At 46.1% G+C, this 72,089-nt stretch overlaps 1 protein-coding gene, 4 non-coding genes and 2 pseudogenes across 5 annotated transcripts; 5 read left to right on the top strand and 2 right to left on the bottom strand.

The window, feature by feature from the left end:
• Positions 1-9,806: 9,806 nt before the first annotated feature.
• LOC136525065 (small nucleolar RNA snoR2/U65) lies at positions 9,807-9,957 on the top strand. The gene has a single exon (XR_010776394.1). It is a non-coding gene; the product is annotated as a small nucleolar RNA snoR2/U65 (small nucleolar RNA).
• Positions 9,958-10,027: 70 nt separating this feature from the next.
• On the top strand, positions 10,028-10,146 carry LOC136524951 (small nucleolar RNA SNORD14). Its single transcript, XR_010776296.1, has one exon. It is a non-coding gene; the product is annotated as a small nucleolar RNA SNORD14 (small nucleolar RNA).
• Positions 10,147-10,220: 74 nt separating this feature from the next.
• Positions 10,221-10,339, top strand: LOC136524940 (small nucleolar RNA SNORD14). Its single transcript, XR_010776286.1, has one exon. It is a non-coding gene; the product is annotated as a small nucleolar RNA SNORD14 (small nucleolar RNA).
• Positions 10,340-10,422: 83 nt separating this feature from the next.
• LOC136524963 (small nucleolar RNA SNORD14) lies at positions 10,423-10,538 on the top strand. The gene has a single exon (XR_010776307.1). It is a non-coding gene; the product is annotated as a small nucleolar RNA SNORD14 (small nucleolar RNA).
• An 18,426-nt stretch (positions 10,539-28,964) lies between these two features.
• On the bottom strand, positions 28,965-60,633 carry LOC136521119 (uncharacterized; annotated as a pseudogene).
• A 1,479-nt stretch (positions 60,634-62,112) lies between these two features.
• Positions 62,113-62,445, top strand: LOC136519788 (protein GLUTAMINE DUMPER 5-like; annotated as a pseudogene).
• A 4,548-nt stretch (positions 62,446-66,993) lies between these two features.
• Positions 66,994-67,591, bottom strand: LOC136524143 (protein GLUTAMINE DUMPER 6-like). Its single transcript, XM_066517603.1, has one exon. It carries the CDS (start codon positions 67,483-67,485, stop codon positions 67,153-67,155), a length of 333 nt encoding a protein of 110 aa, XP_066373700.1. The 5' UTR covers positions 67,486-67,591; the 3' UTR covers positions 66,994-67,152.
• Positions 67,592-72,089: the final 4,498 nt, after the last annotated feature.

The following is a 72,089-nucleotide window of genomic DNA, read 5'->3' as shown; positions in this document are numbered from 1 at the left end:
CTACCCTGTAATCCTACTAGGACTCTACATTGTAAACCGACTAGGACTCTGGCCTCCTGACTATATAAAGGAGGGCAGGGCTCCTTAGATGGGAGGTCGGCGCGGGAGTTAAACACAACACTTTACAATCAATCCAACGCAAAGGCTAACGCTGACTGGACATAGGGCTATTACTCGATCACGGTCGAGGGCCCGAACCAGGATAAATCGACTGTCTCTTGCGTTAACCATCGAGTTCTGCATACGCTGAAGCCCAAACAAACTGCCCCGGGTATCCCCGTGGCAGGCTATCGGTGGTGAAACATCGACAGCTGGCGCGTCAGGTAGGGGCTTTCGGTGAATTTGCGATCGAGAGCTCGACGGACCTTAAGATCAACGTCTTGTTCCTGATGACCAATCTATTGCTCGGAGTTCTCTGTTCCGCTCTGAGTACTCGGCGAGTCAGCATCTCCCTTGGCATTTAAGTCCAAGGCTGAGTTAAAGTCCAGATCCGAAGTTCGATTTCATGTCTCGGCGAGATACAGAGCCGGCGGTCTTCTACTCAAAGCCTACAAAAAGATACGTGTCAGTTAGCAGCGCCATCGCGGCGTCTGTACCGAACGAGAATTCAAGATGTTGCTGCATACCAAAGGCGGTCAATTTGCGGCGCAGAGTAGTATAGGGCGAGGCCTCCACCCGTGTTGCGGCAGCGTTCTTCTCTGCCTCGATCGAGTTCGACTCTTCTAATGACCGATTCTGACTCCATCCCGCCGATGTCGACTATGCTGATGACCGATTCCGACTGTTTCGCCAAGTACGACTCTGTTTCTACTTGGCAACTACTCCGCTCGATCAAGAGCAGGACGACATCAAAGCTAGCCAAGATATTCAAGATATTATGGCTTCACGTGCTGATGCATGCTCTCAACAAAACAAGTTCGTTCAAATCGTCATGCCTGCATCAACGTGTGTCGTGCGTCAGGCATGCCAGCCAACCATGATCCGTCACGAACAAAAGCAATCTACAATCATATACGGGAATAATTTCTCTTGCTACTGACACACAACTTTCAATAGCATGAGATCAATAATGCCTAAGAAAACTCGGGTTTGGCTGATCACAACGTTTGGCTCAGTAGGCCAACAACTAGAGAAGGCGTATCCGAATCAATGTGGCATGCAAGCTAATTAAATATTGAGGCTTGTGTACATGTATACATGCAGGATGTACAGCAACAACCTGGAAGGTGTAGAAGCGAATTTGATTTTTTGAATCCTATCACATGTTCACGGGAAGCTACAAGGATTACTCGGACTCAACGTGCTGGTCTGGAACGGGTCCGGTCGATCACGGATTGGTCTGTGACCTACTCAACTGTATGCTACGACTGATCCAATTTCATCAACAAACCACTAGCTGTGGTGTCCAACTACTCTGCTGCGGTGTGCGACTACTCGCTCGCATGTCCAAGTACTTTGCCGTGGTGTCCGAGTACTCTGCTGTGGTGACCGACTACTTGGCTGTGGTGACCGACTACTCGGCCATAAAGGTCAAGCTGATGCTCGGGGGCTTCAAAGCCTGAACGTTAGGATTGCACGCTAATTCTTCTACCACGCGTCCGTCAATCAAGCTAAGTCATGGTTTAATATTTTTTCAAATATTCTTTAATCATTAAATATCTCTGGATATTATCCATATGCCTCCGTGGCTCTACTACAGTTGATTTACCTAGGTTGCTGATGCCTTAATTCGTGAAGCCTACTCGCTGGAAAGATGCGAGAGGTGTTTAAACATAACAGGCTACCTACCTAGGGAAATTACATGGCCTGGTAAGAGCAAGACGCGAAAAAATTTAATATGCATTTTATAATGTCTTCTCTTAACGGTTGTTAATTTACCTAGGTTGCTGATGCCTTAATCCGTGAAGCCTACTCGCCGGAAAGGTGCGAGAGGTGTTTAAACGTAACAGGCTACCTACCTAGAGAAATTACATAGCCTAGTAAGAGCAAGACGCGAAAAAATTTAATATGCATTTTATAATGTCTTCTCTTAACGGTTGTTAATTTACCTGGGTTGCTGAGGCCTTAATCCATGAAGCATGCTCGTCGGAAAGGTGCGAGGGGTGTTTAAACGTAATAGGCTACCTACCTAGGAAAATTACATAGCCAAGTAAGAGCAAGACGCGAAAAAAATTAATGTGCATTTTATAATACTAGGACATACTTCCAACTTGATATCTTGTGTATCAATTATTACATACTTTCGTATGATTACTTTGCAGGGAACCATTTTCTGGACCACGTCATCAAATAAGGAGCTCGCCCATCGCTGGCTGCCTTACTTGGCCACTACTTCGTTGGGTGAGACACACGCCCCGCGCTGTCTTACTCGGTTGCTGCTCTACAAGTTGCCAGGGCGTCCGACTACTCGGCCGCGGTGATCGACTACTCGGTTGGGGTGATCAACTACTCGACAGCTAAGGTCGACCTAGTTGCGGTGATTTGGAAATTCTAAGGTGGGAGTGATACGGGGTCTCCGGTGAGGGGACTGCCCACCCGAAGCCTTTTGACGGATTATCTAGATTGCCTTACTCGGATCGGATCATGGTCGAACGAGAAGATTTTGCGTCAGCAAGATGAGCACGAATATAAGGATGCACGTGCATATTTATATGTACTTTCATTACTCAAGCGAAAAAAGGAAGAGGCATGACATACAGCAGCATGCAAGAAGACATCAAGCACGCAAGCTAATTACGGAAAGTACTCGGTGGCGCAACTGTGTTGACTTGCAATGGTATATGGATAGCCTACTGCAGTTCGCGGGTTACTTGGATACACCCTTGAGAATGTCTATAAGATCCTACATATCCTCAGAAGAGGTTTTCAGTTCTTTGAACAACTCAGATTCAAGACCCTCTAACTTTTTGTTCCAAATAGCAAGAGGCTCAGGGGCTACACTCAGTGAGTGCACTTTTTCTTCCAAAAAGCGCACATCACTCAGAAGACTTCTTCAAGACAGGAGTTTTCAAACAACATAAGATTCAAGACCCTCCAACTTTTTATTCCAAATAGCAAGAGGCTCGGGGGCTACACTCAGTGAGTGTACTTTTTTCTTCGAAAAAGCGCACGTCAACAAGAAGACTTCTTCAAGACGGACCACTTCAAGGCCTCACGACAAAAAGAACCCGGACCGAGCTATATCCGAGTTCTTTTTGGTAAAGAACCCAGGTATATGCTCGGGAGCCCTTCGACGAAGAATCAGAGCAATTTCAAGACAAGACCCTCCAGCTCCTTGTTCCAAATAGCAAGAGGCTCGGGGGCTACACCAAGATGGGAGTACTTTTTCTTCAAAAAAGCACACACCACTCGAAGATCCCAAGAAGCGCTATATGGTTTCACTCAAGAAAGCACTCGGGCGACGCTTGTTTCTGCTCGGCAAGACCTGGAGGAACAAGACAAGGCTTTCGGAGTTCAACCATGAAGTGCTCGAGGGCTTGTCAATGCGGGACCCACGGGATACACCGCAAGGAAGAGAGGAGATCTAGTTTGATTAGGATTCCTCCCATGTAATCCTAGTAGTAATACTACCCTGTAATCCTACTAGGACTCTACATTGTAAACCGACTAGGACTCTGGCCTCCTGACTATATAAAGGAGGGCAGGGCTCCTTAGATGGGAGGTCGGAGGGGGAGTTAAACACAACACTTTACAATCAATCCAACGCAAAGGCTACGCCGACTGGACGTAGGGCTATTACTCGATCACGATCGAGGGCCCGAACCAGGATAAATCGACTGTCTCTTGCGTTAACCGTCGAGTTCTGCATACGCTGAAGCCCGAACAAACTGCCCCGGGTATCCCCATGGCAGGCTATCGGTGGTGAAACATCGACAGACACTCTCGTTGAGTCCTTTGTAGTCCACCTCCTATCTGTTGGCCAAGTAGGACCCAGTTACTATGAAAAGCATCCTCTACTGATGTCTTTTTTTAGTAATATCCCCAGTTAAACAGTAGAAAACATAGCTTACCCAAGTCAGAACTAGAGAACCTTAGTAATCCTTTCTACGCTCCTCTTTATCCTTAACCTTGTTGCTATCCCTAGTTAAGTTAGACTGTAGTTAATCCCACATGTTTCTCTATGTATACGATACTTGAAATACTTTCGGGTGAAAGCTACATCGGTATTCGTGCGCTTTTCGGATTTATCTGTGTGCGTCTAAAATATACCAACAGCCCGCCTACGTGGGGCCTATGCCGCCAGACTACACGTGGGGAGTCCCCGCTCTTGCCCTCTCCGCTTCTCACGTGCATGCATGTGGCCAGCAGCTACAACATGTGGCTACAACATGTGGCCACGCCAGCATATAGAAGAGGGGGAGGGGCAACGGATGCCCAACCAGCGCCGAGAGGAGGAGGAGGAGACACCGAGGTGAAGGCGAGGCAGCACAAAAGCGAGGACAAAGATGCAACACTCGATGTACTTTTGAAACATCCAGATGCAACACTTACAACATACGTCTGTAGGCAGATGAAACACATGTAACATGCATCTAAAACACTTACAAAAAACACCTGAAAACACTTCATATGTGTGAAAAATATATGTAACATCCAGATGAAACACTTGCAAACATACGTCTGAAAAACGAGATCTACTTTTGCAACATCAAGATGAAACTTTTGCAACATCCAGATGAAACATCTGAAACACTTGAAACATGGGCTTTGCTTGGATGAATGGAGGCACGCTAGCGCAGAGGTCGACGATGGCGCATGGACCTCGCTGTGTGGCAGCGGCGCGGGCAACTCGCCGGCGAGCGCGACGTCACATGAATCTCGTCCCCCGCTTGCTGGAGCATCCGTCGTGGAGGCTTGTCGGCTCGGTGAAGGCGGCCACGGCTCACCAGCTCGGTGGGGGCAGCGAGGTAGACTAGGCTGTGTGGAGAATGAGGCATGGAGGAGGCAGCGCGCGGAGGCAGCACGGAGGAGGCCCCATGGGATGGGGCGCGGCGCGGCTGGGACGTGGCTCTGCAGGGGACCGGCGGCGGCGAGGCTGAGTGGGGTGGGCGGATGGGAACGGTGCCGCAGGGACGAAACGGTGCAGCGAGCATCGGGACGCACGGACGGGACGAGTGGATAGGGTCGCTGGGCGAGCGACGCGTGCGGAAGTGAGCGGAGGGAGGCGTCCGCCACCCTGACGTCTTAATGGCATCATTATCGTTTTTTTAAATTGAGAGATCATTTAAATGGTTGAGCTGACAAAAAACTATTTTTATGTTTTGCTAAAACCAATGAGTAGTTTTGTAAGATAAATAATAGTTACAAATACAGAAAATCTTCTGTGGGTAGTGCTGTATACAGCTGCTTAATTGTTTAGAAGAGCCGACAGGAAACGCCTTTACAATGGCACTGGCCGGGCGCACGATGGCATGTCTGGAACTGGAAGGCACTCCGATGGATCCTCCAGCGTGTAACACGAAGTGTAAAAACGATGTACTATCACCTACAAACATAATCAAATATAAATATAAATCCATGCATCCCGCTCACCCGCTGCCGGGCATGCACACACCATGACATGACACAGTCACACATCATGCATGTCACCAACCGAGGCCACTAATCGCCGCAGCATCGCTGGTGCTCCTATAAGACATGGTGATCATAAAAAAAACAGTTATCACGTCAAAATTGCGCCTCACGCTCAAGCAAAAGCTGAAAGCTAGCCGTACTCAACGGAGTACTCCCTTCTAATGTGTTGACCTCATCTATCACTCGGGTCTTGCGTAGCAAAAGCAGAGACGCCAGCCGAACTCGGCCGACAGGAATGAGTGGCGTGATGGCTCCACTGGTGTGTAGTGCCCGGTCGATTCACCGCATCGCAACTTCCCGGACTCGATCAGTAATTAAAGCGACAGTAGCTCCATTTGTCAAAGATTAGATATCGCCATATAGGAGGGCGACCTGGCCACTTGATATGAGTCGTTTTGCTTTTGCCGAAAATGCAAACGCAACAAAGAGCGCTGGCGAGGGGAACTGGCCACCCTGCGCAGGACCATATTGCAGTAGTGTGTCCACATGCATGCTACTCGGCATTCGGGGGAAAAGAAGCTGTGTGGATGTGTCATGTGTGCACTGCTTGATTCTGTATCTCTTGAAATGTGCGTGGATTTGGGTTTCCCTAGTAAAAGGCAACCAATTGAGCTTGATCTATTATCTAAAAAATTTTTTGAGCTTGATCTTGGCTATCCCTTCTTTGGGTTTGACATTCTTCAAGCATTTTTAGTTTATTGTTATTGTATATTAACTGAATGCTTTATGGTGAATAATTGGATCATTTGGTAGCACTTGATGCTTTAAACGAACACAACAATCTGCCAAGGTGTCGGATTGTTTTGCTCCGGCAATATCCAGCAACGTGGTCGCGTAGATGGAATCAGATGGTAGCACACGAGACACAAAGATTTATACTGGTTCGGGACGCGGTGGCGCGCTAAACCCTACTCCAGTGGTGCGACTGCTCTTGTATTCGTATGCTCAATTACAGGGATTGTTGCTCCTAGCTACGTAGTAGATTGGAATGGTGGAAGATGGATCCTGAGCCTGAGGTCCCTACCCTTCTTTATATAGGCAGGAGAGGAAAGGTAGGGTTACAGAGAGGGCGATCGGGCTAGCGTATTGTGTTCCTAGTTTGTTACACGATATGCCCAACAGATTGGTCTAGCTATCGTCTAGATACGCCCGCCTTGGTTTGCCTTGACCTCCAAGTTGGTTGATTGTGTCAGCCCTTGCGGGCCTCCTCCTCGACGGCTGCTGGGCCGATAGCCTGGTGATAGTCATATATACGGGCGGTGTAGATACCCCTGTCCCATATATCTGACACGTAATATTATTGGCTATATTTATATTATGCGCACAAGTTGAAGTATATATATGGTTACTTTACTTCCCAGTTTCCCAACGAGGGGGCAAGTAGAGATATGAACTCAAATGTCTTGCAGGAGAAGACGTACGCATCCTGTTGGCATGATGATTATATGGTTGCTAGTGCTACAACTTCTCTCGACATAAACAAACTGAAGTGTGCGTTTTGCGAAACAATTAACGAACATGCATGATTCTGCGGAAGCTTGGTTTTTTTTTTCAAACAACAAACACAAAGTTTTTAAAAAAGAGGCACTCTGCAAATAGGAATGTTCCAAATTAAATTAATGAAACAAGGCCACTGGCCCACTGCAGTGGGAGCATCGTGAGTTGCCTTTCGACCGCAAAGAGTTCCTTGATTGCAGAATAATGAGCTAGCGAGCAAAGAATTAATTAATCTACCTGATGACAGACGGAACTTGACGAGTAAACATTCGCTACTACGCTTTGGGGTGTTGAACTCAGGGCATCTGGTATCGTCGAGCATCCGGATCATGCTTAGCTTACTTCAAGGATGGTTAACTTACGCTCATTCGCTCAACTAGTTAATTGTAATCGTTTCGGGTTAACTTTAACAAAGCCAATAGCTTTTACGGTGGGCCATGCGTACCACCACACCACCGGCGGAACTGCCGCCGCGCCACCAATGGACGAATTCGATCGGAGCGACGAGGCACGGCAGGGGAGGGATTGACTGACCACGGCTGAGTGGATGATGACACGCCTTCACTCTGCTTTAGTTTGTTCGGTCGGTTGTTCCTCTTCCTCTGCAGGCTGTGTGTGAAAGGAATGGCCTGGCCGGATCGGATTGGATTGGATCGGGTCACCGAACGTCGTTGTTTCGTTTCCACTTGTGACGTGGGCGCGGCCGGGCAATGCACGCACTACGGGCAAAATCACTACCAGTCTGCCACTACGGTGGCGTTTGGATGGAGCCTGGGTTAGGGACAGGGACGAAAACGGATCGGATACGGACGGATTTCACCGATATTACATTTGTTTTCATAGTTCTGTTAGGATTTAGATTCGAATACGGATATTATCAACTATGTCGGATATGATACTATTGGATATCGACATCACAAATATGCGATTTGAGTATTCGGATATGGATACGGTATCGGATGTTGAATATCTAGAGTCAGATATGAACAGATCTGAACCTCTCTAAACGAATTCGGTCTCGAATACGGTTGGAAAATATCCGTACCGTTTTCATCCCTAGTTAGGGAACAGGAAATACGATGGGTTCAGAAGAGAAGGAAATGGATAGGGATACTAGCACCTCTGTACCCATACCCATGTTTGTTTCTCTTTGGCTTGGGTTAGAGATATGTGGTGGGACCTACATGAGTGAATGAATAAAAAAAAAGATTTATGCTATTTATCTGTCAACAGATTTTGTTGGCATTTATCTGTCAAATTCTGGGTCATTGATTTGTTTTGAGATTCGTGCTGTTGTATGGGTGTGCTGATGGGTCCGCCACGCTTTGACGGGTCTGCGAATATAACCCGTGAAATCCACAAACCCGCTAATTTTGAAATCCGCGCCGGCTTTATCGTTTCTCTTCGTCACCCCCCGTTTTTTCTCCAATCCTCTCCGTGACTCCCCCTGTTCGCTTGCGCGTAGCGTAGGCGGTGGGTCGGTGGCCGCTGCCGCTTGGCCTACGCCGCTCCTCGCCGTGCCTCCCCGCTGAAGCTGTTGGTGGATCCAGCCGGGGGCAGAGCCGCTGGGGTCATGGTTTTGTCCTCGCGCGCTAGGATGCCCTGCGCTGCACCGGTGTTTCCCCTGTCGTCGCGGGCGGGTGTGTTGGGGCGCGGCTGTCCCCGACGCCTGGTTGGCAATTGCCCGTCTCGTTGCCTCCGGAGTCCGGCCAGGCACCCCCTGTCAGCGGGGCCGTGCACCGCGGGGTGTGGGCACACTTCGGCCTCCGCCTGAGCCGTCTGTCCGCCCGTTGTTCTGAAGCCGCCGATCTGCTCTTCCTGTCTTCCTCAGGCCAGCAGCTCATTGCTGTAGCTGTCGGCCCCCCACGGAGTCCAGGTTAGTACCAATCCGTCTCGGTCTCTATATGTGTATTGGCTTTTGGCTTTGTTTTGAAGGCTTGCAAATATAAATTCATGTGTCGATTTGTTTTGTTACATGGGCGCTAGGGTGTTGTTGTTGTGGACTGAATCTATGATTCATTACCGAGGATCTCTAAGTCCAGTGGTTCTGCATCATGTATTTTGTAGTAGCTGTACTTGTTAAATTAGCATATGGATTCTGCATCAGGTCTTACGGGTATGCTAGGTGTTGAGATTATATACTGTTCATATAATGAAGTTTTTTAATTGTAGTTTGCTTCGACGTTTCTGGTCCAATTTATTTAGATTTTAGCTTAATTAAGTCACACATTCAATTGAGGCGTTGTGCTGGGCATCTATAGCCACATATTATTCTATAAACATCCTGTAGTGCAGAATTCTGCAGGTCTGCACTTCTTGAGATATCATAGCTAGCCATGAGATACTTAGCTAGTTCTGCTATTTTTTGTCAGTATTCTTAGTTACTGTGCCATTACAGATTTCTTAGTTAGAGGTGGCATTAGCTACTAGCTACTGTGCGATTGTAGATTTCTAGTTACAGTGTCATCCTGGAATTTGTGCAGTGTAGCCTGAACTTTTTGAGATGCTCGTGCTCACTCTGTCCCTGGTGTTCAGTGATCTTTGTTGCGCTGAATGACTAGAATAGGTGCCTTGGTCTACTGTCTATGAGTAGGTCTTGGTTTATACGACTGAGCTTGAGTGTGTGATTTAAATTGGATCTCTGAGGGATTTTGCAGAACTGCCACTGTGTTTAAATTTTGCATGTTTGTATTGTGCTGGTCTGTCGATCTTGATGCCAATGCTAAAGTAGTTTGGGTCTGATGCCATGTCTCTGGTACCTAAGAGCTTTCACCATAGATGCTATGATTAGGCCGATACAAAGTTGTTTCAATGTTTCATATGTTCATAGGAACCCGGGGACGGCTTCTCTATCTGTCCACAGAGCCGGTTTCTGTGATTACATTCATTCTTTATTATAATTATTTTTATTAATGCTTTGCTTTTAGCTTATTTTTTCTGTCCACTTTTATGCATATGGCAGTGATGATAAAGATAAGGCTTGTTTCTCAACATTCGCATTAGCTGCCTAAGAGCTTTTGCCCTGCCAGGCTTGAGAGCTTGTGCTGTTAAATCCTTCCTTGGATGTCTGAGCCATATCTGTTCTTGTCTAGCTCTTCATTTTTCAGTGCATTCTGTATATTGTGCAGTTTTTATTAGCTGTTGTGCATTGCAAATGATGATAAAGTCAAGGCTTGTTTCTCTACATTCGCAGTTGCCGCCTAAGAGCTTTCGCCCTTCCAGGCTTGAGAGCTAGTGCTGCTAAATCCTTCCTTGGATGTCCGATGCAATGCAATACCCTCATGTTTGGTATTTTCCTACAGATGTTTCCTTCATTTGTTTGTTTATGTGACTTGATTTCTGAGCAGTGGTGTCCTATGATGACAAAATCAAGGCTTGTTTCTCTACATTCGCAGTTGCCGCCTAAGAGCTTTTGCCCTGCTAGGCTTTGAGAGCTAATGCTGCAAAATCCTTTCTTGGATAAGGTTTTTTTGTGTGTGGGGGGGCTTTTTTCTTTTTAGTTTTTTTTCCTTTACCTTCTTAGTGTCTTTGTGTGTGTTTTTTTCCTGTGCGTGCGTGCGTGCGTGTGTGTGTGTGTGTTTTCTGCTGTTTTTTTTTGCCTTGCCTATTTTGCTCTTTTTTGGGTGTGTTTGTGTGTGTGGGGGGGGGGGGGGGGGGGGGGGGTTCTGTGGCTGTGGTTTGTATTTGTTTTGTGTGGGGGTGATAGGCGCCTGAGTTCTTAGTGATGATTTGGTCTAAATTTTAATGCATGATATTTTTTGTTTTAATTTTTTTGGGGTGTGTGTCTGTGGTGATTTTTTTATTTTTAACACTTTTTGTAAACTAATTTTATATCTAACACTGTTTTTTTTCTTTCAAAACTAACATTTTTTGTCGCGCCTATTGCCATGGCGCGGTGAAACGTCTGTGCCGCTCCATGCATGGTGGCGTGGCGGGAGGCTGACGTGGTGACGACCGGAGCGCTGATCGGTGACGTGGCAGGGTCTGACGCGCCACCGATCTTGGCGCGGCAGTGACGCGTCATAGCCCATGATGTGGCAGGACCAGATAAATAACGCCCGCGAGCCGCCCTCCCTCCCTCGTGCCCGCGAGCCGCCCGCAGCGCCGCCGCCGCCGCGCCTGCATGCCGACCGCCACGTCTGCCGTGCCACGCACGCCGACGCGACACGGACGCCCTCATTACAGTTCAACCCTCATTGAGGTGAAATTTGGTGCCTATTTTTTCATAATCAAAACCCTCGTACCTTGACTACCCCTTTATATTAATTGTTAGCCATTAGATTGAGAAATTCTTTTAAAATATACTTTAGCCGTTAATTTATCTTACATTGTATTATTATTTATATACTTTAATTGTTAATTTTCTTACAATGTATTATTAATTGTAGCGAAAACAAATGTCTAATTAAAAGGCACGTGGAGTATAAATCTATTTATGTGTTTTTTGTGCACTAGACATACATATATATAGCGACAAATTTGGTTGGTTGAGTTTTTATGATTTAAATTGTTATATGCTTGTTTTCTTACATGGAAATATTAATCCAAATGATCATTTTACTCAAGCATATATTGAAAGCACTATAACCTCCAAAATCATGCACAACATCGTCGATATCGTACTGCTATGAGTCCATCATAGCATTGTACGAAAAATGTAGACAGCTTGTATTTTTAGACATATTAGTATAGAGTATAGGACTAAGTATGACACACATGATAGTTCTCAATTAATTCATCTTATACTGGGCTACTCATCCCTAGGTTAAAATTATAATGAGCTGCTCTAGCAAACGCAGACAAGCTATTGTAATAATTTAATAAGAAACACTGGTGGACAACAGGTCCTTACATAGAAGTTGCTTCTTTTCCTAGTGAAGTTGTTTAATATGTCTATTAATGTTACTTTGAATATATACATGTGCTTTCATATTGTGTTCGTATTGCATAACAAGTAGTTCAAATTTTGTAATGCTACGTAATATTAATTTGAATATTGTTAATTTGAATACTCTAACCCTTTGTTTATCAATTTGTAACAGGATGGCCCCTCTCTCGCAGCACCCGTTGTACCCCTTCTTGAGGTGGAGTACGATGATCAGCACCGAACACACATCTTGAGTGACACTGACGCATAGGTGGCCTTGCCTCTTTTGAGGCCCCGCACGCACACCAGGGCGCACCAGTGGGACAAGCGTTACGCGCCGTACATACGGCGTGCCGGTTTCCTCGAGCTTGTTCGTGTTGTCAACTACGGTCTTCAGTCCCTTAACCCAACACTATTTATTGCAGCTGTAGACAGGTGCGAGTGGCTTGTTTGTACGTAAACATTCTTATAACAAATCTGAGGCAACTAACAGTCGTTCTATTCTTATAACAGGTGGAGGCATGAGACCCATACGTTCCACCTACCTTGTGGTGAGATGACCTTGACCATGCGGGACGTGAAGGCTATCTTTGACCTTCGGTTGGGGGGACTTTTAGTGACAGATATAGTTGACAACGATCACTGGAGGGAGCTGGTGGCTCAGTTTACTATCTTTCTTCCACCGAACGACGATGTTTCCAAGAAAAATAAGTGAGCAATTCAAGCCTATTTAATACTTGCATTGCTTTTCTGTAGCCATTATAGCACCTGGTTTTAAGAACAAAATCAGATACACACCATATGTGAGTCCAGGAAGTCAAATCTCACATATAGCTATAAATAAGGATAATATCAAAAGATAATGCTTAAATACATAGAGTAACAGTATAAAGACTATATCCTCAGAGTATAGACAGCGGAAAGAACTCCAATCTTTAGGCGAAGACTCCAAATTCACAGGGACAACTGACTGGTTGATCACAAGTCTAATTTCTCCAAACTCTAGCAATCTAGTACCCATCCGGGATTTTTATCCAAATAATTAAAAAATAAAGCAAGCGTAAGTACATGTCGTACTCAACAAATATAACATGGGGTTCATGAGGCTCAAACGATTGACACTGGTTTAACTGCGATTAGTTTTTAATGAGTCATCTTTTAGCAATTGGGTGGCAACAAGTTTATTACAAGCCCATAAACACATGATCAGGTAAACATGAATAATGAATAGCATAAACAATAATCATTCATGAGCATCTTTATCATCAGTATCATCAAGGTTCATCATCATTAACCATTAGTGATCATCTATTCCGTATGGCTTCCAAGGTCGCTCGTGACCGTGAGCACGGCTGATATACTGGTTTTACACTCTATAGAGGTTGTACACTTTCACTGTGAGTCGTGATTTACCCTTTCGCCCGAGGTAGCTAATCTCTTGACCCATTTCCAAGGACGGTCAGCAGGGTTCACTATGAAGCCTTTTAAAGGTTTATCGAACAAGTTAGGGCCATTAGATTCACTTGGCAAACAGATGTAGGAACTCCCTTCCCGATGACACAATGACACGCAACCTATACACAAGGGGACAGAGGCTGTCCTATACCCGATTCGTCAAGTCATTCTTACGCCAATAAAGGTAACCACTAACAAGCTAGAAAAAGTCTTCATACTGAGCTAAAGCCAGATCCATATTGCCCTCACAGCTGTACTATAAGCCTCGGATGATCACTTACAGATAAGTCCTTAGGGAGAGCAATCTAGAGCATCATAAAAATAGCCCAATGCTCTAGCCCCCTTATTCCATATTGCTAAAAAGCATCTTTTAGTGTTTATTGCATATACCATTAGTCAAGTTATAAGATCATGGCTTTAGTTGAGCACTAGCATCATACTACCCAATGTAATACCCCATAGGTATCAAGGTACAAGGTAACAAAGTACTAGAAAATTCTTAGTGGCAGTCAAGGTAGACACATATAGTATGAATTAAATAATTAAAGGTGTATAGGACAACAAGGAAGATCACATACTATACTTGCCTTAAACATCGATCCTTCGGTAAGCTTTAGTCTTCAATGTTTTTCTTCTTCTTGATCACCACGTATATCTCACCGACTGGATGAAATCATACAACACCACACAAGCATCCATACAATCATACATGAAGCAAATAATAGAACTAAATTAGAACAATACACCAAACATAAAATCAAGATGAAAAGTTTATAAAACGAATCTACGTCTCACTACGAACACACAGACACGAAAAGCACACTAGTCGAAGCTACGGTTGAAAAGATACAACTACCGTGAGATCTACTCATAAAACTATTAGCTTCATGTGTTTTAATGGTATAAAACAGATATAAGATATTTTATAGAGATTATAATTTAAGTCAAATTTAGATTTGAATTATAAAACTAAAGTGAAACAAATCATATTTTATTTGCAAAACCCAGTTGCATAATTATTAATCAAGATATGATTTAAACCATAAAATTTTAAAAAATAGTAATATGGTAACCACTGTTACTAACGCGTAGATCTCATTGCTATGAATCTAACGCAACTTGAATGGGCTAAAACGGAGTTAAAATGTAGAAGATATGAATTAAATAAGATTTCCTTTATTAAAATATTAGATTAAATCTAACCTCAAATTTTAAAAGTTGAAAACATATTTAACAGTAATATGAACATATAGATTATGAAATTACGAACCTAACGCAAGTTGAACGGGTCAAATCGGAGTTAAAACGAAGAAATTATGGCTAAAACAAAATCAGTGGCAAATCTGTAAATAAGTGAAAACGTATTTTTGAAGTCAACCGAGAAAAATACGCTTTTTCAAAGAACAAGGCGTAATCTGCGGATTACACTTTGGACCGTGGGTTCTATTATTGAAAAACATCGGGTGTCTTTAACAAGATGGCCACGCGAAGGGGTATCTGCCATCCACGTCCGTTGAATCCGAGATGGACGGTGGAGATTAGATCGGGCGGATGAGATGGAAAGCTGGCCGCCGGAACAGTGGCCGTCGATGGCGATTTGGCCGGCGTTTGGCGATTGCTCGCCGACGCAATTGGGGAAAACTCCTATGGGCTCAATTAGGCTCGGATTTTGGCACGGGAACTAGAGAGGGCTAAGCCAAACTCTACTGGACGATCTGTTGCAACTATTGGCGAGCAGAGCTAGCTAGTAGCATGCCATGGCGGTGGCGGAGCGACGGCGTAGCGTTGCAAGGTGACTCAGAGCGAGGGAGAGGGCGTGAAGGGGTTATGCGGGTTCAAGAAGTTCACGCGAAGCTCTTTGAGATACTTACCGTGGTGGAGGGCGTCTAATCGGCTCGGCGACGTCGGCTCTTCTCGACCGAAATTGGAGGGGCGGCGCTAGATGGCTGTGGGCTCTTTGGCGAGGCGGAAGCTGCGGCATTGGAGGGCGGAATAGGGAGGCGGCGTGGCTCGGCCGGCTATTTATGAGCCAGGCAGCCTTAGGGCGCAAGCTACCGAGGGGAAGGCGCAATGGAGAAGGATACGGTAATGGCGAAGGAGTCTGTGCCGGTTACATGCTAGAAGATAGAGCTGACAGGTGGGCTTGGGCGGTCGGCGATAGAGGAAGAGAAGGAAAACGGTGGCTTCCGCGCTGAGCTGGGCGAGTGGGCCTGCTGCGGCAGAGCTGCTGGGCCAAATGCGGGGTAGGAGGAGCTAGGTTGCGCGCTAAGGAAAAAGAAGAAAGGCCGCGCTGATGGAGAAAGGAAAAAGGAGAAGGGAGAAGGTGGGCCGGTGGGAGGAGAACAGGCCGGCGGAAAAAAAAACAAGCTGGGCTAGATGCCGGATAGGAAGGAAAAAAACAAAGAATCCCTTTGCTATTTTGTTTTCAAACCCAAATTTAAATGCGAATCAAATCAAATTCGAATATGGTTTAAATTTCTTTGAAGCAGATCAAGTTAAATATTAATTCAAATATTCTTTTCAATTCAAATACAAATGGAAAATTTTAGTAGGCTTTCAAAAATAAAATTTATAACTTTTTAAATTCTTTCATTTCCCAATTCTCTTTTATTTCAAAGCCATTTTTAATTTATTTTTCAAAAGCATTTTAAATTCATTTTCAATTTTACATTCAACCACTCATTACAATAAATCAAATGCACCGGCATGTATGCACAACCATGTTGCTAAACCTTATGATGTATCTTAATTAAATGAAAAAAATTATTTTCCTATATTTTATGAGCACAAAATTCAGAAATAAATCATTTTAAACCTATTTTCAAAAGAGGCAAATTTTAGGGTGTTACAGCCATCGGGTCTCATTTTCTTTGGTGAATTTTAGGAAAAGTTTTAGTGTTTCGTCGTCCTGGATCATAGAGCGCTTTGATTATTTGGACCCTTAGGCTGATGAGGCTATGATCGACAGATTCGCTAGAGTGTGGCTCTGGCACTTTCTTTGGTGCTTTTCTTTTTCTAGACGCCTCGGGCAACACCATCAGCTGCATCTTTCTTGACATACTACGCCAGCCGTGGAAGAACATAGCGGCGTACAGCTGGGGCAGCGCAGTCCTGGCATGGACGTATCGACAGCTATGCGTTGCCTGCCGTCGCACCTTAGGGTATGCGAACCTTGGGGGTTGCTCCTACCTACTCCAGGTTTGGTGTTGGGAACGATGGCCATTGGGAGGCCCCTTAATACTAGTTTACCGGTAAGTACTTCGGTTCACTATATTCTTCGAGGCAGTTACATATGATGAAATTATTAATGGCTAATTCATTATCTTGTTCAATGCAGCAATGGAACGGGCAGGATACACTTCCTACAGCTCTGTATATATGGACAAAAGCAGAGTTAGTTAGAGGGAATGCGAGGCGCAAGTACAGGGAGTACACGGATAGTCTCGATGCCCTGACACAGCACCAGGTTACGCTCTTTTTACTATCATACATGTGTCTTGTTCAATGTACACTATATTACAACCTAACTCAATTATGAAATGTTCAGGTGCATTGGTGTCCTTGGGATGCTCCGGAGCTCGAGTACTATCTGAGTCCTGTCACTAGGGATGAGTCAGACGAGTATCGCTACAATGCCCCTCTTATTTTGTTTGACATGGTCGAGATTCACTTGCCCATCAGGGTCTGCAGACAGTTTAGAAGAATGACAGGCTACCCACCACCGCTTTACTCCACCAACCAAGAATTGCACGGGTGCGTTATCGAATAATAATAAAGCTATAATTCAGAGGTGTGTGTGATACAACTAACATCGTTTTGTTGCAGGTATGACCGCAGGAAGAGGTACAAGACCAAGGATTGGTGCGTGACACACAACGCGTACATCCACTTGTGGCAGAACAGGGAACGACAGTCGGTCCATGCGGGTCCCTCACACGACCAGCACACCTTCGACGAGTACCTACGGTGGCTTCAAAGGTCTATGAGGACACATATCAAGCCCCCGTACACTGAGGATGCGATTGACGAGGACTCGGAGGAAGATGTGATCGAAGATGTGTACGACGTTGCCACTAAGGAGGACACACAACTACAGAGAGCACTGCTTCAAAGATACGTGGTAAGATACTTGAATGATACAATTTGTTATCCATTTGGTATTAAGTATGTATACTAAAACTGTCCAACCGTGTTTCTATACCTAGGCGACACAATTGTCAAGGATGTCCAACGAAGCAGCGTTTCGGCTTCACGAGTCTAGAGGGCAGGGGCCAGGCGTTCTTGAGGCTTTTGTGGAGGTAAACATAAACTTGTCCGTTTCGAAAATGTATCTTTAGTGTATATGCGTTTGGGAAATACACTAACTTTAACGTCTATTTATGCAGAAGGTGAAGCAGAGCTGCAGGAAGCTAGCTCAGAAGCTGAGTTGCATGGACACTCCTTAGGTGGAACCGGCAGTCCTAGCGCGGTCGGGTGGCACGTCTTCTGGCTCTTTGAGGACACCAGCCGGCTCTTCTCAGCCGGTGACAGGTGCCACTTCCGTAGTGCGTACACCACTACATCATAGCACCGGGAAGGACCCTGCAACTGAGGACGACGAGGACGACGACGATGACCCCCCGGGCTTTCGTAGACCGCACCACCAGTGGGACGATTGGCCGCAGGACGAGATTGTCATGTCTCAGCTAGGTGGTGCCCCGCTTGGTACCCAAGGAGCCTCACAGGTAGTAACAAAGGTAGTTTCTTTAAATACATAGGCTCCATGAACTAACGATCATAAATATTATAAGTAATCATGTATGTCATATACTTGCAGGGAACGAGCCGTACGCACCGGCAATGCGACCACACCGACGTTGGCTACACTCCCAATGTGTTGCCAACAAATCCGAAGAGATAGAGGCGTCCGAGGGATCCTTACACTCATGGGTCTTAGTTTGTTAGGTCGAATGAATATTGTCATCCAAAACTTGCAGACTTAGTTGGTTATGTTATGTCGAACTTATGTCGAACCAATGAAAATGTTATGTGGCAGCTTGTCAACTTGCGCACGGACTTCATTTATTTGCTTCATATTCGTTTCAATGCGTCGTGGCAGCACTGTCGGCGAGATTAACTAGCAATTAGTTCGGGAACCGGTAGTCCCGGCGTATCTCGCCGTCGGTGGCCGGCGTCTTGACCCCGATCCTCCCGAGCTTGGTCATCGCCACCAGGAAATCGTGGAAGAAGGCACCCTGGTTGGACACGCAGTAGTCGACCGTGCTGCTCGACCTCATGTCGAACTAGCCTAGAGCACCTGCTCGGAGCCCACCGGCGAGGGGTCGAGGAAGGCGAAGGCGTTGGGGTCGGCGCTACAGGTGCTGTTCAGCTGCGACGCGAAGCCGAGGTCCATGGTCGCGTCGCTGCCGATCCTCATCGACAGCAGCCGATCTTCTGTCTATGTCCAGGTCCTGCCGCGTTGTGGTACTTGGCGCGTCACTGCCACGTCACCGGTCAGCAGCCCCGGTTGTCGCCGCGTTAGCCTCCCGCCACGCCACCATGCATGGCGCGGCATAGGCGTTTCGCCGCGCCATGGTAATAGGCGCGACCAAAAGTGTTAGTTTTGAAAAAAAAACAATGTTAGATTTAAAATTAGTTTACAAAAAGTGTTAAAAATAAAAAAAGTTGTCTTCGACAGCTGTTTTTGTTTGTCTTTGTCTTTGTGTGTGGGTTTTTGTGTGTGTCTCTCCCTCTATCTCTGTGTGTGTCTTTGTGTGTGTTCCCATCTTTGTCTCTCTCCCTCTGTTTGTGTGTGTGTCTCTGTGTGTGTGTGTTTTGTGGCTGTGGGTGTGGTTGTTATTGTTTATTGGGTGTGTTTTTATATTTGAGTTGTTCGGTTATAAATGTGCTTGTGTACTTTTTTTGGTAGCTTTTTGTGTGTGTCTTTGTGTGTGGGTGGGAGCTAGATTTGGTGAGAGTGTGAGTGCGTCTGTGTGCGTGGCTGCATATGTTTTTGGGGCTGATCTTTCTTTTTGTCTGTGTATCTCTTTCTGTGTGTTTATGTGTTTGTGCCTTCGTCTTATTGATTTTATACTTTGGTGAAATACAGATATACGATATCTTCCCGCTTTTCCCAGTCAAGTTTCAGGTTGGAGTCTCTTTTTTCTGCTACCATGCCTCTTGAGGCCCTTGAGATTATTTGTTCTCCTGTCTGTCTGTGTCTGTCTGTGACTGTAGGAGCAGGAGTATTTGTTCTCTCTCTGTTAGTGTGAGTGTGATTTTGAGGTGTGATTGTTTATTTAGTTTAGTTGCATTTTGCCTTTTGAGTTTGCTGTGTTTGGTAGCTGCACTCTCTCTCTCTCTCTATGTGTGTGTGTGTGTGTCTTTTTCTTTGTATGTGTGTTTGGGTGTGGGTTTTTTTTTCCGGTTCTCTTCCATGTCCATGTGAGCCATGCTGTAATTAAGAGCTCTAGTTGAACCACCCAAGATGTTTTCCTGTTCGTTGTGGTGGAATAAACAATATATAAGTTGCTCTGCTTCAAGTAGAATTTGTCATTTATTAGTTGATTTTCATTTGCATTCTCAGACTCTGAGGATGGTTATCATGATTTTGGGCAATTTATTGTGTAGCTGGTCTTTTGTATGACTTAATCTATGTGTTTTTATTATTGTAGTGACTTTGTCACCTCTCATGGGTGTCAAGTTGTTCGACAATCCCTGGGTGCTTTTAGTGAATCACTAATTGTTGTTGTAGTTCATGATTAGATAATTTTGTTGTTCCTTGGCCCGGGCATGCTGAAGGGAGCATTATTACTGACTGAACTGAATCCACATAAGGTGACTGGCAAGTAGATTGAGACAGGAGTTTAGGAACAATGGCATCATAGAATCTTATATATTTTCTATGTTTTATGACCAAGGTCTAGTTAAGCTCTATGCTTTGTAGTCACTGCAGCTTCTCAAGGATGCAATATTTGATCCTGAGTGTGCACCTTGTATCCTTTTCAGTAGTTCACAGACTTGTTGAATGTCTATAAGTTTCTTTGACATTATTTTTTTTGCCTATGTTTGCTTATTAGCATAAGTTATTGTCCCTGGTGATTTCTCGCGGGCAGGAACGACGTTCTTTTCCTTTTTGCAGAGATGCATGAACCACTCATGCTGTCCAAATGCTAAAGCATTTAAGAGAGATGAGGTGAGTGCGTGCATTTTTGTTTGAGTGGACCAGTTCATTTGTCATGCCATTTTGCCGTTAGCAAGGCAGATTTGAGCTGTTGGAATACCACTACAAGACAAGGATGGCCATGTAGTGATAATTGCTCTTACACCTATCAGCAAGGATGAAGAGGTATCCTATTCTTTTTTGAAATCGTTTCGATTAGGCAATCAAGGCGAGAACTTTGGCTATGTATGTTGCACCTATTCTTTTCTTGAAGTTGCTTTTTTGCTGCTGATGCAGTAGTTGAAAGCTGTCGCTGCTGCTGGGTGGTTGCTGGTTGAGATACTCAAGGCCAATTGGCGTACAGATTTATGTTCAGGTATGTTCTTTAGGTTGTTTCTGGGATGTCTATTGATGTTTTGACGTATATTGCTTGGTTCAGTTATTGATGTGGTGATTACTTGATTTTGTGAGGGAGCATTAGAATGTGGAGTTGACTTTTTTTAGATGTAATTTTCATAGCTGTGATGGTCTATTTATTTTGCGTTTTATATGTGATGATTGCTTGCAAGTGTGAGGATTTTGGTCGTTCCTTGCAGGTTATATGAGTTGTGTTTTTCTTCGGTGTGTGTTGTTGCTGACATCTTCAGTGTGTGTTGTTGCTGACATCTTCAATGTGTGGACTGCTCTGTTGCTGTCGTTGAGGCATTGGATGTGTGTGTTGCATGACTTCGCTTCTGTTTGTTTGGATGGCATTCCATCTGAGTGCCTTTTGATATGTAGGGATTGCAGGTATCACTGTTTTTAAAGTGTTGTCGTTTTCTATATTTTCCCTAGGTTGATTTGAGAAAATTATTATTATGATAATCTAATGTCATTTAATTCTAAATGTGTAAGAGTAGATGATTTTTCTCAAGTTTGTAGCATGTCTGATATTAGATGTTTGTTTTAGCCTTTTTGTGTTCATGTTTCGCTAGTTTTTCATGCTATTTTTCCCTCGTGGTGTATGACTGCTCGTGGCATCTTTTTGATTTTGTTGTTGTTTTCTTGGTGCTTGGTCCGATGAGTAGAGGAAAAACTATGCTTTTGTTTTTTCTTCAACAAAGTTCTAGGAGTGCCTATGCTATTTTTTGTAGGTGGTGATATTTAGTTATTAGCTTTGCTGATCCTATGCAATTGTTTGTTTTGTTCTTTTGGGGTTTCATTGATTTTTAGTTGTTGATCATTTGATGGTTCATTTGAGTTTAGCACTCCGCATTTTATGTTTGGACTTCCAATCTTTATCTGCATTTTCAGTGAAGTGAATCTAAATTGATCTTTTGTAGGCACTTGATTGTTTTGGCTGTCATCACATTTGTTGGCCCAACTGATTTAGCTGAAATAGAGTTATCTCTTGAAAGCCATCTGGGATGTGATTCATCCAAAACCTGGTTGAAATGTATTTTTTTTTCCATTTACTTGTTACTGTATTTTTCCAAGCTAATGTTGGAAGGAGGTGCATCCAGTTTTTCTAAGATGACCGAAATTGGTTGGAATCTCTGCAGGTGAGAACTTGTCGGATCTTGCCATACATGCTGCGAGGGGTCTCAGAGATGGCAACTACCTCATTCTGGTGGCATTGCTCGCCAATGCTCGTTCCTTTCTGGTGCTGGAAGCTCAACCATGTGCATGATTCTGCCTGGAAGGTACAGCTGTTGAGGCTCCTGGGAGGCCATTCGCGATGACCGCAAGGCCTTCAGAAGCTGATCCATGTGTTCTTGTTTTGAAACTGATCTCTGACAGTTGAGTTCTTCAGGAAAGCGTGAGGCTGGTACTCCTGCAGTCGTTGGTTTCTCAGTCTTGTGCTCAGGCCCCGTTTAGTTTCCAAAATTTTTTTTGCCTCCTACAGTAAAAGAGCATGTTTGGACACATGCATGGAGTACTAAATGTAGACGAAAAAAACTAATTGCATAGTTCTCGGTAAAATCGCGAGACGAATCTTTTAAGCCTAATTAGTCTATGAAAAGCCGTAAGTGCTACAGTAACCCACATGTGCTAATAACCGATTAATTAGTATCATTAGATTCGTCTCGCAGTATCCTGATGGGTTCTGTAATTTGTTTTTTTATTAGTATCCAACCCCCCCCTTTCGACACATCCAATGTAACATCTAAAAATTTTTACCTCTCCAACTAAACACACCCTCAGTTCCTCTGGCAGACATCAATGCTGAAATGCCCTTAGTGGGGTTCACCAGAGACTCCAGAACTTGCGTATTGACAGCAACAGATGACCAGCTGGACAGTGCAGAGTGCTTCTGCACAGCAGCACGCACATTTGCTGAAAGGTTCAACTCATCCTGAGATGTCACAAGGATTAAGAAAGCAATTCAGTGCATTGCAAATAGAAACATCAAAGAATAAGATATTTCAGAGCACTAGGCCTCCTGTGTTAGTGGCTGCTGTATCTGCATGGACTACTATTCGTTCATGGAGGATAAATACCGATAGTTTGAAAGAGTCAGTGTGCACACTAATGTATCGATGGAAAGAGTGATTTGTTAACGGGTTTTAGTTCTTTGTCTTTGGGTATTTGAACCCTGTTATGCAAATATGACAGATTTGGCTTTGTAGCGTATGTCAGTTTTTCTGGGCAGATATGTCAGCTTTTGGTTTGTCAAAAATTTAACAGATTTTGCAGTGACAAATCTGTCAACAGTTATATAGTCAGTCCCAAAAAAAAAAAAATCTCCACAAGCCTTCCTTCCGTCAGCACCTTCTCGTCCTTTCGTCTGCAATCTTCTCTCTGCTAGCCTCAGCCAGCTCCGATCTCACACAGCAGGCCACGCAAGTGAGCAGCAAGGTCCCGCCGCCGCCGGGGTAGCTGTAGCGGAGAACCTGACGTGTGCGCGGTGAAGAAACGTGCAGCCTCGATTGCCAAAACGATGCGACGCGGGCTCCGGCGGCCTGCGAGGCAAAGCAACGTGCATCCTTGGGGCGCGTTTAGCTGGCCAGAATTTAGATGTCCAAACTTTGGACAGTAAAAGATTTTTCACGGTAGCATTTTGTTTGTATTTATGAATTATTGTCCAAACATTGACTAATTAGGCTTAAAAGATTCGTCTCGCAAAGTTAAAGCAAACTGTGCAATTAGTTTTTGATTTCGTCTACATTTAGTACTCCATACATGTACCGCAAGTTTGATGTGACGGATAATCTTCTTTTTGCATAGTGCCAAAGTTGAGAATTTGAGAACTAAACAAGGGCTTGGTCGACAGCACGAGACGACGCTGGCTCCTTGGCGGCCTACGCGGCGAAGCGACGCGGGCTCCGACGGCCTGCGCGGCCCAGCCTCGGTCATAACCCAGCCATAACCCACCCCTCCATTCGGTTTGGAGGTTAGGGAAAAGACACATCATTTCCCTATTCCTCAACCCGTTCGCTTGATCGTTTCTGTGTCTTATAAATCGGTTGTCGCTGTTTCGTTGGGAGAGAAAAACACTGTATCATAACTGATAAGCATGGATGATACGATCAAACGAACATGGTGCCTATCTCCATTCCAAAAATCCAAACAATAGATAGGATATTTTCCTCCCTCATTTCCCTGTCCCACCCCACATTTGCCACTATCCAAACGGCACCTACGTGTCTACGGTTCATCAGCCCGTCAGCCGGTGCGCCGCGCCGCGAGTCGTGTGATTTTGACGCTCCGATCCTTTTTGTTGTGAGCCCGCCGCAAGAGTAGCTCTCTGCTGCTTACTTGCGTGTTTCTGGTGCGACGGCGACCGCGTGTGCATCGCTCAGCTCACAGCTAACCTTGTCACCAGGTCCGCAAAGATATATTACTATACGGCACCCGACGACGAACGTGTTTAATTATGATTTGAAGCCATCCATCCGGATCCAGCTACACTGAGAGAAAACGAAGAGGGAATCGGCCGGCAACCAGATCGATCGTTCTGGTGTGCATCAGATCATCTCTCACAGCCTGGAACTATAAACAGGCCTGCGGGGAGGAATTGCTGCTGCTGTATTCCAGCTACTCGTTCGGCGACGGGTCCCCGCGCGCGTCGCTGACTCATCCCCGCGTCTGCGGCCGTATTGAATGCGGGATGCGCGCAGCGACTCGGAAACGCAGGCCACACCAGCTGCATCTGCATGCCGCCGCTCTGCTGCCGGCAAGCGCCAGTGCCAGCCAGTTCATCCACTGGCGCAGCCAAGGGGGGGCTGGCAGGGGCCATGCCCCCCCCCCCCCCCAATATTTCACAACAACAAAAAAAAAATAGTAGTATAATTTAATATTTTTTATTTATATTAAGAGAGAGATTATATAAAATTCTTGTCATATATACCTATTAATATCTTCTAGATAATATAATCATACAAAACACAACTAGATAATAAAATTATCGCAATGAAAAAGACCGAGTCGGTACTCAAGATTTACAAAGTCATCATATATGTCTTGCTGTTAACGGGCATATAACTTACCACTGAAAAAATAACGTCTTAGATCCTAGAATACATATAAGAAATTGCGAGCACCCGTTCAAGTCAGTGAATTAATTCCGATAGTCATCACAAGGAAGCTAACGAGTTGAGTTACACCTAGTTTTTACATGTTGGCTTTTTTGACCGGCCCCCTATGTATAATTCCTGATGGCCGGCCCCCGTAAGGATAATCGCTGGCTCCGCCACTGAGTTCATCCATCCGCCGCCGACGGAGCGAGACCTACCTCGCCGCTCTATACACGAGTCAGGGGTCAAGAGGTATAGTCTTCGATCGACCCACGTCGATCTCGTCCGTCCGATCAAGAGTCCCACTACTAGGAGTAGGAGCGCTGTGTACAAAGTATACTAGCTCGGCTGGAGTGGACACCCGGCCGGCCGGGTAGGTTCAATGAATGCGCTCTTGCCATGCACGCACTGCTTATTTTCCATTCTCAGAGCAAGGCTAATAATACAGCTGGCTCGTTGGCTATAAGGTTCCTTGCAGTCTTCTCTTAGCCCACTTATATAGTAGTTAGCTCTTTACAGTTAATACATGGCCCACTTGTCTCTCTCACAGACTTTCTTGATTCTTGTGCCCAAGCTTACAGCCCGCTTCTCCGCTCTCTCATCCACCTCAGCATTTAGTCGACTTACAGCCTATTGTTATACTTGCTCTTATGCATCCACTATGTATATGTACCCGTTGGCAGCATGGTTGAATATCCGCATCTCACTTACCGCAAAATAAATCGGCAGCGTAGCATCCGTCCAAAGTCTAAAGCCTAAACCCATAGATCATCCGTAGGTCCGCTTCTTTTTTCAGCCAGAACAGTGTTTTTCTCTCACAATATTTCAGTCAGAACAGTGTTTTTCAGCCATTTTCAGCCAAATTTCAACATGGTTGATCGAGCACTAGCAGAGTTTCCTTTCAACCTTTGTTGATCGTTAATATGTAAAAGCTATACATATATGTAGACGGATGATAATACAAATTTCTTGTTGTACCATCATTACAAATACTTTTAACGACAAAGGATTTTTATATTTGGAAATTTAGAAATAAATTAGTAAATTCTACAGCCCCGTTCGCTTGGAGAAATTTGTAGGAATCTGTAGGAATTTGTGAGAGAAAACACTGTTCCGAATGGAAAAAAAAACGGATCAAACCAGATTTAAAGACACGCGAACGAGGCCTACATGTCCCACGCTCGTCCTAAAGAATATACAACTATGAATAAGTAGTTTTGTTCGGTCCATAGTCAAAATTGCAATATTCTTAGGATAGAGATAGTATCTCTCTGCGTATTCTTAGTCAAACGGGTACCCGTACGGCCGTGCCATAGTACCATATTTTACTACTAATATTGTATTATCATAGTGGAGTATACTTCTACTACACTCTGAGAGGCAAAACCAGCTAGCGGTTTCACCACGCGTCCAAACCCGGTGGCGGCTGACCCTCCTGCCAATCTGCACCCGCCCTTCCTCTAAGGTCTTTTTTTAGTTCCAAAAACTTTTCCAAAAAAGTGCTACAGTAACCGTCACATCGAATCTTGCGATACGTGCATGGAGCATTAAATGTAGACGAAAAAAAAACTAATTGCATAGTTTGGTTGGAAATCGCGAGACGAACGTTTTGAGCCTAATTAGTCCATGATTGAATACTAATTGTCAAATAAAAACGAAAGTACTACAGTAGCCAAATTCCCAAATTTCACCAAACTAAACACAGCCTAATCCTCTCCCGTGCACCGTGCGCACGCGGCAGCTGGCTACCACCACAGTCCACAGTCCACAGCGAAACACCCATCTCCCATCATGACCCACCCGCAGCGCCATCACCACGGTCCACCGCCACGGCACACCTGACCTGACGATCTCACCTAATAGCCTGGAGGCAGGCAGCAGGTAACTCGGCAAAGCAGGAAGCAGGAAGCAGGAAGCAGGAAGCAGGAAGCGGTTTCTATATATACCTCCCCCTCTCTGCATCATTCACCATTATTCCATTCCACCCAAGATCTCAGAAGCAAGCCAGAGGTTGTTAGGCTTAGTGGATCGACTAGGTGTACATCAGTGGATGTACATGCTTCTATTCGGGATAAAACAACCTAGATCGACTAGAAAGAGAACTAGAGAGAGAGAAGGGGAGAGAGGTAGAGGCACATGCCGTCGGTGGGCCTGGCGGAGGAACTCGCCATGGCGTCAGTGTAGGTGGCGATGAGGCACTGGCGTCCCGGTGACGGTGTAGACGACGGGCGTGGTGCAAAGGTGGCGGTGAGTCTTCCCGTCGTTGGCAGCGCCCCCTCTCTAGATCGGATTAGGGTTGTGTCGGTGGGGTTTGTGGCGGCACAGTGAACCTCGTACCGAGTGCCCCGGCCCCCACCTCCTTTTATATGACGCTATGCGACGGGGGCTCACCAACCATGGTTCGGTTGGACACCCCCGATCAGGGCACGGATCAAGGCCCGACTCAGTCGTTGGACCGAGTCAGGAGGAGATCAACCTAACATTCTCCCCCTTGATCTCATTTTTCAACTTGAACTTAAAATACTTTATTTTTTCCCATTCCATCATAGATTAGTGCACAGAGCATGCCTCGTCACAACAATTAGTACCATTAAATTAACAGCTACAATACACCTCTCTGTTTTGAAACAGATTCTCAACTAGGCCCTTATTGTCCAGGAATCATAGCCCATAAACCCATGCCGGCAAAGTGTTCTCTAAACACATTGGACGGTAAGCCTTTTGTAAGCGGATCTGCAAGCATTTTCTTTGTACTTATATGCTCGAGACTAATAGAATGATCCCGGACTTTGTCTTTCACAACATAAAACTTTATGTCAATGTGTTTGGCAGCACAACTTGACTTATTGTTGTGAGCATAACATATGGCTGGCTCATTGTCGCAGTACAACTTGAGTGGCTTATGAATGTCATCGACCACTTTCAACCCGAGCATAAATTTCTTTAGCCAGTTCACCTACCCTGTGGCCTCATAACATGCTACAAACTTGGCATACATCGTGGACGATGCAGTGACGGTTTGCTTGGAGCTTTTCCACGATATAGCTCTCCTACGAGAGTAAATACATAACCTGATGTGGATTTTCTATCATCTACATCTCCCGCAAAATCTGAATCTGAATACCCTTCTATATGTAGGGAATCAGATCTTCTGTACATTAGCATGAGACCTTTTGTGCCTTGCAAATAACGCAAAGCTTTCTTTACCATTCTTTAGTGTTCCATTCCTAGATTACTCTGATATCTGCCAAGTATCCCAGTAACAAAAGCTAAGTCAGGGCGTGTGAGCATACTGCAAGCTTTCTACAGCTGAAGCATATAGAACCACTTTTATTCGATCGATCCCATATTGGTTCCTAGGACATTGCAATTCCCCAAAACTATTGCACTTGGCTATAGGAGCAGTGAAGGTTTACATGCATGCATACTGTATTTCTTTAGAACCTTTTCTAAGTATGCCTTTTGTGATAATCCTAAAACCCCCTTTCTTCTATCTCGGTGAATCTCTATTCCGAAAACAAACGAAACTTCACCGAGATCTTTCATATCAAAATTTAAGGATAAAAACTTCTTCGTCTTTAGTAGTAGATCAACATCACTACTAGCGAGTAAGTAAATACCACTATCTAGAGGCTTGTTTTAAGCCATAAATCGATTTCTTCAGGCGGCATCCCATACGTTCTTTTCGTTTTACGACAAAACATTTTTGGTTGTGCCATGCAAGACTAACACACTTATTATTAAACACAATCTTACATTGGCCATTACCAAAATGGCAATTATATCCATCATCGTCTAACGTGAGACACTTATTAAGTTTCTACACAAAGAAGGTACATAAAGGATATTTGAAAGCTTAAGTACAAAGCCATCATTTAATTCTAATGGGAGTTCTCCAATGGCTTCTACTTATGCTTTGACTCCATTTGCCACCTTAATGTGTCTTTTTCCTCTTTGCAGGGTCCTCCTCGTATGGAATCCCTGTAATGAATTTGTAACATAAATAGTTGCACCTGAATCAATCCACCAAGTAGATTTTGCATAACTTAAATACAAGGACTCATCTACAAATGTAACAATATCCTCACCTTTTCTGATCAGGTGCTTTAGGAACTCTGGACAATCTTTCTAGTAGTGTCCAGTCTTGTGGCACCATCTGCAGGTGTTCTTGTCCACTTGAACATAGTTGAATTTCTGATGGTGATCTTTCTGAGGGGCCTTTCCTTGTTGCTTAGAGGAGGAGCTATTGTCCCACTGAGGTTTCTCTTGTGGTTTAGCGTTCTTGTTGTTAAAATTCTTCTTTTTATTTTCCTTCACATGGTTGGCTGAGTCACCATGTGAGCTCTTAAGCCTCTCCTCTTCTTGCACACACATGGCAATGAGCTTCTCAATGTCTCACTTATCTGGCTGTAAGTTGTAGTTAACAACAAAAGTCTCATACTCTTTGGGCAAAGATGCAAAAACCAAATGAATTAGGAACTCATACTTGAGCCCTAAGTCCATTGGCTTGAGCTTAGATGTTGTGTTGCTCATCTTCAATATGTGCTCTCTAATCCCTCCACCAGAGTATTTCTCATTGACTAACTTCTTAATAAGAGTGCTTGTATAAGCCTTTGAAGCGCCAGTGAACTGACTCTCCATCTTCTTGAGATACTCAGTGGCGGTGGTACATTCTGGGATTGAACCCCTTATTGGATCCTCAATGGAGCCCTTAATCACCATCAAACACTTGCGGTTTGAGCTATCCCACTTCGCACGATCAAGGTCGTACTTCATTCTTACTTCTGCATGGTTGAAAGCATCTAGGCCCCTTGTTGGATTTCGGTGATTAATGTCAATACAAGATTACTATGACTAACGTGTGTTTTGTAGAGGCAATTAAGTTAGGTCATGGTAATGGAGATCGATTGGGCAATCAAGGTTGTCATGCCCCTACGATGGAAATCGTTTTGGTTTTCAAAGGATTGATGACAAGGTTAAGGATGACTAGTTCTAAGTGTCGATTGTAGTTGGAGAGACACTTAGAGTAGTTTAGGACTTTGTTTTTCCTTTGGCCGTACTATTAAGGGGGGTATGAACGGGTAGCTTGACCTAGTTGAGTCTAGTGAATTAGGTGTGGTACACACTTGTTAAAACTAGCTCTAGGTAGCTCCTATGAATGCCTAAGATCCTTTGGAGCAAACTTCATTCATATATGATCAAGAGTTGGAAGTGAATGGAGGGTCAAATACTGACCGGACGCTGGCCGCAGGGTCCGGTCAGTTCATTTGACCAAGGAGAACAAGTCTGGTGTGACCGAACGCTGGAAGGTCAATGTGACCGGACGCTGAGGGCCAGCGTCCGGTCGACTCCAGTAAGGGTCCAGACTTGAGAAAGTGTGACCGGACGCGTCCGGTCAATACTGACCGGACCCTAAGGGTTCAGCACCCGGTCGAGTCCAGTAAGGTTCCAGTAAGGGTTTTATGCGACCGGACGCGTTCGGTCAGTGCTGACCGAACCCTGCCAGCGTTCGGTCAACACATTACTACTGGTTCACGGGTTGAACTGACCGGAGCATCCGGTCAACACGACCGGAGCGTCCGATCACCCCACAGAAGCTCATAACGGTTCGTTTTTCAGGCTGCCTTATAAATAGAAGCTCTACTCGTGTGTGGAGTTACTTTTGCTCATTCCAACAGCTGAGAAACACGTTTGTGAGTGTCAAGAAGAGCAAGGTCCTAGTGAGGTGTTTGTGATTTGAGAATCCAAGAGAGTAGCCTCACTAGCAAATCAAGAGTAGCAAAGTGTGCATCCATCTTCTTATTAGGCTTCGCGTGGTCAAGTGAGAGTTCGTGCTTGTTACTCTTGGTGATCGCCATCACCTAGATGGCTTGGTGGTGATTGGGAGTTTGGTGATCACCCGGCGGAGCTTGTGGGTGACCCAACTCAAGTTGTGAGCGGCTTTGGGTGATTCGCCATGACGAAGTGTCGAAGAATCAACCCGTAGAGAGCACTTGATCCTTGCGCGGATCAAGGGGGAGCTACACCCTTGTGCGGGTGATCCAACGAGGACTAGTGGGGAGTGGCGACTCTTTGATACCTCGGCAAAACATCGCCGCGTTCCTTTCTCTCTCTATTTACTTTGAGCATTTACTTTGAGTATTTACTTTGAGCAATTCAATACTTGTTTTACATCCATAGAATTGCTTGCTAGAGTAAGTTTGGAATATAGGTTGCGAGTTCATTGTGCATTAGTTTGATAGAAACACTTTTCAAGGCACAAGGGGTTAATTGGGCTATCCATAGGATTTGATTATTGCAAGAGAATTTAGAATTAGCCTAATTCACCTCCCCTCTTGGGCATCTTGATCCTTTCAATTGGTATCAGAGCCTCGTGCTCATGTTTTTAAGCTTAATCGCTTAGAGCAAGATGTCTCACGGGGATGGACCTCCTCCTATCTTTGAGGGAGATGATTTTCCATATTGGAAAATTCGCATGGAGGCATACCTAGAAGCTCTAGACGTTGGAATTCTTAGAGCCGCCTCTCAAGGGTTCCCAACACCTAAGAATGCCGCACAACTTCAAAGCGATGAAGTGAACTATGAAAAATGGAATGCAAAGAATCGCAACACCATCTTTAGAGGCCTTTGCAAAGATGTGTTCAATCGTGTAAGGAACCACAAAGACGCCCATGCACTATGGTCGGACGTTTGTGCGCTCCATGAGGGAACCAAGAGTGAGCGTGAGGAATGCTATCATCTTGTAATTAAAAAGCTAAATTCTTTTGAGATGTTTCCCAAAGAAAGTGCTAATGAGATGTATTCTCGTTTAAATGTTCTTGTAGAGGAAGTCAATGGGCTTGGACTTACTCAAATGTCACCATCCGACGTTGTGAGAAAAATCTTGAGTGTCGTCCCCATTGACAAATATGGGCACATTGTGACCGTGCTACATCAAGGTGATCTTTCCGCCGCTACACCGACACAAATCTTGGGAAAGATCAATGCTCATGAAATGTACATGCACATCACGCCATAAGATGGCTCATCCTCTACAAAGAAGAAAGAGAAGGACTTAGCATTCAAAGCTAGCCAAGATAAGGGCAAAGCAAGACTTGAGTATGAGAGCTCAAGTGATGAAGATGATGAAGAAAGCCTTGCTCTCATGGTGAAGAAGACCACCAAGATGCTAAAAAGGCTAAACAAGAGTGGCATCAAGTTTGACGGCAAGAAGAAGTTCTTCACTAGCTCAAGAAGAAAGCCAATCTCCGAGATGGATTGCTACAATTGTGGCGAACTTGGCCACCTAGCTTATCAATGCACAAAGCCCAAGAAAGACAAGTTCAAGAACAAGGGCAAGAAAGATGATTCAAGCGATGAAGATGAAAAGAAAAAGAACAAGCCATACAAGAAGAGAGATGGCAAAAAGAGGGACTTCTACAAGAAGAAGAAGAGTGGCAAGGCCTACATTGTCGGTGATTGGCTCACAGACATTGATTCATCAAGTGGATCATCCGATGATGATAGTGACAATGAGAAGGTGGCCGCCATTGCTATTGATCTTGCATCCTCACCGCCACCATCGCCATCATCCTCTACACACCTATGCCTTATGGCCAAGGGTGAACCCAAGGTAACAAAGAGTGATGATAGTAGTGATGATGAGCAAGCTAGTGATGATGATAGCGATAGCGATGATGACTCACCTACATATGATGATCTTATCAAAATATTAAGAAAATACACTAAGATCATTAGAAAGAGTAGAGCTACAAATGAAAAACTTGATGCTAAAAATGATTCACTCTTAGCTAAGTGTGATACATTGGAAAAAGCTAATGATGAGCTCAAAGAAACAAATGATTCTATATCATCCAAACTCAAGGAGCTCAAATCTTCTAAGAAAGAGCTTAAAGATAAACATGATAAACTTGAGTGGGTGCACAATGAGCTTATCACTAGTCACAACAAGCTAAAAGATGAATACACTACTCTTAAAATCAATCATGATACACTTGTTATTGCTCAAGAATTCTTACCTAATGAGCCACATGATGCTACTAACCATGTTGTTAAGATTGATATAGCTACCTCATGTGATGATTTAATTGGCGAGAGCATTGAGCATGGATCTATTAGCAAAGGCAAGCAAGTGGTTGAGTGCAATGACTATGATGAGTATGTCAAGCTCAAGAGTGACAATGAGAAGCTCACGAAAGATCTTGAAGAGATGAAAAGTCACAACACCATTGTGCTAGAAACTCTTGATCATGACAAAGAGTTGATCCTTGAGAATGAGAAGCTCAAAGAAGAAAACAAGAAACTGTCACACCCAATTTTAAGGATAAAATTGAATGCACAAAACTCGTGTGTGCCCAGGAATCAATCACACACACAAGTTGACAAATTACATAAAGTACCATCACGGTGTCTCATACATCAGAGTTATAATAAAACTTAGTCTTATACATCACAGCGGAATAATAAAAAGATAATAAAACTCTCGTGGCTGTCATCACAGAGAAGGTCAACTGGTTGACGACAAGACTAATAATCCTCCGAGAAATCCTCATACCCATTGTCATCTGTTATCCATCCGGGATTTTTATCCAAGTAAAGAAAATAAACAAGTGTAAGTACATTCCGTACTTAGCAAGCTAACATGGGGTTATGAAGCTCAAAAAGGGTACACTCTGGTTTACTGCAGTTAGCATTTTTAATAGGTCAAGCTTTTATTCTCAATTATTATCAAGTTATGCTTAAGCTCCCATTTAATTCCCATAAGAACAAATATCGGGGTCAGGTATACCATATATCATCATTGAACAACTTTAAATGATCATCAACAATTAACCAGTTATTCTGTGAGTTTTCCGGGCCGCTCGTAACCATGAGCACGGCTGTTATAACAGTTTGTTACCGTCTGCAGAGGTGGTGCACATTCACCGCGAGTCGTGATCCCCATATGCCCGGGTTAATTACTCCCATGTCACTACCAAGGTGAGCGGGCAGGGTACACTATGAAGCCATTTCATAGGTTTCCCTAACAAGTCAGGGCTGCTAGGTTTCCTTGGCAGGCAGATGTAGGGACCCCCCTTTCCTATGGCACAAATCCATCGTGGCTATACTCATAGGAACAGAGGCAGCCCTATACCCAAAGTGGCAAGCCCCATTTGCGCCAAAAAGCTAACCTCTAACCAGCTAGGAAAGGTCCTATTACTGAGCTAAAGTCAGAGCCATATGACTCTCCCGGTTGCACTGTCAGTCCCAGCTTTTGCCGACAGATAAGTCCTTATGGAGGGCCGGGAGCAACATGAACAAAGGTCATTTGCACTTTCGCCCTATGGAACAGTTGTTAGAAATCATGTTACTCACTTTGTTCCATAGTATCATTCATCAACATGTATATCAAGTTCAGTTAGAGCACTAGCAATCTACCCATATGCATTTAACCCATAGGAGACAAGGAACAGGATAAACAATCACTAGGATGTCCTTACGGGTATCAAAATTAGACACATGCAAATGAGTAATTGATTAAAGTGAAATAGGACATCACGGAAGGCCCATGTTATACTTGCCTTGGTTCACAAACTCGTGCTGGTCCTGCTGGTCGTCGAAGAGTTCTTGGTCTCCCACGTTTTCCTCACCGTCTGAACACGATCAAACAGCAACATACAATATTCCAAAAGCATTCATGCAAAGCAAACATTCCTATCATTAGAACAGTACACCAACAGTATTGAAATCAAGATAAAATGTTTGTAAAACTAACCTACGTCTCGCTACGATCACGTCAACGCGAAGTTCACGAAAAACGGAGCTAAATTGCGAAAGTTATGATTAAAACGGGTTTTTCCTATAGCCCTATATTTAATTAAATCTAATCATGAAATTAAAAAGTTCCAAACTTGACTAACAGTAGCTCCAACATGTAGCTTATGAAATTACGAAGCTAACGCGATTTGAATGGATCAATTCGGAGCTAAAACGACAATTTTATAAGCGAAACAGTTCAAATGGCATTTCTATAAATACTGAAAACGTATTTTTGGCTTAAGTCGTGGAGTTTACGCTTTCCAATCGAGATTGCGCATTCGGGGAAATACGTTTTGGACTGTGGGTTAGGACTTAGAAAAGTCCAGGGACTCTTTAGCAAAATTACCCGCGAAGGGGTAACTTCTAATCCTGGCCGTTGATCTCGCGATGGGCGGCTAGGATCGGCCTGGGGAGGGTCGGCCGACCAGAACAGTATCACCGGCGGCCAGGCGCCGTGGCCGGCGGCGGTGGTCTCGCTGGAGCGTGCGGTTAGGGGCCTATGGTTCGCCAAATGGACAACCGAGTGTACCGGGGGACGTGGGGGAGGAAGGGGGCCGCGGCCATGCCGTTTCGGCGGCCGGGAACGGCGGCTAGCGCGGTGGCCGCCATGGCCGGCGACCATGGCTCGCGGAGCTCGCGGCCAAGGCTCGAGAAGCAAAAAAAAACGAGAAATAAGATGCTCGGGGAGATAGAGGGGAGAACGGCGAGTCTCACCGCGGTGAAAACCGGAGCGGAGGCGGCTCGGTGATGGAGGTTCGCACGGAGGCAGACGGCAGAGCTCGGAGACCTCGGGGCTGCGGTTCTCACGGGCACGGCGACGCGAGCAGGAGAGGGGAAAAACAGAAGGGGGAGGCTCGGGTGCGGGCTTCGATTTAAAGAAGCCAGGCGCGAGGAGGGGGCGCTCCCACGATGTGAGAAGGCCGGGCACGGTGGCGGTTGCCTGGCGCACGTGCAGGCGGTTGTCGAGTCGTGCGGGGGTGAAGACAGCGCCGACAAGCGGGCCTGGGCGTCAGCGGCAGGGCACGGGAGGGTGTGGGTGATTGCCTGGCGCAGCTGCTGGGCCGAGCGGCTGCTGGGCCGAGCGCGGAAAGGGGAGAGGGGAGCTGGGCCGGCGGAGCCTGCTGGTCCGACGCGGCTGACGCGCGAGGCTGTTGGGCTAGGGCTGCGGATTCTGGGCCGAGCGGGCCGAAAACAAGGAAGGAGGGGGAGAAAAGAAAAAGAATTCTTTTCCTTTTTATTTTCCAAACAAATTTTCCCAAAAGCATTTTCAAATAATTTTTGAATTCATTTGAACTCTAATTCAAGAACAATCATCACATGAATAAATATTGCAGCAGCATGTATGCATCAAAAGTTTCAAATCTTATAATTGATTTTAATTCCCCAAAAAATATTAATTTCCTATAATTGAATGCACACTTATTAACATAATTAAATCAAATTTACTTATTTTAAAGAATGAAAATTTTTGGGTGTTACAATTCTACCCTCCTTAAGATGAATCTCGTCCTCGAGATTCGGGTGATTGCTTACTCAAACAGTTGGGGATAAGTCTTTCTTAGATCCTCTTCTCTTTCCCAAGTAGCCTCATCCTCTGTATAACGATTGCACTGCACCTTGCACATCTTCACTGTTCGGCTTCTCGTAACTCTTTCGGTAGTTTCCAAAATCTTTATCGGATACTCTTCATAAGTAAGATCTTCCTTGACAACAAGTTCTTCCAAAGGAATTTGTTCTTCTGGTACCCTCAGACACTTTTTCAACTGGGAAACGTGGAACACGTCGTGCACACCAGACAAGCTCTCAGGCAGTTCCAACTGATAAGCTACTTCTCCACGTCTCTCTAGGATCTTAAAAGGTCCTATATACCTTGGTGCTAACTTTCCCTTCATATTGAATCTTCTCACACTTCTCATTGGTGACACTTTCAAGTACACATAATCACCAATCTCAAAAGTCAGCTCTCTTCTGCGGGTATCAGCGTAACTCTTCTGTCGGGACTGAGCTACTCTCAAATTGTCTCTAATCATTCTCACTTGTTCTTCCGCGTCTCTAAGGACATCGGGACCAAACACTTGAGTTTCTCCAGTCTGATTCCAAAACAAAGGCGTTCTACACTTACGTCCATACAACGCCTCGAAAGGTGCCATGTTGAGGCTCTTTTGATAACTGTTGTTGTATGAGAACTCTGCGTAAGGCAGACTCTTATCCCAACTATCACCATACTGAAGTGCACAGGCTCTCAACATATCTTCCAAAATCTGGTTGATCCTTTCAGTCTGTCCATCAGTTTGCAGGTGGTAAGCAGAACTGAAATTCAACTTTGTTCCCAAAGATCTATGTACTTTATGCCAGAATTGCGATGTAAATTGGGTGCCTCTATCCGACACAATTTTCTTGGGAACACCATGTAAGCACACTATTCTTTCCATATACAACTCTGCTAATCTTGCACCATTATAGGTAGTCTTGACTGGTAAAAAGTGAGCAACTTTAGTGAGTCGATCCACTATTACCCATATTGAATCATAACCTCTTTGAGTGCGGGGCAATCCTACAATAAAATCCATACCAACTTCTTCCCATTTCCATTCAGGAATCTTCATTGGTTGTAGTAACCCTGCAGGTCTTTGATGCTCAGCTTTCACTCTTTGACATGTGTCACACAAAGCCACATATTCTGCCACATCTCTCTTCAAACCATACCACCAGTACTTTTCTTTGAGATCCAAGTACATCTTGGTACTTCCGGAATGTATAGAATAAGCAGACTCATGGGCCTCTTGCAGAATTGCATCTCGGATAGCTCTCACTTCCGGTACACATATCCTTTTCCCAAACCAAAGAGTTCCATTCTCATCCATTCTGAATCCGGGTGCCTTTCCAAGCACTACATTCTCTGCTATCTCCTTAAGTTTTTCATCCTCCAATTGTCCTTTGCGTATCTCCTGCTCCAATGTAGGCTCTATCTCCAATTCCATTGCGTTAGTGACCAGATTCAAGTTGAGATACTCCATTTCAGCACACAACTCTGCTGACATAGATGTTATATGAATTCCATTGGCATAGCTCTTTCTGCTAAGTGCATCAGCTACGACATTTGCCTTTCCCGGGTGATAATGCACTTCCAAATCATAGTCTTTGATCAATTCCAACCAACGACGTTGTCTTAAATTTAGATCTGATTGGGTGAAGATATACTTTAAACTCTTATGATCAGTATAGATATCACTCTTATGTCCAATTAGATAATGTCTCCAGATCTTCAAAGCATGAACCATAGCTGCCAATTCCAAGTCATGAGTAGGATAATTCAACTCATGCTTCCTTAGTTGTCTAGATGCATATGCAACCACTCTTCCTTCTTGCATAAGCACACATCCAAAACCCAACCGGGATGCATCACAATATATAGAGAAGTTCTTGCTTACATTGGGCAAAATTAATACTGAAGTTGTAGTCAATCTCTTCTTTAGCTCTTCAAAGTTTGCCTGGCATTTATCCGACCATACATACTTAGCATTCTTTTCCAACAAAGTTGTCATAGGCTTGGCTAGCTTGGAAAAGCCTTCAATGAACCTTCGGTAATAACCAGCCAATCCCAAAAAGCTACGAATCTCACTTACAGTAGTTGGTGGTTTCCAATTCAGTACATCTTGCACTTTGCCTGGATCCACTGCTATTCCACCATTGGAGACAACATGACCCAGAAAAAGAGACTTCCTTTAACCAAAATTCACACTTGCTCCGCTTAGCGTACAACTTATGTACTCTAAGTTTTTGCAAGACCATCCTTATGTGTTCCGCATGTTCTTCTTCAGTCTTGGAGAATATTAGTATGTCATCTATGAATACTACCACAAATTTATCCAAAAACTCCATGAACACCTTATTCATCAAATACATGAAGTATGCAGGTGCATTGGTCAATCCAAAAGACATAACGGTGTACTCATATAATCCGTACCGTGTAGTGAATGCTGTCTTGGGTATGTCCGAGTTCTGAATCTTAAGCTGATGATAACCAGATCGGAGATCAATCTTGGAGAACACATGAGCTCCTCTCAACTGATCAAACAAATCATCAATCCTAGGCAAAGGGTATTTATTCTTGATGGTAACCTCATTAAGTGAGCGGTAATCCACACACATCCATTGACTACCATCCTTCTTATCCACAAAGATCATAGGTGCCCCCCATGGGGAAGAACTAGGGCGTATGAAACATTTTTCTTGCAACTCTTTTAGTTGTTTCTTAAGCTCTTCTAATTCATTAACTCCCATTCTATATGGACGTTTAGCTATTGGTGCAGTTCCAGGTAATAATTCGATAATGAATTCAATGTCTCGGTCAGGTGGCATACCTGGCAAGTCATTAGGGAAGACATCCGGGAACTCCTCCATGACACGATCTTGTTCATTGACTTCACCATCTAGCTGGTTCACTGTGGCTGTAGGCTGAGCTTGCACTACCACTTCTACACAGATTCTATCCCCATTGAGTGATGTCACGACCATAGATTTCTCCTGACACTAAATCACTGCCCGGTGTTGTTTCATCCAATCCATTCCTAGGATAAGATCAATTCCCGCTGTTCTCAACACAATAGGCTTCACCTTAAAGTCTACCCCCCTTAAGGAAATGCTAGTTGAGGGGCTCCAATAAGAAGCGGGCATACTACCTCCCGGGGAATTCACTGGTATGGGGTTTTTCATGGCACACAAAGGTATGCTATGCATTCTAACAAAAGCTTGGGAGATAAAAGAATGCGAAGCACCAGAATCAAAAAGTACGGTAGCAGAAATAGAGTTGACGTTGAACGTACCCAACATGACCTCAGGCGTCTCCTGAGCTGCATCAGATGACACATAGTTCACCTTCGCTGTGAGAGGTGGTCGGGCGTTGAACTTATGATTGTTGGTCTGGTTCTGAGGTGCTTGTTGGTTCTGCTTCTTAGGACACTGATGAGCATAGTGACCTACTTCTCCACATCGGTAACAGGCATTGGGATTGTTGGGTGCACCACTCTTCATAGGAGCATTGTTGGGCACTCCCTGGCGTGTTGCAAGATTGCTAGTCTGTTGCGGGGGACGCTGATTTCCAAACTATTGCTGATATTGAGGGCGTTGTTGGAACTGGTTTCGCTGGGGATACTGACCACGGTTTCCCTGGTGAGTTGGTCCTTGATTCCTCTACTGGAAACCTTGCTAGGGATAAGCACGTGGCCGAGTGTTGCTTCTAGAAGCTTGCCCTTGGAGCCTTCTCTTCTTAGCTTCCATCTTCTTGCGCTTATCATCAATCACGATTGCGCGATTCACCAAAGATTAGAAGTTAGGATAAGTATTAGACATCAGCTGGAGCTGCAGTCCATCATAGAGTCCCTTGAGGAAACAACGTTGCTTATCCTTGTCATCCGCTACATCATTAGGAGCGTAGCGTGATAGTTGTGTGAACTTGTCCTGATATTCCGCCATAGTCATTGACCCTTGCTTGAGAGATCTGAATTCTTCCTGCTTCAGTTCCACTAGTCCATCAGGAATATGGTATGACCAGAAACTGTCCTTGAATTCCTGCCAAGTGATAGTAGGAGCATTGTTGGGACGTCCAAACTGGAATGATTCCCACCAATCCTGAGCAGCTCCTTGGAGTTGCTCGAAAGCATACAACACCTTCTCAAGGTCGTTGCATTGTGCTATGTTTAGTTGTTTCTCCACCGCACGCAACCAATCATCGGCCTCCATTGGGTCTGAGGCATGGGTGAACATCGGTGGGCGACCTTTCATAAACTCTCCACACTTATCTCTAACCTGGACAGGCGGTGGCCCTCTTGCAGGTTCATTGTCCAAGCACTGCATCATAGCTTGCATCAGCTGCGCTTGCATTCCCAATATCTGTTCCATGGTCACAGGTGGCGGTGGTGGATTTATAAGAGCATCACGCCCACGACCACGGCCTCTGCCTCTTCCTCCTCTTGCGGCCATCTGTTTTCCAACAAATGTGCAAAATTTAGAGATTTTTCCAATTATATAGAGCTTACAAAAGATAAGAAACAATGCTGAGAATTTTCTGGACAAGATTCAAATTCAGCAGTTCAGTAAAACTGTTATAACTCGAGTTTCAGAGATTCAACAGAGGTGCACCAAGATTCGTTAGAAAGCTTAGGACATCAGATACAACTTTCTTTTAGACCACTTTTACAGATTCGGACTCACACATAGTCATAAGTAGAGCTAAACCAAAACTGTTCTGAGTTCCAGACAGCGCAAGAACATCAACTTGTGACAGCTAGATCTCCCAAACCTGAACAGCTATAGACGTGATTCCAAAGACACTTGAAAGATACAGAGGTCTAGTTATCTCCACAAAAATTTCAGAATTTTTATCATCCCAGATTTCGAGATACCAGATAAAGAACACAGGCTGCTCCAGAAATCAGCACAGCAGAGATAAGATAAAATGAAACATCTGCATTAAGATTTCATTCTAAATTTAAAGTTCCCATCTAAGGAAGTTGTGGACATGCCCACAAACTTCCAGCAATCAAGCAAAATACCAAATCAACCAAGTTCACAAATCAAACATCTAATCAACCAAGTTCACGAGACCAACAAGACTAATTAAGAACACGAATCTATCGACGTGGTAATCTAGATCAAGGCACCTAACACCTATGGAGCGGTGTCAATCATGGTGAAGGAACGACGCTTCTTCTTGTAGATGGAAGGCTGTCCCAGTTGTGCTCGAAGTTCATCCACTTATTTCTGAAGACGTCTCTGCGCCCTCTGAGATGCACGCAGTTCTCCTTTGACTTCATGATCCACTCCCTACATAGCATGGACATGCTGCACCGTTGCCTCTAGAGTTGGGTCATTCTCTGGTGGAGCCAAAACCTGTCAAACACCCTCATGATCATTTCGAGGAAGGAACCTGAAGCGATCCTCCCTCATGGCCTCAAAGCGACGACCATGGTAGTGGATGTAGGCATTCTGTGCTGCATCCTCCATGCCATCCAAAGCATGGGCTCTCCTGGCAGGGGCATAGTGGACAGTCTCCACCTCATGTCCATTGATGATATCATTCCATGCGGTGACCACCAGCTCTACCTTCCAGAAGGTAGCCTCTAGTGGGTGCTTGTACTCGGCGCAGTGGTAGCTGATGGAGGCGTGCAAGTCGGGGAAGTAGTCGTCCAGCACGTGGGTGAGGAGATTGTGGTAGTAGGCTGTCTCTGGAGCTGGCTTGAAGTAGTACTTGCACTTCCAGCCAATCTCCTCATCCTCCACGGGGGCAGATGGGGAGGGTGCAGGTGTAGGGGAAGTAGCCGTCGACTCCTCAGGTGTAGCTACCACAGGGTGGACGGGCACGGCGACTGGTGTAGGAGTAGGTGTAGGCGTCGGTATAGCCATCTCCTCATCGTCGGAGATGATCACAATCTCCCTCTCCGCCGGTGGGGCACGCGGAGTAAACATGGCACGATATCCGGCGGTGCTGAGTCGAGCAGTCTTCGGATTATGAGACATCTATAGATTTAAAGTAAGATGTAATTAGAATCAACAATTTTAAATAGGGAAATTTTGCTACCGGACATGCCAAGTGACCCCTCTTTGCTAGCGGGCATGCAAAATTTGACGATTTGCTGGTGGACACTCTAGTTCCTTACAAATTTGCTGGTGGACACCGGACCGAATAAAATATTCATTTCTGGGCTTTCGAAGAGAGAGAAGCACGGGAAATGTCCTTTCTGCCCCTGGCTATTTCTTCTACCTTGGTCTCCTTCCTCTAGCCGCGACGCGGTCCTCGTCAGCGAGCCGCGGCCACCGCTGTTCCCAGCCGGAGGAGGCTTCCCGGCTGCGGTGGCGCACACATGCCCGCGCCGCGGCGGAGCTGCTGCTCGCGCGCGCCGGTGAGGCCATGGCGGAACCGCAGCTCGGGCGCATGCCCACGAGGCCATGCAGACCGGCTGCTCGCGCGCGCCGGCGAGGCCGTGGCGGAGCGGCTGTTCGCGCGCCCCCACGAGGCCGCGGCAGAGCTGCTGCTCTCGCGCGCCGGCGAGGCCGTGGCGGAGCGGCTACTCTCGCGCTGCTCGCATGCTCGCCCGCGAGGCCGTGGCAGAGCTGCTGCTCACGCGCTCCGGCGAGGCCATGGCAGAGCGGCTGCTCGGGCGCGTGCCCACGAGGCCGTGCGGACCGGCTGCTCGCGCATGCCGGCGAGGCCATGGCGGAGCCGCAGCTCGCACGCGTGCCCATGAGGCCATGCGGACCGGCTGCTCGCCCGTGCCGGCGAGGCCGCGGCAGAGCTGCTGCTCACGTGCCTGCCCACGAGGCCACGGAGGAGCTGCTGCTCGTGCGCCCGCGAGGACGCGGCGGAGTTGCTACTCACGCGCGTGCCCACGAGGCCGCGACGGACTGGCTGGTCGCGCGTGCCGGTGAGGCCGTGGCGGAGCGGCTGCTCGCGTGCGCTCACGAGGCCACGGCAGAGCTGCTGGAGGTGGTCCGGCGGCCACAGGCACTGGCGGCTCTCGCTGAAGGTGGCCCTGCGTCGCGGCCAGAGGAAGGAGACCAAGGTAGAAGAAATAGCCAGGGGCAGAAAGGACATTTCCCATGCTTCTCTCTCCTCAAAAGCCCGGAAATGAATATTTTATTCGGTCCGGTATCCACCAGCAAATTTGTAAGGAACCAGAGTGTCCACCAGCAAATCGTCAAATTTTGCATGCCCGCTAGCAAAGAGGGGTCACTTGGCATGTCCGGTAGCAAAATTTCCCTTTTAAATAATAGATTAAGGTATGAAAAGCATAAATGTTTTAATAAAATAACAAGAATAAGTCAGTAAGCAAGAAACCAGAGGAGCAAAGATGCTAAAACGACCTTTTTCTAACTAGGCTTGCGTCCTACAGTCAACACGGCTCTGATACCAATTTGTCACACCCAATTTTAAGGATAAAATTGAATGCACAAAACTCGTGTGTGCCCAGAAATCAATCACACACACAAGCTAACAAATTACATAAAGTATCATCACGGTGTCTTATACATCAGAGTTATAATAAAACTTAGTCTTATACATCACAGCGGAATAATAAAAAGATAATAAAACTCTCGTGGCCGTCATCACAGGGAAAGTCAACTGGTTGACCACAAGCCTAATAATCCTCCGGGAAATCCTCATACCCGTTGTCATCTGTTACCCATCCGGGATTTTTATCCAAGTAAAGAAAATAAACAAGTGTAAGTACATTCCGTACTTAGCAAGCTAACATGGGGTTATGAAGCTCAAAAAGGGTAGACTCTGGTTTACTACAGTTAGCATTTTTAATAGGTCAAGCTTTTATTCTCAATTATTATCAAGTTATGCTTAAGCTCCCATTTAATTCCCATAAGAACAAATATCGGGGTCAGGTGTACCATATATCATCATTGAACAACTTTAAATGATCATCAACAATTAACCAGTTATTCTGTGAGTTTTCCGGGCCGCTCGTAACCGTGAGCATGGCTGTTATAATAGTTTGTTACCCTCTGCAGAGGTGGTGCACATTCACCGCGAGTCATGATCCCCATATGCCTGGGTTAATTACTCCCATGTCACTACCAAGGTGAGCGGGCAGGGTACACTATAAAGCCATTTCATAGGTTTCCCTAACAAGTTAGGGCCGCTAGGTTTCCTTGGCAGGCAGATGTAGGGACCCCCCTTTCCTATGGCACAAATCCATCGCGGCTATACTCATAGGAACAGAGGTAGCCCTATACCCAAAGTGGCAAGCCCCATTTGCGCCAAAAAGGTAACCTCTAACCAGCTAAGAAAGGTCCTATTACTGAGCTAAAGTCAGAGCCATATGACTCTCCCGGTTGCACTGTCAGTCCTAGCTTTTGCCGACAGATAAGTCCTTATGGAGGGCTAGGAGCAACATGAACAAAGGTCATTTGCACTTTCGCCCTATGGAACAGTTGTTATAAATCATGTTACTCACTTTGTTCTATAGTATCATTCATCAACATGTATATCAAGTTTAGTTAGAGCACTAGCAATCTACCCATATGCATTTAACCCATAGGAGACAAGGAACAGGATAAACAATCACTAGGATGTCCTTACGGGTATCAAAATTAGACACATGCAAATGAGTAATTGATTAAAGTGAAATAGGACATCAAGGAAGGCCCATGTTATACTTGCCTTGGTTCACAAACTCGTGCTGGTCCTACTGGTCGTCGAAGAGTTCTTGGTCTCCCACGTTTTCCTCACCGTCTGAACGTGATCAAACAGCAACATACAACATTCCAAAAGCATTCATGCAAAGCAAACATTCCTATCATTAGAACAGTACACCAACAGTATTGAAATCAAGATAAAATGTTTGTAAAACTAACCTACGTCTCGCTACGATCACGTCAACGCGAAGTTCACGAAAAATGGAGCTAAATTGTGAAAGTTATGATTAAAATGGGTTTTCCTATAGCCCTATATTTAATTAAATCTAATCATGAAATTAAAAAGTTCCAAACTTGACTAACAGTAGCTCCAACATGTAGCTTATGAAATTACGAAGCTAACGCGATTTGAATGGATCAATTCGGAGCTAAAACGACAATTTTATAAGCGAAACAGTTCAAATGGCATTTCTATAAATACTGAAAATGTATTTTTGGCTTAAGTCGTGGAGTTTACGCTTTCCAATCGAGATTGCGCATTCGGGGAAATACGTTTTGGACCACGGGTTAGGACTTAGAAAAGTCCAGGGACTCTTTAGCAAAATTACCCGCGAAGGGGTAACTTCTAATCCATTCCGTTTCGGCGGCCGGGAACGGCGGCTAGCGCGGTGGCCGCGATGGCCGGCGACCATGGCTCGCGGAGCTCGAGGCCAAGGCTCGAGAAGCCAAAAAAAACTAGAAATAAGATGCTCGGGGAGATAGAGGGGAGAACGGCGAGTCTCACCGCAGTGAAAACCGGAGCGGAGGCGGCTCGGTGATGGAGGTTCGCGCGGAGGCGGACGGTGGAGCTTGGAGACCTCGGAGCGGCGGTTCTCACGGGCATGGTGACGCGAGAGGGAGCGGGAAAAAACAGAAGGGGGCGGCTCGGGTGCGGGCTTCGATTTAAAGAAGCCAGGCGCGAGGAGGGGGCGCTCCCACGACGCGAGAAGGCCGGGCGCGGCGGCGGTTGCTTGGCGCACGCGCAGGCGGTTGCCGAGTCACGCGGGGGTGAAGACGGCGCCGACAAGCGGGCCCGGGCGTCAGCGGCAGGGCACGGGAGGGCGTGGGCGGTTGCCTGGCGCGGCTGCTGGGCCGAGCGTGGAAAGGGGAGAGGGGAGCTGGGCCGACGGAGCCTGCTGGTCCAACGCGGCTGACGCGCGAGGCTGCTGGGCTGGGGCTGCGGATGTTGGGCCGAGCGGGCCAAAAACAAGGAAGGAGGGGGAGAAAAGAAAAAGAATTCTTTTCCTTATTGCAGCAGCATGTATGCATCAAAAGTTTCAAATCTTATAATTGATTTTAATTCCCTAAAAATTATTAATTTCCTATTGAATGCACACTTATTAACATAATTAAATCAAATTTACTTATTTTAAAGAATGAAAATTTTTTGGGTGTTACAGAAACTCAAGGAAGAGAAGAACAATGATATTCTCAAGGAAGAGAACAAGAAGCTCAAGATGGAGAAAGAGCATCTCAAGGTGGGATTGAGCAAGTTTGCTAGAGGCAAGCATCTCCAAAGTGAGCTACTCATGAATACCGTCATGAAGATGGATAGAAGTGGCATTGGATATATGGCAAGTGTAGAGAAGAAGAGGGCTCAAGCTCAACACCAACAATCAAAGCCAAAGTCAAAGCCAAAGAGATGTTTTTAGTGTGGACAAGAAGGCCACTTTACTCATGAGTGTCAAACTCCACCACCACAACCCTTGCCCAAGCATGCTAGACCCTTTGCTTTCAATGCTCACTACATGCTTAGAAAAGATTCTAGTGGAAAGATGAAAGTCATGTTCTTAGGACCCCCCAACAAGAGTAGGCCTAAGAGGATTTTGGTGGCTAAGTCACTTGTTGAGAAGGTGAAGGGCCCTCAACAAGTTTGGATTCCTAAAGTTTGAATCTCATGTGTGTAGGTGAACTACAAGACCGGTGGAAGTCATTGGGTTAATGATAGTGGTTGCACTCAACATATGACCGGTGATCCTCGTATGTTGACCTCACTAGATGAAGAGGTAGATGGACAAGAGAAAATAACATTTGGAGAAAATTCAAAGGGCAAGGTTAAAGGATTGGGCAAAGTGGCAATATCAAAAGATCATTCCATCTCTAATGTGCTCTATGTTGCTTCATTGAGCTTCAACTTGCTATCCGTTGGGCAATTGTGTGATCTTGGCTTTCAATGCTTATTCACCGAGAAGGAAGTTGTTGTATCCAAGGTAGATGACAATCAAGTGATATTCAATGGATTTAGATACAACAACTTATTTCTAGTTGACTTCACCTTCGAAGATGCAAACTTGAAGACTTGCCTATTCACCAAAAGGAAAAAGTCTACATCACCCCCCCCACCTTTCATACTTAGTCTAATTCACCCCCAACTATGAAACCGTCTGTTTTACCCCCTGAACTTTTCAAAACCGTCTATTTTACCCCCTGGGCGGTTTTTCAGCGGCGGTTTTGCTACAGTAACAGCGGGTTTGCTACAGTAACAGCGGGTTTGCTACAGCGTCGCAGTTTTGAATTTCCTTTTTTTAATTTATTTTCGATGAATTTTTGAAAAATCATAGAAAAATCATAAAATAAAAAATCTAATTTTATTGGACTCCACATGAGTAGATCTACACAATGAATATATAATACAGTATGCTTTAATACAAATTTTTTTTGTAGATTTAGATTAATTGGAAAATCTAATTTTATCTGTAATTAGTTAGAATAATTCATAGCTGCAGCTTCTATGGTTCAATTGTGGTGAAATTTTTATGCTACGCTAATTATTGTATGCTTGAACTATAGTAAAAATTTTGTACTCATTGGACTATGTATAATTTAGTTATAGATAAATTCTAATTAATTACAGATGAAATTGGATTTTCCAATTAATCTAAAGCTACAAAAAAAATTTGTACTAAAGCATACTGTATTATATATTCATTGTGTAGATCTACTCATGTGGAGTCCAATAAAATTAAAATTTTCATTTTATGATTTTTCTATGATTTACTATGATTTTTCAAAAATTCATCGAAAATAAATAAAAAAAAGAAAAATTCAAAACTGGCGACACTGCAGCAAACCCGCTGTTACTGTAGCAAACCCGCTGTTACTGTAGCAAAACCGCCGCTGAAAACCGCCCAGGGGGTAAAATAGACGGTTTTGGAAAGTTCAGGGGGTAAAACAGACGGTTTCATAGTTGGGGGGGGTGAATTAGACTAAGTATGAAAGGTGGGGGGGTGAAGTAGACTTTTTCCTTCACCAAAACAACACTTGTGTGTCTATGGCATAGAAGACTTGCTCATGTTGGGATGAGCTCACTCAAGAAGCTTATGAAGAATGATTTGGTGAGAGGGTTGAAGGATGTGAAGTTTGAGAAGGACAAGCTTTGTAGTGCATGTCAAGCCGGCAAGCAAGTTGCAAACACTCATCCAACCAAAGCTTTCATGTCAACCACAAGAGTGCTAGAACTCCTACACATGGATTTATTTGGACCAACAACATACAAGAGTTTGGGAGGAAATCTCTATTGTCTTATGATTGTGGATGACTATTCAAGGTATACATGGGTGTTCTTCCTTCTTGACAAATCCAAAGTTGCATCTTGTTTCAAGAAGTTTGCCAAGAGAGCTCAAAATAAATTTGAAGTGAAGCTCAAGAAGATAAGAAGTGACAATGGCAAAGAGTTTGACAACACAAACCTAGAAGCTTATTGTGATGAAGTTGGAATCAAACATGAAGTCTCCGCAACCTATACTTCTCAACAAAATAGTGTAGTTGAGAGGAAGAACCGGACTTTGATCACTCTTGTAAGGACAATGCTAGATGAGTACAATACCCCCGAAGCTCTATGGGCGGAAGCAATCAACATCGCATGTTATGCATCCAACCGCCTATTTCTTCAAAAGTTCCTTGTCAAGACACCGTATGAGTTGCTCAATGGGAAGAAGCCGTACGTCTCCTTCTTTAGGGTGTTTGGTTGCAAGTGCTACATCTACAAGAAGCGGCAACACCTAGGGAAGTTTCAAAGACGTTGTGATATAGGTTTCCTTGTTGGTTACTCATTGAAGTCCAAAGCATATAGAGTATTTAATCATGCCACTGGCTTGGTTGAAGAAACATATGATGTGGAATTTGATGAATCTAACGGCTCCTAAGGAGCACATGAGAATATTGATGATGTAGGTGATGAACCATTGAGGGAGGCTATGAAGAATATTCCGGTAGGAGACATCAAGCTAAAAGATGATGAAGATGATGTACAAGTCATTAACCAACCTTCTTCATCAAGTGTGCCACAAGATGGTGAAAAAGATGGGAGAGTAGAAAATGAAGATATTCATATCTCCCATGAGCAAATGGTGGTACAAGCATAAGATGTTGATGCTCCACAACCTCCTCCTCAAGTGGTCAATAGAAGAAACACACCTCTCCTACAAGATCATCCATAAGATCTCATCATAGGGAGTCCATCAAAGGGTGTAATGACTCGATCTCAAAAACTTACTTCATTTATTGCTCATCACTCTTTTGTCTCTTGCTATGAGCCTACCAAGGTAGAAGAAGCTCTTAAAGATCCGGATTGGATCAATGCCATGCATGAAGAGTTGAACAACTTTACTCGCAATGAAGTTTGGACTCTTGAAGAGCGACCAAAAGGTGCAAGAGTCATTGGAACGAAGTGGGTGTTCCGCAACAAGCAAGATGATCAAGGTGTTGTTGTGAGGAACAAGGCAAGACTAGTTGCAAAGGGGTTCTCTCAAGTTGAAGGTTTGAATTTTGGAGAGACCTTTGCACCGTTGCAAGATTAGAAGCCATCTGTATCCTTCTTGCATACGCATCACATCATGAAATGAAACTATATCAAATAGATGTGAAAAGTGCATTTTTAAATGGCTTTATTAATGAACTAGTCTATGTTGATCAACCTCTCGGGTTTGAAGACCCTAGATATCCTAATCATGTTTATAGGTTGTCCAAGGCACTATATGGGCTCAAGCAAGCCCCAAGAGCTTGGTATGAGCGCCTTCGGGACTTTCTTATTGAGAAGGGCTTCACCATTGGAAAGGTCGACACCACACTATTCACCAAGAAGCTTGATGGGTATATCTTCATTTGTCAAGTATATGTTGATGATATCATCTTTGGATCATCAAATGAAGACTCATGCAAAGAATTTGGTGAATTGATGTCTAAGGAGTTCGATATGTCAATGATTGGTGAGCTTACATTCTTTCTTGGTTTTCAAGTCAAGCAAATGAAAGAAGGCATCTTCATCTCTCAAGAGAAATACACAAGAGATCTTCTCAAGAGATTCAAGATGGATGAATGTAAGCCAATAAAGATACCAATGCCTACTAATGGACATCTCGACCTAGATGAGGGAGGTAACCCGGTTGATCAAACTCTCTACCGTTCCATGATTGGTAGCTTGTTATATTTAACCGCATCTAGGCCCGACATCATGTTTAATGTGTGTATGTGTGCTAGATTTCAAGCTAGTCCTAAGGAAACACATTTAATTGACGTAAAAAGAATCCTTAGGTATCTTAAGCACACACCAAGCATTGGCCTTTGGTATCCCAAAGGAGCTTTATTTGAATTAATTGGCTATTCCGATTCGGATTACGCCGGATGCAAAGTTGATAGAAAGAGCACATCCGGAGGGTGCCATTTGCATGGTAGATCAATTGTGTCTTGGTCCTCCAAGAAACAAAATAGTGTGGCTTTGTCCACCGCCGAAGCGGAATACATTGTCGCGGGTGCTTGTTGTGCATAAATTTTATACATGAAACAAACTTTGCTAGACTATGGTGTAGTTCTAGAAAAGGTACCTCTTTTGTGCGACAATGAAAGTGCGGTAAAACTTGCAAATAATTCGTGTCGACGAAATATGGTCGGCAGTCCACCGAGGGGGGGTGCCCGTGGTGGTAGATTATCGGTAGGATGCGTGTGATCAGGAACTAGATGGTGACACAAGGCGCAGAGACATCGATTTAGACAGGTTCGGGCCATCTGGTCGACGTAATACCCTACGTCCTGTGTCTTTGGCGTATTGCATTGAGATGCATATAGATTAACCTGTCCTCTAGGGGACCCTTGTCTCTCCTTATATACTCCGAAGAGACAAGGTTACAAGTAAAGTATCTAATTTGGTACTATTACAATATCTAGTATAACTTGTAATCTTGATGTGTATGCCTTGATCTTACGGGTCGGGCCACCTCGGATGGTGCGGCCCATGTACCATCTTGTGCTACCTGGGGGTATACTCCCCATAGCTAGTCCTCGAGCGCCATGTATTCTGATGCAACACGCCTTTTCAACCTTCTCCGAATAGTGAGGCTTGAGTTCTTGACATCTCCGACCACCGTTGTCGCCGGAGAAGTAGGTTGTCCGAAGAATGTATGGTGCTCTTAAGAAGAAAGAAAAAGATTTCTGTCCCAGGAAGTGTGCCCACTTGTATTTCTGAAAAGAAATGTAAGTGCGTCTTGAAGCGTAGCATCTTTGATCATCAGAGGCGTAGTGGTCGAAAAACAAACACATTCACTGCAAGGTGAAGTGTGCCCACTTAGTCCCCGAGCCTGGTAGTAGGTGACTTAGGCACATGGTGCCAGGGTCTAAAAAGAATTCCCAGTTAAATTGAGAACCCAATCGTCGTACAGGCGATACGAGATGCACCAACAGGTGCATCATACCGATGTAGTCCCCGAGCTTGCTGGAAGGCGAGGTATGAGCCTTGTAGCAAGGTCTAAGTGAGAAAAAATATCCCAACTGTATGCGAGTTGCCAGTCACATGTAGTCGAGACGTAAAGTCCCCGAGCCATGGTCGGAGAGTGGTCGAGGCAGTCCCCGAGCTACGATCGAGGAGCGAGCGACGAAGTCCCCAAGCCGTGGTCGGAGAGTGGTCGAGGCAGTCCCCGAGCACAGGTCGAAGAGCGAGCGACGAAGTCCCCGAGCCGTGGTCGGAGAGTGATCGAGGCAGGCAGTCCCCGAGCACAAGTCGAGGAGCGAGCGACGAAGTCCCCGAGCATAGCTCGAAATTGCTGCAATATAAATATGTAGAATAGTAGTACATGATGTATAAAATAATAAATTATGGAGAAAAAATCAGCGGTGAAGAAATAGCGTATGACGCTCAGCAGTCATTTGCAAATGAGCATGATGTGATAAAGCAGTTGGTGCTTTGTAAACATCAGTGTTAATGTGAAGTTTGTGTTTATACTTAATATAAACTGCCCAATCAGTTAGTATGTAGCTGAGTCTCCAGCCCTAGCTAGCCCGTTAACCATAATGCGGGGCGCGAAGCCCGTGCACGTGTAGGAAGAACAAAGCGTCGCTAAGGAGCCGCTGCCAACCACCCATAACGCAGAGGGCAGACGCTCATGCATGTGTAGGGAGGAGCCAGAGACAGGGCCGTCTCTGGAGGCATCGAGCGTCAACATGACTGGTCGAGGATTTGTATTAAGTATAGCTGTATGTTATATTTAAGATGGTATACATGGACAAACGTTATTTGAAGAATAATCATGATAAGGATGTTGTGGAGAAACGTCGTAATGAAAATTATATTAAATATAAATATTAGAAGTGTACTTGTCTTTAGATAGAAATCTAATCGGTGGCGATGAAGTTGTCCGGTCCTCGAGCTTTTCGGCCTGTTCTGATGGTGGTCGCGGTTGTCGTAGCACCGTTCTTCGCGGCGATCATCATTTGCGACGTGGTCTGGTGGTCGGAGCTCTGTGGAGCCGCTCGGGACGTGGTCGTCGTGGTCTAGTGGTCGACGTGGTCGGAGCTCGGTGGGGCCGCTCGAGACGTGGTCGATGTGGTCGTGGTCGGAGCTCGGCAGAGCTGCTCGGGACGTGGTCGACGTGGTTGCGGTCGACGTGGTCGGAGCTCGGTGGAGCTGCTCGCTCTGCGGCTCGGCGTGGCTTGCTTGATGGCTCGCTGTGGCTCGCTCAGCGGCTCGATGGCTCTCGACGTGGCTTGCTAGATAGCTTGTACGGCTCATGTAGTTGCTCGGTTCTGGCTCGTTGTCTTGGTGTGGTCGGAGTAAGTAGTCCGAGCGACGTCGTCCTTATATTAGTGATCGGTTCTTCCTTATTTGCTTGCATGCATTTAGATTTGCTTCCATGGAGATCTCTGCTGCACGTTGTGTTTGATTCGAGTTGGAGTAGGACTCCTGTGCAGATGCGGCCCGGAGTACAAACGCCACGTAGTTGCGCCACCGAGTCCTCGGCGGGTTGGCGACTTAGTCCCGAGCCAATGAGACGAGCTGCGTGGGGTGCAGTTTGCCTGCCAGCAATAGTCATGGAGATATCCGAAGATGTATACATATATATTCCATAGAATTAAAATTAATGAGACATGACTTAGCTTGCGATCAAGGCGCATTCGGACTTGCATCCTCCGCCCATGCACGTTGCATGTGTATATACACCCGAAGATGCGAATCAGCCTTGCATGGCACTGTAGATCGTGCCTCCTCCACGGTAGACTCTGGCGCCGTTGCGTGCTCGCTGGAAATCCGATGTCGTGTCATGTGGAGCCGACGCCGTGGCCCGGGAGTCTGTACTACGAGCCTTGCGTGCCCGTTGTGAGCCCGATGGGATCTCAACAAAGTGCCGCCATGCAGTTTCGTAGTGGACAGCATAGCGCAGCATCGCGATGCACTCCGAACGCCGCCGCCAGCGTGCCAGGCATGACGCGTGACGTTCGGACATGCACCGTGATCGTTGAAGGATGTCGACTTGATCAGCCAAGCTGTCACGAAGCATGTTGATCTTGAGGTACGCCATCTGGTTCGCCATGGATCAGCACGCACAACCCCTAGAGGGGGCCCCTACCTGGCGCGCCACTGTCGATGAAATATGGTCGGCAGTCCACCGAGGGGGGTGCCCGTGGTGGTAGATTATCGGTAGGATGCGTGTGATCAGGAACCAGATGGTGACACAAGGCACAGAGACAGCGATTTAGATAGGTTCGGGCCATCTGGTCGACGTAATACCCTACGTCCTGTGTCTTTGGCGTATTGCATTGAGATGTATACAGATTAACCTGTCCTCTAGGGGACCCTTGTCTCTCCTTATATACTCCGAAGAAATAAGGTTACAAGTAAAGTATCTAATTTGGTACTATTACAATATCTAGTACAACTTATAATCTTGATGTGTATGCCTTGATCTTACGGGTCGGGCCACCTCGGATGGTGCGGCCCATGTACCATCTTGTGCTACCTGGGGGTATACCCCCCACAATCCGGTTCAACACTCTCGCACCAAGTATATAGATATCCGCCATCACTTTCTATGAGATCATGTGGCTAAAAATGATATATCACTAGAAGGTGTAAGATCTGAAGATCAATTAGCAGATATCTTCACTAAACCGCTAGATGAGGCTACATTTTGTAGATTGCGGAATGAGCTCAATGTACTTGATTTTAGTAACTTCACTAAAAATTGAGCTTGTGTTGTCCCTTGCATTCATTGTAATATACAACATGCTTAATTTGTGGCCATGCATATAGGGCTTGTCTAACATGGTTAAGATAACCGTCGAAAAGCGTGTGAAGAAGCTTAACCTTGGATCAAACTTGACAAGCAACTAGATTTAATTACAAGTATTGCATATGCATGAATGTTGTTTTGTCGTTTTGTTCCATTTGCCCTCTTGTTGCCTATTTTCTTAAAAAGAATTATAGCCTAAGGCAAAATATTTTGAAAAATATGAGGGTTTGAGAGAGGTCACTCACATCAGTCCCAATTGGTGTTTATTTGGATCTTATTCAAGTTGGGACTTGATTGGGAACAGGCAGCGCGAAGGAAGTTTGAAGATCTGCTGGAAAAAGTGCACCGGACGATGCACCGGACGCTGTTGTCCAGTGTCCGGTCAGTTCACAGGAGGTGAACTGCTGGTGAAGGAGTGACCGGATGCTACGTCTGTGCGTTCAGTCAAGAAGGGTTCAGCGTCTGGTCGATCGAAGGAAGAACAAGTTGTACTGACCGGACCCTGCCTACGTCCGGTCATGGACCACCGGACGCGTCCGGTCCCGATTCCAGAGGAACTGGACCTCTCTGGAATCGACCGGACGCTGGGTGGTAGCGTCCGGCCACTACCACCGGAGCGTCCGGTCAGTGGATCTCGCGTGGCTTCAGGTCTCTTTTCTCCGTTTCCTTATCTGTCGCGTGTCGGGAATCTATTTAACCTCAGCCATACCCTTTTTGCCCCTCACCTCGCCTTTGCCCTAGCCCGAGCCGCCGCCAAATCGCCGCTGCTTTACTCGCCGCGCCACCACAACCCCGCGCCGGCCACCTCGTGCCCAAGCCTCAGCGCCCAAGCTCGCCACGCCGCCGTAACTCGCCGTGCCGCCGCAGCCCCGAGCCGCCCACCTTGCGCTCGCCTCGCACGCCACCGCGCCTGCCCTGCCCTGCCTACGCTTGCCCTGTGCCACGCCAACCCTAGCTCGCGTGCGTGTCTGCTCCGTGCGGCTCTCCATGTCAGCGCCGCCGTCGGTTCCTCTGGCACCAAGCTTCAGTCAAAGTCGATTCCAGTGCCTTAGGCCTACCTCCTCTCGGTAAGGCTAGCTCCTTGTTTCAATTTCAATTTGCTTAGATCAAATTGCAATACAATGCGCTGATTTCAAAAATTCTAGGGCCACCAGTTCATCATTGCTCCTTGTAACCCTAGCCCCTGCCGGTTCCGAGGGTTCCGCCGCATGTCGCCTTTTCTTTTCTCGGATCGCCGGATCATCAGGTAGCTTGCCCGTCGTCTCAATTTCGTACCTACATTGCTTGTTTCCTAGGTTTTCGCATCTATTAGATATATTGTATTTATTCATATATCCATATATTCTATCGTGCAACGAGTCGGTTCTGTTGTGGTTCTTGTGGCAGTAGGCAGTCAACTTGGAGCCAAGCTCATGAGTAAGGATCGAGGCCAAGCCTCGAGAGTGTTAGTTTGTCTGTTGATCTTCATCAGCATCAGTTCATCATCTTGTCAGTTCAGATGGCTCGCACCAAGAACGTTGGTGGTGGCCTAGGTGATGATGATCGGAGGCCCCCGCCTCGCCAGCCAGCAGAATCGAAGGGCAAGTCAACCAAGCAGGTGACATCCAAGAAGCGCAAGTACCTCGACGCAGAGACAACGAGGGCAGCAGCTGTTGCAGAGGCCGCAGAGCGTGCCGAGAGAGGTGGTGCCCGCAGCGGAGTTGTCATTGCAGATCAGCCGATTTCACCAGCAGTAAGAGCTGCGATTGAGGAGGTTGAGCATCATCACGGTAGTCCAGCTGGGACTGCCACGTTTGCAGGACGACGGGTTGCCATTGAGGAGGGTCCGTCAGCAGAGCAGGAGCCAGTTCAGCAGACTCAGGAGGGCGAGTAGGCACAGCAGACCTAGGAGGCCGAGGAGACCGAGCCGGCACCTCAGCTACGCCGCTCGAGTCATACCAGTGCTATAGTTCCACCGAGGCCAGCTACATAGCGCAGGGGGTCACGCCCTCTGCCCAGACCACAGGGTCCGCCTCCAGTGGTACACCTCGACTTGAGGGCCGCTACAGCCAGACAGGTTCAACAGCTGCGATTTGTAGAGTTTGAGGTTTTGTTTCCTCTGAGGAGGGATGAGAGAGCAGCTGAGGGTTTCTACATGAAACTGCATGAAGATTTCTACAATGCTTATCTCAACAGTGGGGCAGTGTTCAGATCTTAGAGAGTCTGCCGCATAGAGTCTATTGTGGCAGCAGCCGGAGAGCACATTCGACCTTACTTATCATATCTGCCAGTGTTGACAGATTTGATTGGACGGATGGGAATATATGTACCATCTTGGGTTCGTCAGTTTTATGCTTCACTCTTCATCGATCCACATCACAGATTTATTCACTTTGCTTTTAGAGGCAGAGACTACAGAGTGACGAGTGGGAGGGCCATGGAGATACTGCGGCTACAGGATCAGCCTGTCAAGCTGCATGAGGTATGCTATGGACAGCAAGAGCCTACCAGGCGTCCTCATGGAGGGCAGGTGCCCCCTACAGATTTAGTGCGACATTGCTTCAAGGAGCCCTTTGGTGAGGGGTCGAGTAGGAACCCCAGTGACTTGACTCCTACAGCGAGAGTGCTAGAGGCCATCATCAGGAGGACACTGCTTCCCAGGTTGGGATACAGGGAGGACCTGACTCGCTTATAGCTCTGGCTTCTCAATGCCCTGATGCAGCAGATAGTATTTGATATCTGGGACCTCCTTCTTTCAGAGATGGAGGATACTATAGCTGAGGGATTCAAGGGTCGCAGGCAGCTTCCCTATGCTCACTGGATCACGTTCCTCATCCGTAGAGTAGTGCTTGATAAGCCCCTAGGTATGATGGATGAGTATATAGGTGCCACCACTGAGTTCCCAGCTTACAACTTGTTACAGAGGATCAGACACAGCACTCCTCAGGCACCCAGACAGCCTAGCCGTTGTCCCGATGTTCTAGAGTCCGTAGCTCAGCAGGATGAGATTATTAGAGGGATTGCAGCCACTGAGGAGGAGGAGCTAGAGGCACAGCAGGAGGTGAGCGAGTATAGTGACAGCTCTGACGACGACTACTAGCCTATTCCTCAGATGCCTCCATGCAGACACGATGCAGAGGCCGGTAGCTCTAGTTCTGCTCCACCTGCTCCGCAGACAGACCCTGCTCTCATTGCTATTCTTGAGCGGATGCAGCAGACACAGGCACGACAGGCATAGGAGACCGCTACCAACTTCGCTCAGTTCTAGGCTCGTCAGGACGAGTTCCAGAGGCAGCAGCAGCTTCTCCAGTAGCAGCAGCAGCAGATGCATCATCAGCAGATACTTATGCAGCAGCAGCTTATGGGCTTTATGCAGCATGTCGTGATAGCACTTGGGGCCCCACTGCCACAGTCTTTGCCCTAGCTTGCTCAGCCTGCCTCCACCACTTCGACGACTCCAGCAGTACAGCCCAGTGGGCTCCAGAGTTAGGGACAGCCTCTAGCTCAGTTTGCTTCACCTCTTGTACATGTGTCCCAGTGGTTAGCCTCACCCGTGGTAGCCCCGCAGTTCACTCCACTTCAGACGGGCTTCACACCAGAGCAGTCTTTCTCGCTATTTGTGCCTGACACGTCAGTCTCCAGGAGTCTTGGAGCATCCTTCAGCGAGTTGACCAGCATGCCTACTCTGCCTCATATGCATACCGCCGGTCCGTCTACAGCAGCTCCAGCTATCATGACTACTCAGAGGCTCCCCTCGTTTGTCACCTCGTCAGATCCTACGATAGACATACTAGCAGCTTCATAGGCAGCACCAGCCCTAGCTTAGACCCAGACCGCTTCAGCGACACTTCCTGCTTCAGAGGGTCAGTCAGTTCAGAGCTCAGGGTCAGATGATGATGGCGCCCAGTTCCATCTTGCTCCACGTACTTCAGCGCCCGACTCATCCGCTGTAGCCCCGCCGACCGACCCTTAGGTTTTGATGTTTGATGCCAAAGGGGGAGAGGGTTTGAGTATGTAGACTCAGGGGGAGCGAGTTTTAGGGGGAGCTAGTTATATAGTATTAGCTTATTATATACATTTGGAGTTTTATTTGTGTGATACACTATTACTTTTGCATTCGTGTGTTTACCTTCATGCATACTATTATATATATGTGATAGTGCTATCTACGTGATTGTGATATATGACATGTGTGATTTCTACTTTACATTATTTATATGTCATATCACTTGTGTAATGCTCATTTGCTTTTGCTTCCGCATTTATACTTCGAAGCAAATGAGCTTTGTTATTTGTACGCGTGCTTAATTCATATCCTTTGAGTACATTGTGTTGGCTTGGGTCATATAAGCTTGCCTAACTCTTTTGTTCTTATCGACAAAAGCTTATATGAACCAAGCATGTTAAAAACCTCACTCTTTAACATACTCGAGGTGGTATTGTCATCAATCACCAAAAAGGGGGAGATTGAAAGCATCTAGGCCCCTTATTGGATTTCGGTGATTAATGTCAATACAAGATTACTATGACTAACATGTGTTTTGCAGAGGCAATTAAGTTAGGTCATGGTAATGGAGATCGATTGGGCAATCGAGGTTGTCATGCCCCTATGATGGAAATCGTTTTGGTTTTCAAAGGATTGACGACAAGGTTAAGGATCACTAGTTCTAAGTGTCAATTGGAGTTGGAGAGACACTTAGAGTAGTTTAGGACTTTGTTTTTCCTTTGGCCGTACTATTAAGGGGGGTATGAACGGGTAGCTTGACCTAGTTGAGTCTAGTGAGTTAGGTGTGGTGCACACTTGTTAAAACTAGCTCTAGGTAGCTCCTATGAATGCCTAAGATCCTTTGGAGCAAACTTCATTCACATATGATCGAGAGTTGGAAGTGAATAGAGGGTCAAATACTGACCGGACGCTGGCTCTGGTGCGACCGGACGCTGGCCACAGGGTCCGGTCAGTTCATTTGACCGAGGAGAAGAAGTCTGGTGTGACCGGATGCTGGAAGGTCAATGTGACCGGACGCTGAGGGCCAGCGTCCGGTTGACTCCAGTAAGGGTCCAGACTTGAGAAAGTGTGACCGGACGCGTCCGGTCAATACTGACCGGACCCTGAGGGTTCAGTGTCCGGTCGAGTCCAGTAAGGTTCCAGTAAGGGTTTTATGCGACAGGACGCGTCCGGTCACCCCGCAGAAGCTCATAACGGTTCGTTTTTCAGGCTGCCTTATAAATAGAAGCTCCACTCATGTGTGGAGTTACTTTTGCTCATTCCAATAGCTGAGAAACATGTTTGTGAGTGTCAAGAAGAGCAAGGTCCTAGTGAGGTGTTTGTGATTTGAGAATCCAAGAGAGTAGCCTCACTAGCAAATCAAGAGTAGCAAAGTGTGCATCCATCTTCTCATTAGGCTTCGCGTGGTCAAGTGAGAGTTCGTGCTTATTACTCTTGGTGATCGCCATCACCTAGACGGCTTGGTGGTGATTGGGAGTTTGATGATCACCCGGCGGAGCTTGTGGGTGACCCAACTCAAGTTGTGAGCGGCTTTGGGTGATTCGCCGCGACGGAGTGTCGAAGAATCAACCCGTAGAGAGCACTTGATCCTTGCGCGGATCAAGGGGGAGCTACACCCTTGCGCGGGTGCTCCAACGAGGACTAGTGGGGAGTGGTGACTCTCTGATACCTCAGCAAAACATCGCCGCGTTCCTTTCTCTCTCTATTTACTTTGAGCATTTACTTTGAGTATTTACTTTGAGCAATTCAATACTTGTTTTACATCCATAGAATTGCTTGCTAGAGTAAGTTTGGAACATAGGTTGCGAGTTCGTTGTGCATTAGTTTGATAGAAACACTTTTCAAGGCAAAAGGGGTTAATTGGGCTATCCGTAGGATTTGATTATTGCAAGAGAATTTAGAATTAGCCCAATTCACCCCCCCTCTTGGGCATCTTGATCCTTTCAATGGTCATGCTGTAGAGTAGCGAAAGCTGCATCAGTCTCATTTGCTTCCCTCACTGGGTCCACTGGCTTAGTGGGACACGGAGAGATAAGTGCTAGATCATTGTCGGATAGCGCAAGTGCTATCTCAAGCTTCTCTCGCCATACGTTATAGTTGCTTCCATTGATAGGCGGAATGGACGAGATAAACGTCATTGGGTTGTATCCTGAAAACAACATCAGAGATTATGAGAAACATTTAACATAATATTTGCATGTCTTAATTTAATGTTGGTCAAAATTAAAACATAGAACATTCTTCTACACTGATTCTACATCACCGTTGGGCAGAAATAGAATTAATGCATAAACTCATAAATAAAAAAATATAATATTGTTATCATCAACATTGGTCAGAAAATCACAATATTATAATTTAACTTAAACAAAATAACTACTCCTTCAATTTAAATTTTTCCATTGGTTCCAATTAATTAGAGGATAATATAATCATAGCAGCGGAAACATGACAAATTCTTGAAAAATAATACTTATTCAGAAGCATTTCAAGGTCCTCATCTACTCTCTGAAAATTCTAACACGTTGGTGCAAAATTGTCAGAGATTGTAACTGATACTATGAATGAAATCATTGAACTTGCTTCTAAAAAAATAAAACAAAAAGCGAAACTTGACTGTTCATTCGCCATTGTTCATTTTGGCCCGAAGGCCCACAATGACCCAAAACTGAGCCGCACGCGCCGCGCGCACAGCGTTCCCCGCGACCCAGGCCACAACCTAGGCCTAGGCTGGGAAAGTCCTTCCCCGCCTGGGTGGAATCTGGCTTGAGCTCTCTCAGCCGTCGATCTCGATCCTGCGGTCATCCGCGCACTTTGGCGGAACAAAATGCGCCCCGCCGTGGACTCCCCCAAAACCCTAACTCACACTCTCTCCCTCCCCTTCTCTCTCTCGCAATGGCGCAATGGCAGTCCGTGACGGCCGGAGAAGGAGCCGGCGCTGCCACGGGCCCTCTCGCCGACGCGCGCGCTCCCCGGAGGGAGAGCGAGCCACCGTCGAGCGGCCCCGTGTCGATGCCCTAAACTCGCGCCCGCGTGTCACCGTCTCGGCGATGAGCGGAGGCTCGGGCCTCGCCTTCCTACGTGACGGCGGTGGCCCGCACACCGATGAGGAGTAGATAGGCGGATACCATTGTTAGGCTTAGTGGATCAACTAGGTGTAGATCAGTGGGTGTACATGCTTCTATTCGGGATAAAACAACCTAGATTGACTAGAAAGAGAACTAGAGAGAGAGAAGGGGAGAGAGGTAGAGGCATAGACCATCGGTGGGCTTGGCAGAGGAACTCGCCATGGCGTCAGTGTAGGTGGCGATGAGGCAGTGGCGTCCCGGTGGCGGTGTAGACGACGGGCGTGGTGCAGAGGCGGCGGTGAGTCTTTCTGTCGCTGGCAGCGCCCGCTCTCTAGATCGGATTAGGGTTATGTCAGTGGGGTTTGTGGCGGCACGGTGAACCTCGTACCGAGTGCCCCGTCCCCCACCTCCTTTTATATGACGCTGTGCGACGGGGGCCACCAACCATGGTTTGGTTGGGCGCCCTGATCAGAGCGTGGATCTAAGACCCGAGTCGGGAGGAGATCAACCTAACAGAGGTTTCTTTGTTGTGCTGCTACACATAAGAGGATGAGGCCTTAGAGTGTTGTGTCAGGTGTTGCAGTGAAGCTAATGGCCGACGTAGGTGAGGCCCCGCTGAGCTCATGGAGGACGCCGACACTGTACATCTTCCTGGGCCTCGCCTTCGTTATGGGCATCATTGCGGTGGCGCTGCTCGTGCTCATTTGCGCGCGCAAGAAGGCGTGGTCATCGTCGTCCGACGAGAAGGCAGCGGAGGCGACGCACGCGCTCGTGCCGCTGGACCGGGAGCCCAAGGTCGTCGTCTTCATGCCCGGCGACCACGCGCCGTCCTTCCTCGCCAGCACCAAGCCGCTCTGCGGTGACGGCGCGGCGGCAGTGTAGGCAGTGGGTAAGTGTGGGGGTATGACCCCCGGTATCCACAAGACAAGACATGGGTCGTACCATCAGAGGTGGCCCAGCCCACAAAATCAAGACGTGCACGGTGCTGCTCGACGTGCACCGTAAGCTATTGTATAGTACCAAATAGGATACTTTCCTTGTTACCCTGTCCCTCTAGACTATATAAGGAGAGGCAAGGGTCCCCTAGTGGACAACGATCGATACATCTCAATGCAATACATCAGAACACATGATGTAGGTATTACGTCATACTGACGGCCGAACCTGTCTAAATCTTGTGTCTTGGTGCTTGTATTACCACCTCGCTCCTGATCTCGCTCACCTCTACGATAAATCTACCATCGTGGGATATCCCTCGGTGGACTGCCGAGCATCTTTTGTCAACAGTAATGACGAGATCGAGGCTCCCCCGCGCGCGCCAAACCGCGTGGGCGTGGCGAACCGAGCCGCGACGCGCGGCCAATTTTTGTAAATAGATTTTTTTCCCATTGGCTAGCTTGAGACTTGACGAGACTTTGAAAGGCGGCGGCTTTTGAAATCAACGAAAAAGAAGTTTGGTCTTTGGTTTGGTTTGTTTCGGCAAAAGCTCCCGGCGGCTTCCATAAACGCGTCCGGCCTTTTGGTTTGGCTGCGTGTTCAGTACTCTACGTCCTTCAGTTGGGAACTTGGGATCCAATCGATTTGTGCTGCATCGACCTTGCTTTATTCGTCCATTAACGGTACGAGATCATATACGACACACACGCCGTCAGCGACGAGGAGCCTCGGCGGTAGGTGTTTGCTGTTGCTCTCGAGTCAGACTACTGAGCGGCACAAACATGGCGTATATGAACCGAGGCCACCATCGCCTTATATGATGGGGCGCAAGCTTTTCGTGACACTCGATCTGACGATGACGAGCGACAGTCTCAGGCTGATCAACATCTGATCCGTCGTGCGTCGCCATCTGTGTAAGCAAAGCCGAATAATAACCGATCAAGCCCAGTACAACCTGCCATTGTAGCATATACAGTGCCGGCCGGCCGGCCGGCCGGTCTATTCACTGCAACGCAGTTTTTCTATTCCTCGGTTCCAAATTACAAGTTTATTTGTTTTTTCCATGTATACTTCTTAGCGTTTGCTATATAGATATATTGATAGCATATATTTAAGTTCATAATGAAAGCTATATACTTAAACAAGTCAAAATGATTATAGTAATTTGGAATGGAGTCTTTTTTTTTTTTTTTGCCAAAGGTGTATATAGGGTGTTGCCGGACATTATTTTGTTTTATAGAAAATGAAAGTATTCCTGGTCTTTGTAAAATTACACAGTCAACTTATAAAGAACAAATAAAAGAGAGAGAGAGTAGGACACCCAGACAAAAAAAATATATAACCAAAGTCTATTATCTATTATCGGTGAAGATGTTCAAAGCTACAATGTCCAGTGCTCTACTTGTTAAGGCTAAATAGACATTCCTTATTACATGAAGATGTCTGTTTAGCCGTAATAAGGAATGCCTTTTTAGAACAATCTTCAAAGTCTCTGGCTAAACATACATTTCTTTTGATTGTCGCTTGGCTAAACCCGTGTCGAATTCCTTGCTAATTGCTTTTAATCTTCAACCACCTAATGGGACGGCTCCTATGTTTGGTGCTTGGAGAAGGAGCTTTGCTCCAAGTTTGAGGGATCTGATCATATAGTGGGGCTAGGAGCAATTTGGTAGGTTTTGTGGTCGAATAGAAATGATGTAGTGTTCAACAAAAAAATGTTCTAATTCTTGCTTGTAGGTATTCTTCAGGAAAACTTACTAGACCAGGCATTGGTCACTGTTGTCTAAAGAGGAAGCGACAAGACCATTAAAGGATGGGTGCATGCGCTTGGAAATACTGATGTTACAAGTGTTTGGGGAACTTGGTTGGCGTCATCAAAGAAGGATTGAGGGTTGTGCCTCTTAGTTGTTTGGTTTCAATTGATTAGGTTTAGATTGGACAGGTCACGTTTGGTAGTCTTGTTTCATCTTGTTTCTGCTTAGTGGAACTTGGTGTAAGAACCAGCTTTTATGTATCGGACAGTTATACTCATTCACACGTGGATGGGAGAGACAGGAATATTTTTATTCCTTTATCTAAAAAAATGTGAGCCTTGGAGTGCTTGTACAATTGGTAGACGGCAAGAGCGACAAGCTTGCTCATCTCTCTAATCCTGCTCAACCAATAAGCTGATATGGTAGTTGATATGCCCGTTGTTGTACTTGCTCTGTCTATGCAGTTTCTAGTTTTGGTTGTTTATGTTTTTCTATTTCGCTTTTGTCCGTGCACATTAGCTACATTAATTAATGTCACAGTAAGACAAGTGGACCTGGGCTCGCTCTTTTTTCATGAACTTTTTTTGTTCAATGTTGGCATGCTAATCTTTTTATCTCTTGGCATGTTTTTTTGTTTCTCTTTTGGCCAGCCAAATATTTAGGCCATGAGAAAAAATTGTCAAATTTGGGTGGGGAATAAAAGATGGCTTTACAAGAAGGTAATTTGAATGAAACTTACAATGACGATGATAATGCTTATAGCAGAGAAAACTTGATAATACCCGTACTTTTAGAAACTATCTAAAGCAATTGTAAAAAATTGCATAAGATCCTTGTCGAAAAAATGAAACTAAACATCAGTCTTCTAAATGTTCCAACACACCTTGCAGATAGAAAATTTCGGGCCCGTTCCTCGATACGGCCTCACACTACACTCAGTAACATGACTATCATTTTTTGAATCATTAAATTCTAGTATTCGTACCACGTGCAGTTCAAAATTATATTTTTTGAAAAAATTCAAGTAAAAGAAATAAAGTAACTAAATATATCAAAAAGCCATAAAAATCCTCAAATTCTAACTAGGAGTTCCTGGTGGCTTAAAAGGGCTGCACAAAAAATTTGGAGGCAAAAAAAAAAACTTTGCCGAGTGCCGGGGCATGGCACTCGGCAAAGGGGGTCTTTGCCGAGTGCCACGAATAAGGCACTCGGCAAAGAGGGTTTTGAATTTTTTTAAAATTTCCTCTTTGCCGAGTGCCTTAACAGGGCACTCGGCAAAGACATTTTCAAAAAAATTTAAATCTTTGCCGAGTGCCAGAGCTGAGACACTCGGCAAAGAAATTTAAAAAAAAATCTTTGCCGAGTGCCTAACAGCAGGCACTCGGCAAAGAAGGCCGTGGCCGAAACACCGTTACGCGGGGCAGCCTTTGCCGAGTGTCGAGCTTTTGCCGAGAGTCTGACACTCGGCAAATAAGTCCTTTGCCGAGTGCCCTTCTTTGCCGAGCGCCCGACACTCGGCAAATAACTCTTTGTCGAGTGCAATTCTTTGCCGAGTGTCCGATTTTTGACACTCGACAAAGAATTTTGCACTCGGCAAAGCCTCTGTTTCCAGTAGTGCCTTGCAGATAGAAAAGTATCGATTTTGAGGGTTGAAGAAAAGTGCACCTTACCTGAAAAAAAAAAAGAATGAACAAAGAGTGACAAAAAAGGGTAATTTTTTAGGAACAGGCGTCACAGTTAGTGCTTGCTTTCCTCATAGTAATATAACTTGGGACACAACAGCAGTAGCAACTTGGATTAAATCAGTACCCACCCGCTTTTTTTCTTCATGAGATGCCATGAAAAGAAAAGGTTACATATATAATTTGACATGTAAAATTTGCATACATGATTTGTGGTTGTAAGTTGTATAAAAGAAGTTCAATAAAACAAGTGATGCATATAACTTGTGGAGAAAAAAATCAATAAAGCAGTATACATAATATGTAAAAAGACCTTTATACATAATTTGTTGTACAAAGGTTGTGTACACGATTTCTTATACAAAACTTATGTATATAATTTGTAAAAATTCCAAATATAACCTAAATGTAAAAAGTTTATATACATAATTTCTTATGTAAAACTTGTGATGATCTTAACTCTCTCTACATAACATAACAATAGCAAAGTGCACAAGCGGCCCTTAAACTTGTTCGGTTATTGTCATCTCAATATTTAAAATCATAAATCGCTCGTTTAGGTCATCAACTTGTTTTATTGTTTTATCCCATTTCTAAACTTACAAATCAATTATTTAGATCCTCAAGCTTGTTCAATTGTGTCATGGGTTTATTAACTAAAAGCTTGGTCTTTTGAGATACGGCGATGGCGGCCTCGGTTCATGACGCCATGTTTGTGCCGCTCAGTCAGGCCGGGTGCCCTTTTGGAGAAATTTTCGATCGATTTCCTTGAGCTAATGAACTGCTAGATTTATCAGATGAATCACTACTGGAGGGCCGGCCGTCAGTCTGACTCGGATCGGAGGAAACACCTACCGGCTGCCGCCGAGGCTCCTCGTCGCTGTGACTACGTGTGTGCCGTGTCATCTCGTACCGTCAATGGACGAACAAAGAATGGTCGATGCAGCACAAAAGATCGTACAGAATTGGAAGCCAAATCGATTGGATCCAACTGAACACGCGCAGCCAAACCAGAAAAAACGCCGTACGCGTTTGTTGAAGATGGAAACTATGGAAGCTTTTGCGCAACCAAAACCAAACTTTGTTTCACTGATTTCATTTCAAAAGCCGCCGCCTCCCATGGAAACGAGAGAAAAAGAAAATACTATCGACAAAATTGCCCCCGCGTCGCCGGCTCGACGCCGCGCTCGGTTCGCCACGCGCGCGCGCGGGCTAGCCTACACTACTGCCGCCGTGCCGTCACCGCCGAGCGGCTTGACGCTGGCGAGGAAGGACGGCGCGTGGTCGCCGGGCATAAAGACGACGACCTTGGGCTCCCGGTCCAGCGGCACGAGCGCTCGCGCCGCCGCCGCTGCCTTCTCGTCGGACGACGATGCTGACGCCTTCTTGCGCGTGCAGATGAGCACGAGCAGCGCCACCGCGATGACGCCCATCATGAAGGCGATGCCCAGGAAGACGTACGGGGTCGGCGTCTTCCATAGGCTCGGTGGTCCGCCGCCGCCGCCGCCCATTAGCTTCACCGAAATACCCCCACCTCTCTCCGGCCTCATCTTCTCTCCCTTCGTATTCTTCTTCTTCTTCTTCTTCTTCTTCTTCTTCTTCTTTTATGTCTAGCAGCACAATGAAGAAACCTCTAGCTATCGGCTTGCTTCTGAGATCTTGGGTGGAATAATGGTTGACTGGTGGAAGAGAGAGGGGTGGTATATAGAGCGGCTGGGGCCTGCTTGCTTTGCCGAGTAGCCCCAGGCAGCCCCAGGCCAGGTGAGATCGTCCTCAAGGTGGTGTGGACTGTGGTGATGGCGCTGCGGGTGGGTCATCATGGCCTCATGGGTCATCATTAGCAGGAGGTTTAGCCGCCACCGGGTTTTTGGACGGAAGAGGGTGAAACCGCTAGGCGCCAGCAGGTTTTGCCTCTCGAGACTGGTGGCCTGGTGGGACAACGGCCACCACTACCAGGAGGAGAAGCTGGGTGCTGTATGCGTCTCCACGCACCAGCTGTGTGATGTGAAAAACTGAAAACGTAGATATATATTCTAGGGAATGCATGGATGGTATCCCGGCCTTCGTTCAAGATAAAAACATTTCTGGAATCCGGATAGATGTATGCATTTTTTTTTTTGGGTTTGTTTAGATACATATCAAAAAATGCACTTACTTTGGTACAGATGGTTTACGCGTGAGAGCGTAGTACAAGTATACCCCACAATGATAATATTATATTATATTATATGTTAGTAATATGGTACTATGGTATGGCCGTACGGGTGTGTGTAACTAATAGAGAGAGATACTATCTCTACCCTAAAAATATAGCAATTCTGTTTACGGACTGGAGAAAAAGTACTTAATTATTCAATCGTAGCAGTGTATTGTTTTCACGACGTGGCACATATGAAGTTTATTTATTTATTTCTAAATTTTGAGATATGAAAATCCTTTGTTACTAAAAGTATATTTGTAACGATGGTACAACATAAAAAATTGTATTATCAATCTATATGAACTTTTACATATTAACAATCAACAAAGGTTGAAACAAAACTTTGGACGACTTTGGACTTTGGACGTACGGATGCCCTGCTACAGATTTGTTTCTGCGGTGAGATGCGGATATTCGACTATGCTGCCAACGGGTAGAGTATAATGATGGTTTAGATCGTGGGCGCATATAGGGATGGAGAAATAATAAATAACCAGATCGTGCATGTCAAGAGTGCATTCATTGAACCTACCCGGCCGGGTGTCCACTCCAGCCGAGCTACTAGTATACTTTGTACACAGCGCTCCTACTCCTATACTCCTAGTAGTGGTACTCTTGATCGGACGGACGAGATCGACGTGGGTCGATCGGAGGGGTATTATGGGCGCGTTTAGTTGGTGCCAAAGTTGGCGCCACCGAAATTCGGCAGACACTGTAGCGTACTGTAGCATTTCGTTTGTATTTGGTAATAATTGTCCAATCGTTGACTAATTAGGCTTAAAATATTCGTCTCGCAAAGTACAACAAAACTGTGCAATTAGTTTTTGATTTCGTCAACATTTAGTACTCCATACATGTACCACAAATTTGATGTGATGGGGAATCTTCTTTTTGCATAGTGCCAAAGTTGGAAAATTAGGGGAACTAAACAAGGGCTATGCAGATACCAACTCCTGAGTCCTGTATACTTGTATAGAGCGCGCGGCGAGGTAGGTCTCGCTCCATCGGCGGCGGACCGATGAACTTGGCTGGCACTGGCCGGTAGGCAGCAGGGCGCCAGAGCGGCCGCATGCAGATGCAGCAGCTGGACTGGTGTGGCGTGGCCTGCGTTTCCGAGTCGCTGCGCGCATCCCGCATTCAATACGGCCGCAGACGCGGGGATGAGTCAGCGACGCGCGCGGGGACCCGTCGCCGAACGAGTAGCTGGAATACAGCAGCAGCAATTCCTTCCAGGCTGTGAGAGATGATCTGATTGCACACCAGAACGATCGATCTGGTTGCCGGCCGATTCCCTCGTCGGTGTAGCTGGACCCGGATGGATATGATGGCTTCAAATCATAATTAAACACGTTCGTCGTCGGGTGCCGTATAGTAATATATCTTTGCGGACCTGGTGACAAGGCTAGCTGTGAGCTGATCGATGCACACGCGGTCGTTGTCGCACCAGAAACACGCAAGCAGGCAGCAGAGAGCTACTCTAGCGGCGGGCTCACAACAAAAAGGATCGGAGCGTCAAAATCACACTACTCGCGTGCGCGCATATATATCGGTCGTGCTAATATAATACGTCGCGCGGCGCGGCGCACCGGCTGAGGCGTAGACCCGTTGTGGTAGTGATTTTGCCCGTAGTGCGCCGTTGCATTGCCCGGCCGCCCAGGTCACAAGTGGGAACGAAACCACGTAGAGCGATCCAATCCGATCCGGCCACGCCATTCCGATCCTTCCACACGCAGCCTGTTGAGAAAGAGTCAAAGAGGAACAAGTTAAAGCAGACTGAATTAAGGTGTGTCATCAGCCACTCAGCTGCGTGGTAAGTCAATCCCTTCTCCCCTGCCGTGCCTCGTCGGTCGTCACTCCGAAGAATTCGTCCATTGGTGGCGCGGCGCGGCGGCGGTTCCGCCGGTGGTGGCCCAGCGTAAAAGCTACTAGTGGCATGGCTTTGTTAAAAGTTAACCCGAAATGATTATGATTAACTAGTTGAGCGAATGAGCGTAAGTTAATCATCCTGGAAGTAAGCTAAAGCATGCCAAGATGCCCCCGAGTTCAACCCCCAAAGCGTAGTAACGAATGTTTGCTCATCAAGTTCCATCTTCCACACGGTGGTGTAATTCTTTGCTCTCCTCGCTCATTATTCTGCAATCCCGCAAGGCAACTCACGATGCTCCATCAGTGGGCCAGTGGCGTTGTTTAATTCAGAACGTTCCTATTTGCAGAATGCCTCTTTTTGTTGTTGTTGTTGTTTGGAAAGAAACAAGCTTTCGCAGAATCATGTTCGTTAATTAATTGTTTGGCAAAACGCACGCCAGGCACGCTTCAGCTTGTTTATGTCAAGAAGAGAAGTTGTAGCACCCATAAATCATCATGCCAACAGTATACGTACGTCTTCTCCTACAAGACGTCTGAGTTCATATATCTCAACTCGTCCCCTCGATGGGAAACTGGGAAATGTTATTTTTTTGTGCGAAAGGGAAAATGAATTAACCATATCTACTTCAGCTTGTGAGCATAAATATAACCAATAATATTGTTAGCCTTGAAAGATTGTGGTGTTTGTTCAAAGCATCAAGTGCTACATATTGATCCAATTATTCACCATAAAGTTGTCAGTTAATATACAATGACAATAAACCAAATGCATGATGAAGAATGTCAAACCAAAGGAATGACCAAGATCGAGCTCAATTGGCTGCATGCCTTTACTAGGAAAATCCAAATCCCTGCACATTCCACCGACGAATACAGAATCATTTTGAATCAAGCATTCCATGCATGTGGACACACTACTGCAATATGTTCCTGCATGCCCAGGGTGGCCAGTTCAGTTCCCCTCGCTAGCTCTTTGTTGCGTTTGCATTTTCGGTGAAAGCAAAACCCTGCCCAGCGCCCTATATGGCTAGATGCCTATATCTAATTCTAATGTTTTTGACAAATGGAGGGACCGTCGCTTTAATTGCCGATCGAGTCCAGCCGGGTCGTTGCGATGCGGTGAATCGACCGGGCACTACACATGTACGTATACACACCAGCACCAGTGGAGCCATCTCGCCACGAACTCCTGTCGGTCTCGTGTTCGGCTGGCGTCTCTGTTTTTGCTACGCAAGACCGGAATGATGATAGACGAGGTCAACACATTAGCAGGGGGTACTCCATTGAGTACGGCTAGCTTTCAGCTTTCGCTTGATCGTGAGGCGCAATTTTAATTTGACGTGATAAATTCTCCCCTAGAAAGCCCGTAGGGCTCCTCCAGAGAACCACTGTCCACGTCACTCCCATTTCTGTCCTCCGTCCAATCTTCCAATCGATGGTCAAGATCGCTTGAAGCGGATTCCCGCCTGCAGCCACTTCTCCTGCTTCTGGTTAGCTATTCTCGCTTCTCCCCTGCTTCTTCCGCATCTCGTTAGAATCCAGAGAATCAAATATATACAGGAGCTTCCGCTTCTCCTTCTTCTCACCCCCTCCTCTCTCTCTCTCTCTTCGCTCTCTCTCCCTCGCTCTTTCTCCCGACGCGGCCACGGGCGACAGCCGCGAGCGGCGCGCCGCGGTGGCAGCGGCCGTGCTCCTCCTCCTCCTCCTCCCTCCCTCCCTCCCTCTCCTGCCTCTCATCTCCGTTTCTCCCTCCCCTTCCTCTCTCTCTCCCCCCCTCGATGCGCCCCCTGATGCGGCAGCGGGCGGCGCGGCCGGCTCCCCGCGTGCGTGCGGCCGGCCCAAGATGGCGTGCCGGTGCCTCCGCCGCTCCCTGCCCCACCCTCACGTGCTCTCCCTTTCTCTCTCCCGACGACCGCGGCCACGTCTGCTACGAGGAAACCCTAGGTGCCAGTCTTCATCTCTTCCTCTCTCTCCCTCTACCTCAGGCACGGGCGGCGCGGTGGCGCGACCTCCCTCTCCCTCTCCCCATGTCGCGTCGCAACGACCACACCCCCGCGGGCGCCGCGCATCGGCGCGGCCAGCCTCTGG

This window comes from Miscanthus floridulus, chromosome 18 (genome assembly GCF_019320115.1).
Source record: "Miscanthus floridulus cultivar M001 chromosome 18, ASM1932011v1, whole genome shotgun sequence".
NCBI lineage: Eukaryota > Viridiplantae > Streptophyta > Magnoliopsida > Poales > Poaceae > Miscanthus > Miscanthus floridulus.
Note: the sequence above shows the minus strand (reverse complement) of the source record. Positions and strands in the feature narration are given on the sequence as shown.

Bases quoted from the DNA above. Each gene is read 5' to 3' on its own strand.
- LOC136524143 (XM_066517603.1), bottom strand. From the start codon at position 67,485: ATGAGGCCGGAGAGAGGTGGGGGTATTTCGGTGAAGCTAATGGGCGGC.